The following is a 72,089-nucleotide window of genomic DNA, read 5'->3' on the forward strand; positions in this document are numbered from 1 at the left end:
AAGTGGCATCAACTGGAGACAGCAGTTCAACAACTGTATACAAGAAGTTCACACCATAAAGGCAGAAAATAAAAGCAGATCAATCTAAGAAACAGAAACAAGATCAGTGCCCAAAGTGGGGAGGTGGAATAACACCCAAAGAGAGACAACACTGCACCAAATAGAAAGGAGGAATTCCCAGAAGGAAGGATAGATGACATAGAAGCAAGCAAGCTATCAGACATGAAATTCAAAACAATGGTAATGAGGAAGGTCAATGAACTCGACAAAAGCAAAGAAAATTATAACGATCTCCAGGGGAGCTATAAAGAGCTCCAGGGAAGCTATAAGGAGCTTACTGAAAACTACACCAGCATGAAAAAAGGCATAGAACTATCAACAAGAACCAGGAAGAAATGAAGAATACAATTTCTGAACTGAAGAATGCAGTAGAATCAATCAAAAGCAGGCTAAATGAAGTGGAGGATTGTATCATGAGTTAGAGGACAACGTAGAAAAAAATTCCCAAACAATACAACAAAATGTAAAAAGACTGAAACAGAGTGAAGAGGCTTTAAGAGAACTTCAGGACAATATGAGATGAAACAACATTCGAATCATAGGGATAAAAGAAGGAGAAGAAGAGCAAGGAATAGAAAGCCTGATTGAAAAAGTAATGACATAAAATTTTCCTAACTTGATGAGAGAAAGTCATGCAAGTTCAGGAAGCACAGAGCATCCCAAGGAGAATGAATCCAAAAAGGCCTACTCCAAGGCACATCATAATTAAAATGGCAACATTCAAAGACAGAGAATCCTAAAAGCAGCATGAGAGAAACAGCAAATAACATACAAGTGAGCTCTGATAAGGCTATAAACTTATTTCTCAAAGAAACACTACAAGCCAGAAGGGAATGGCAAAAAATATTTCAAGCAATGAAAAACAAAGGCCTACAACCAAGAATACTTTACCCAGCAAGGCTCTTCTTCAAAATGAAGTTGAAATGAGTTTCCCAGACAAAGGAATACTAAAAGAATACATCTCCACCAAACCAGCTTTGCAAGAGAGGCTAAAGGGAATGCTGTAAGAAAAAGAAGAAAAGGGGGGGGGGGACACAGGAACAAAGGGAAATGAATAAATACTGTCAGTAATAACCTTAAATGTAAATGGATTAAATGCCCCAATCAAAAGGTATAGGGTAGCAGATTGGATATGAAAACATGACCCACATTTATGCTATCTATAACAGACACACCTGAAAACAAAAAATCTACACAGACTGAAAGTGAAGGGATGAAAAAAATTATTCCAAGCAAATGGACATGAAAAAAAAGCTGGGGTAGCAATACTTATATCAGACAATACAGATTTCACAACAAAGGCCATAAAAAGAGACAAAGAAGGACATTTTATAATACTTACAAAACAATCCATCAAAAAGATATAACCCTCATAAACATACATGCACCCAACATAGGTACACAAAATATATAAGGAAAATATTGGAAGACTACAGAAAATATATCAACAGCAACACACTCATAGTAGGTGACCTTAACACCCCATTGTCAACAATGGACAGATCTTCAAAGCAAAGAAACACCAAAGATATTGAGGCATTGAACAACACTCTAGACAAAATGGACTTAATTGATATATGTATAAAAGTTTTTACCCCAGAGAAGCAAAACATACATTCTTTTCAAATGCACATGGGACATTTTTAAAGATAGACCACGTTATAGGACACAAAAAAAGCCTCAGCAAATTCAAGAAAATTGAAATTATATCAAGCATTTTCTCAGAACACAATGCCCTGAAACTAGAAATCATCCTCAAGGAAAAAGCTCAAAAACATTCACCTGCGGAATTTGCCCCTCGTGTCCCCTCAGAGGAGAAGGATTGGTCATCCCTGCGAGTAGCATTTTGGTCAGCTCCAGGGAAGCTGCAGGGAGAGCTGGACATGAAAATTCTTCTGTGTGGTCACTATACTCACTTGTTGGCTTTTTCTTTTTCTTATTTTTTTTTGAGAATAAGTAGTGTATTGATCCTAATAAGTAACGTTTCTTGAAGAGACACTTATTCTTTTGAGTTCTGGCTGAGAGTTGATAGTGGGCCAGAGGAGGACAGTCAAGGAGAGTGACCTGGCTTTGTCAGCCCACGAGCAGGCTAGCGGAGCGGTCTGGTTTCCTGCTAATAGTTTTCATCTAAAGACAGACACGAGATCCTTTCACGGACAGCGGATTGCTTTTCAGAGCTGGAAGCTTTGCATTTATAATCTTAGTGCTATAATCCCTGTCCATTCCTTTCCATCCCTTTCTGATTTCAAGTAAATTCATGCCTACCTTCCTATCTTGGGATGAAAATGTAAGAGATTCCCCATGCTGCCATCTTTATATAAATTATTTCAGATCTGTTGAGATTTCTGTTCTCTTATTTTAAAAAGTGTAATCTGAGCACTTTTTGTTTTCTAAAAGATAGATGCTATTATCAGATAACTATATTATTCATTTGATTAAAATTATGTTTGCTTTCAAACAGTTTATCTTTTTATCCATTTTGCAGAATATCGGTTGTGTGGTTGCTTAATACATTGGAATCTTTTATGTAAATGAAGCTTTTCAGATTTCTGAACAATATATGGTTTGATTTTACAGGCTTTATATTATTTCAATATGCATAAAGATGAGAAAGAATATGATGACCAGTTACCTAGAATGAATCTTATTAACTTTAAAGAAGAGAGGAAAATAAAGTGGATGTAATTGGGAAATGTTTAAATTAGAAGTTGTTCAAATGTGTTCTTTTCCAAAAGAAGACCAGTAACTGTTAAGACCAAACAGGTTTGATTGCATGTTCTATTTTTTGGTCTTGTATATGCTTTTTGAACAGTCTACTTGATAAAGCTTGAATGGAAAAAATAAAGCTGTTTTCTATCTGCAAAAAAAAAAAAAATTCAAACTCATGGAGAATTAATGCAATTAATTAATTAATTAATTAATGGATTAACAATGACATCAAGGAAGAAATCAGAAAGCTTCTGAAAACAAATGATAATGAACACACAGAAGCCCAAAACCTATGAGATATAGCAAAAGCTGTCCTGAGAGGAAAGTTCATAGCAATACAGGCCTACCTAAAAAAGATAAAAGAATCTCAAATAAAAAATCTAACCCTACAGCTACAAGAACTAGAACAACAACAACAAACAAACCCCAGAACTAGTAGAAGGAAGGAAATAATCAAGATCAGAGTAAAATGAAATGACATAGAGACTAAACTAACAATTAAAAAGATAAACAAAAGTAGGAGCTGGTTCTTTGAAAAGATAAACAAAATTGACAAGCCTTAGCTAGGCTCATCAAGAAAAAAATAGAGAAAACCCAAATAAACAAAATCAGAAACAAAAAAGGAGATATTATGACCTATATCACAGAAATACAAAGGATTGTAAGAAATTACTACAATCAACTATATGGTAAGAAATTTGACAACCTAGATGAAATGAACAAATTTTTAGAAACATAATCTTCCAAAACTAAATCAAGAAGAAGCAGAAAGCCTGAAGAGACTGATAACAAAGAGTGAAATTGAAACAATAATAAAAAAAATCCCAGCACACAAAAGATCTGGACTGGATGGCTTCAAAGGTTAATTTTACAAAACATTTACGAAAGAACTAACACATACTCTTCTCAAACTATTCCAAAAAATCCAAGGAGAGTGAAGACTCCCAAACTCTTTGTATGAAACCAGTATTACTCTAATTCCAAAACCAAGTCAAGACACAACAAAGAAATAAAACTACAGGCCAATATCACTGATGAACATAAATGCTAAAATCCTCAACAGAATATTGGCAAACCGGATCCAGCAACACATTAAAAAGATCATACATTATCATCAAGGGGGATTCATCCTAGGGATGCAAGAATGGTTTGATATTCATAAATCAATAAATATAATACATCACATAAACAAAATGAAAGGCAAAAATCACAATATCATATCGATAGATGCTGAAAAGGCATTTGATAAAGTACAACACCCATTTATGATGAAAACAGTCAGCAAAATGGGAATAGAGGGAGCATACCTCAACATAATAAAGGCCATATACAAGAAAACCGAAGCCAACATCATACTCAATGGAAAAACTGAAAGCATTCCCTCTGAGATCAGAAATAAGACAAGGATGCCCACTCTTTCGACTCCTATTCAACATAGTATTGGAAATTCTAGCCACGATAATCAGACAAGAAAAAGAAATAAAAGGCATCCAAATTGTAAAAGAAAAAGTAAAACTGTCACTATTTGCAGATGACATGATAGTATACATAGAAAACCCTATAGACTCCACCAAAAAACTACTAGACCTAATAAGTGAATTTGGAGAAATAGCAGGGTACAAAGTGAATATTCAGAAATCAAAGGCATTTCTATACACCAAAAATAAAATATCAGAGATAGAAACTAAAAAAAAATCTCATTTACTATAACAACAATAAAAATAATGTACCCAGCAATAAATTTTACCAAAGAGGTAAAAGACCTGTACTCAGAAAACTACATAACCCTGAAGAAAGAAATTAAGGAAGATGCAGATAAATGGAAGCATATACTATGTTCATGGATGGGAAGAATCAACATAATTAAAATGTCCATACTACCAAAACCAATTTATAGATTCAGTGCAACCCCTATTAAAATACCAGCAATGTATTTCACAGACCTAGAACAAATAGTTCAATAATTTATATGGAACCAAAAAGACACTGAATATCCACAGCAATCTTGAGACAGAACACATTAGGAGGAATTACAATACTTGACAACAAACTATACTACAAGGCCACTGTAATCAAAACAGCCTAGTACTGGCATGAGAACAGACATATAGATCAATGGAAAAGAATGGAGAGTCCAGAAATAAACCCAGGCCTCTATGGTCAACTAATATTTGACAAAGGGGCATAAAATGTAGTAAGAAGAGCCTCTTCAACAAATGGTGCTTGGAGAACTGGACAGGGACATGGAAAAAACTGAAACTAGACCACCAACTTACGCCACACACCAGAATAAACTCAGGATGGATCAAAGACTCCAATGTAAGTCGTGACACCATAAAAGTCCTAGAGGAAAAAGTAGGCAGGATATTTTCAGATATCCCATGTAACAATATTTTTACTGATACATCTCCTAAGGCAAGGGAAATAAAGGAAAAATAAACAAATGGGACTACATCAAACTAAAGAGTTTCTGCTCAACAAAAGAAAACATTCGCAAGATGAAAAGATAACCAACCGTATGGGAAAACATATTTGCCAATGATACATGAGATAAGGGATTGATCTCTAAAATACATAAAGAACTTACACATCTCAACAAAAAGAAGACAGATGGCTCAATTAAAAAATGTGCAAAGGACCTGAACAAACACTTCTCCAAGGAGGATATACAGAGGGTACAGAGGCATATGAAAAAATGCTCAACATCACTAGCCACCAGAGAGATGCACATAAAAACCACAATGAGAACCACTTTACACCAGTCAACAAATCAACAAACAACAACTGCTGGCGAGGATGTGGAGAAACAGGAACCCTACTGCACTGTTGGTGGGAATGCAAACTGGTGCAACGACTATGGAAAACAATATGGAATTTTCTCAAAAAACTAAAATGGATCTGCCTTTTGAAACAGCGATTCCACTACTAGGATTATACCCAAAGAATCCTGAAACCCTAATTCAAAAGAACTTATGCACCCCTATGTTCATTGCAGCACTGTTTACAATAGCTAAGTGCAGGAAACAACCCAAGTTCCCATCTAGATGATTGGATTAAAAAATTGTGGTACATTTACACAATAAAATACTATGTAGCAGAAAGAAAGAAGGAACTCCTGCCATTTGCAACAACATCAATCTAACTAGAGAGCACTATGCTTAGTGAAATAAGCCAAGGAATGAAAGAAAAATACCATATGCTATTACCCAATACAGGAGACTAATGAACAACACATATAAATGAACAAAACTGAACAAGAAACAGAGTAACAGTTAACAGGTGGGAGGGGAAGGGTTTAGCAAAGGAATTAATATAAATAACCCATGATCATGGACAACGAGGTTGGGATGGACTGTGGAAGGAGGGGTGGGCTGGGTGGGGGTTAGCAATGAGGGAAAAAGTGGAACAACTTTAACAGAAAAACAATAAAAATAAAATAAAAATAATTTCCTCCCATTCACATGCCAACAGTAATTAAGATTCAACTACAACAGGAGGGTGTACACAATGACACAGGGAGGCCCACCTGTTGAGCCTAGCTTAGGTGCTTGGGGAAGTTATTCCACTGTACTGTTCAGAAAAGTACTACATAAGGCCACTCTACCAAGTCTGGGAGATGTATTGGCTCTACCTAATACATATAAACAAACACAAGAAGGCTGCCAAAATTAGGAGACAAAAATAATGTCCCTAACAAAAGAACAGAGAAAACCTCTAGAGAAAGAATTAAACAAAATAAGACAAGCAATCTACCAGATGCAGAATCAAACACTAGATGCTCAATAAACTTAAAGAATAGATGAACTTAGTGAGAACTTAAACAAAGAGATAATAAATACAAAAACAGAACTAGAAAATCTATAACACACAATCAGAAGGGAATATATTAACTGCAATGAAGAAAACAGTATGTAGATGAAGCAAAGGATAAAATAAGAGATTTGGAAGATAATGAAACAGAAAGCACCTAAACAGAAAAAAAAGAAAAAAAAAGATTTCTGCCCTAAACAGGTGGTTCAGCTGGTTTGAGAATTACCCTAATCACCAAAAGGTTCTGTGTTTGATTTTTGGTTAAGGCACATAACTAGGTTAAGTTGTGGGTTCTATCCCCAGTCAAAGTGCATATGGGATGCAATTGATCAATGTTTCTCTCTCACATTAATGTTGCTCTTTCCCTTCCTCTCTCTAAAATCAATAAAATCAATAAAAACATAATCAGGTGAGGATCAAATATCTCTATATATCTATATCTCTATATATCTATATCTATCTATCTCTATCTCTATCTCTATCTGTATGAGAGAGAGAGAGAGAGAGAGAATCCAAAAAAGTGAGGATAGCATAAGGAGCCTTGGACCAACTTCAATTGTACCAACATTTGCATCATGAAGGGGCAGAAGGAAAAAAGAGAAAGCAAATATGAAAACATATGTGAAAAAAATAATGATGGAAAAGTTCTCTAACCTGGTGAAGAAAATAGACATAAAAGTCTAGGGAGCACAGAGCGTCTAAACAAGAGAAATTCAAAGACGCTGAAACCAAGACATCTTATAATTAAAATGCAAAAATGATAGACAAAAAGACAATCTTAAAAGCAGCATGTGAAAAGCAGATAGTTACCTACAAGGAAGCTCCCATAAGACTGTCAGCTGATTTCTCAACATAAACTTTGCAGGCCAGTAGGGATTTGCATGAAATATTCAAAAGGATGAACAGCAAGGACCTACAACCAAAATGATCTTCCAGCAGAGCTATCATTTAGAACAAAGAATGTATAATGAAATGCCCAGACAAACATAAAATTAAAGGAGTTCATAACCATCAAACCAGCATAACATGAAATGTTGAAGGCTCATCTATAAGAAGAAGGAAGATAAAAAATATGAACAATAAAATGACAATAAATACATATCTATCAATAATTGAATCTAAAAACCAAAATAAATGAACAAGCAGAAGAGAAATAGACTCATAGTTACAGAGAACATTTTTTTTAAAGATTTTATTTTTGTTTTAGAGAGAGGGGAAGGGAGAGAGAAAGAAACAGAAAAAAAAAATCAATGTACAAGGGAAACACTGATCAGTTGTTTCTCACATGCCCCCATCTGGGGACCTGGCACAACTCAGGCATTTGCTCTGTCTGGATACCTAACTGGTGATCTTTTGGTGCAGGCCAGCACTCAACCCACTGAACGAATACAGCCAGGACCAAAGAACATTTTGATGGTTGCCAGATGGGAGGGGGATTCTAGAGATGGGTGAAAGAGGTGAAGGGTTTAAGAAGTATAAATTCTTATTTACACAGTAGCCATGGGGATATAAATTACAACATAGGAAATATAGTTGATAATATTGTAATAACTATGTATGGTGTCAGATGTGCACTAAATTTGTTGGGATGATCACTTATTAAGTTATATGATAAGGCCTGTCCAGAAAGTATACAGCCATGTAATATGAAAAATAGAGACATTTATTAAACAAGATACAAGACACAAGAAACATTGTACAAAGGACAATGATGCCTCAGTCCTCTTCAAAGTAGGTACCTTGGGACCTCACATAGTTCTCCCAATTGCCATCAGATGCTCTGTTATATTTTCTTGAATCTCACTGATGGTCTGAAATCTATTCCCTTTCAAAGGTGATTTTAGTTTTGGGAAAAGCCAGAAGTCATAGGGTGCCAAATCTGGGCTGTAGAGGGGTTGAGTCACCTGAATGATTTTATGTTTTGCCAAAAATCTCTGCACAAGATGTGATGCATGAGTGAGCATGTTGTTGTGATGATTCCAATCACCAGTTGTCCATAGCTGTGGCTTTCTGAATCACTGAAATAGTTTTTGTGGAGGAATGTTCAAGCTTAACACAAAATTTGATACAGATTCATTGCTCTACTTGCTCAGTCAACAGCCACACAGTACACATGTTTACTCAATGGTGTCTATTGCCCACACTGTGTAGTACAATGAAGTCATCATTATTCACACATGTATATTACAGTCCACTCTCCTTGGCTACCAGGTTATATCAATGTTATGCAAACCGTTCTCATTATATTAACAACAGTTGGACTTTTTCTGTACAGACCTAATATATTGTCTAATCACTTGGTTGTATACCTGATACTAATAAAATAGTGTATGTCAACTGTAATTGTAAAATAAAAATTATTTAAAATAAAAAAAATAAGTTAATTTTAGATCTCTCCATGTTCTTGGATCAACTGTTTTGCTGGGTCTTTCTCTTAGAACCTATAATGTTCTTTCCTCAAGCACCTAACTTCAGCTCTGTTCCTTCATTGTGGAAGAAAATGATGGTATAGTCCAAAATAGAATGGTCCATTCATTAGCTATTCAAACACTCAAATAAAATGTAAAACAGGAGAAACAAGATGGCAGAGGAGTAAGTGGAAGCTACACTGACTTCCTCCCAGAACTAGTCTGGATTTACAACGTAATTTTGGAGAAATCATCTGGAATAACCAACCGAACACCAGCTGGAGAGAAGTCTTATAACCACGGAGAGACAGGAAAGGCCGCTACATCACAACGTGACCGGTAGGGAGTGCGGAGACGCGGAAGGGGCTGGCTGGCGTCACATGGGTAGCAGCTGAAGGGACTGAGCAACAGCTCAGCAGCCAGGGATTCCCCCTGAGAAGGGCAGGGTCTAAACCCCCAGCTGAGCTTCCCAGCCTACAGCAACAGAGTGGAAAGTAAAATAGTATCCAGCTGAGAAAAGCGAAAAGCCACAAGGTTTCTTGCTAGCCAGAGAGAAACAGCTGGAGAAAAAGAGCTCTTAAGGGGATCACATATGAAAATATTCTGTCCCCACTTACCCTGGGCACAAGCAGAGGGAAGACAGAGAGGACAGGAAATGCTTGGGGAGAGTTTGGTATGGTGGCTTTGAGGGGAGAGCTGGGGAAACGGCCGGCCAGATCCCAGTGCTGACTCATCCCCAGTGCTGCAGGCAGACCATTCCCGGACAAGTGGCGTCAGCCTAAGGGGAAGCAAAAGCCCTGCCTACAGGAATTAAGCTGCCACACCCACGGTCCTTAAGCCTGACGGCTAATCACAGATTGAATAGATTAACAGCTAAAGGAGTCAGACAAAGGCAGTAGATCCCTGGAAGTCTCCAACAGGCTGCCTAGGCCCAGACTGGTACAGGATCTGACGCCACCAGGGGCAGATACAGGAAGTGCAGATCATTCTAAGATGCACCAACAAATAATAGGAGTCACAAAAATGGGGAGAGAGAGAAACAACCCCCCATCGAAAGGAAAGGTAGAGTCCCCAGAAAGAGTGCTAAATGAAATAGAGGGGAGCAAACTATCAGATATGGAATTGAAAGCATGGATTATGGAGAAGCTCAATGAGCTCAGCAGAAACTACAAAGAACTCCAAAAAAACTACAGTGAACTCCAAAAGAACTATAAGGAACTTACTGAGAATTATACCAGCATGAAAAAGGACATGGAAGCTATCAATAAGAGCCAGGAGGAAATGAAGAATACGATCTCTGAATTGAAGAACACAGTAGAAGGAATTAAAAACAGGCTTGAGGAAGCAGAAGATTGCATCAGCGTGCTGGAGGACAATGTAGACAAAAACTCACAGACAGTGCAACAAAACGAAAAAAGACTGAAGAAGACTGAAGAGGCTCTAAGGCAGCTGCAGGACAACATGAAATGTAATAATATCCATATCATAGGAATTCCAGAAGGAGAAGAAGAAGAGCAAGGGATAGAAAACCTCTTTGAAAAACTAATGACAGAAAACTTCCTTAACATGAAGAGAGAAAGAATCATGCAAGTCCAGGAAGCACAGAGGGTCCCAATGAAGATGAACCTCAACAGGCCCACTTCAAGACACATCATAATTAAAATGCCAACATTCAAAGACAAAGAGAGAATCCTAAAAGCAGCAAGAGAGAAACAACTAATAACATACAAGGGAGCTCCAATAAGGCTATCATCAGATTTCTCAGCAGAAACACTACAAGCCAGAAGGGAATGGCAAAATATATTCCAAGTAATGAAAATCAAAGGCCTACAACCAAGAATACTCTACCCAGCAAGGCTCTCATTCAAAATGGAAGGTGAAATAAGGAGTTTCCAAGACAAAAGAAGGCTAAAAGAATACATCTCCACCAAACCAGCATTGCAAGAGATGCTAAAGGGTCTCCTTTAAAAAGATGAAGAAACAGAGAGAGACAGAGAGGAACACGAGTACAAAGGGGGAAAATGACAATGAATAAGTACTGAAAGAAAGAAGAAACTTCTACCATTTGCAACAACATGATTGCAACTAGAGAGAATTATGCTTAGCGAAATAAGTCAGGCAACAAAAGAAAATTACCTTATGCTATCACCTGTTACAGGAAACTAATGAACAACACAAACAAATGAGCAAAATTGAACCAGAGGTATGTAAACAAGGAATAAACTAAGAGTAACAAAGGGGGAGATGGGAGGGAGAGAAGTGGTAAGAAGGGGAAGGGTCTAGTCAAAGACCATGTATAAATGACCCATGGACATGGACAACTGGGTGGAGACTGAATGTGGAAGAAGGGGGGGCAGGGTGCAGGGAAGCAAAAGGGGGAAAAAGTGAGACAACTGTAATGGAAAAACAAACAAACAGAAAACATTTTAGTGGGGGGAAAAAATAAAAATATAAAGAATAGAAATGCAAGTTCAGTGAATATTAGAAGGACAAGGATTTTCCTTCACACTGTATATATTTTCTCCCTATCTGATCCCTCCAGAATTTGGCATTCTAAAGAAGTAAGTAATGACCTAAGTTTTTTTGCATAAAACTAATAAGACCAGTTGTTAATAACGATTTTTTTGACTAAGACTTTGACTGGAATGTCATGCCTAAAGGAGACATGCTTGGGCTTTGGTTGTTACCAAAAAGCCCTGAGCAACTGGGACTGACTTTCAAAGCTAATAAAAGTCCACGAGATAAAAGGCCTGGTACCTTGGATGGATGAACGGCCCATAGCAATCTTTCCAGGGAAGGAATGAAGGTTGTTTTCCTGAAAGATGACTAGAAGGGACCTTAAGGCACAATGGAAAACCAGGAGGACCTGGAAAAGACAGGTGTTTACAGGCAAGGCTGAATGCCAGGTATGTGGCTCAGCTTCTGTGCCCTGAAGGGCAGACTGAAGGTCACCCTAAATGTTCCTTGTGTAAGTTCCAGCAAAGCAGAACTAAAGATCATAAGTGATCATTTGCTGCTCTTGTTGTGTTTATGGAAATGAACAGGATAAATTAAAAATGAACTTAATGCAGTCCCTTTAATGACAAGGAGGGTAATCTTAGGGAGAAAAATCATGATTCAAGGAAGATCACAATGCCCAGTGGTAGACTATAAAGTAGTGCAGCTAACCGTCTTTTAAGTTTCTTTTCATTTAAAATTTGTTTTCACTTGAAAGTTAAACTATGTCTGTGGCATTATCAAAGATGTTTAATTTACAGGCAAGAAGAATGTCAAATGCCTTGCAACTGGATGTCTTTCCGATAAGAGAGTCCTACAGATTTAGAGACTTATATGTGGGTTATGTTACATAAATTAACATGTGTTTTCTGTTTTCAAAGGGCATAAGCCTACGATCTCATTACCTGAGTGATTGTCTGTACATATAGGCCTCACTTAATCCTGTCTGCATTGCTGCCTCCTGAGACTCAATGGTTTGGCTGAACTAAGTGGCTGGGTTCATGAAGAACGGGGTGGTCTGTGGGCTTCACTTTAAAACTGGTTTCTCTTTTCTATCCTAATGGCTTGGACAGAAAGAGCCCAGAGGCCTGAGAGGGGGGAAACCAAAAATATTTTCCTCAGTTCAAACTAAGTATAATGGGCAAAAGGGTTTTGGACAGGTGAGATGTACCTGGCATACCTTCCTCCAAAGAAGCCCTTCTTTTCCCTAATGTGGAACATTGAAAAATTAATACCTGTCTTTTGTCATCTAGTGGTTACGAATTGAATGATGTCCTTTAACCCTGTTGCCCCCAGAATACAACAAGGATGCCAGCCTGTTAAACCAAGCATGCCGTTGTCCAGAGACAGCCAACCAACCTGGAGTCTGCACGATCCTTCCCCTTGTGGGAAGGCCACCCTCCCCTCCACACCCCCACTCTTATTAGGGATTTCTTGACCCAACGGTAGGTAGGACGATGACCATGTCCAGCTTGAAGCAGCTAGAGGAGCTCGAGACCTTCGTCCATTGTCCTTTATAAGATTGTAAAGGGTCTTAAATCTGAGAGGGAGGGATTGTTATTTTTTATTGTTAAAATATTTAACTAATTAATTAATTATTTTTTTAAAAAAGAAGAATATATGAAAGGGTGAAGCAGGAGAGCTTGTATGTACGACCCATGGGCGTGGACTTGGGGAGGGGATTGTTGGGGAAGGGGAGTGCTGGGCGGAGGGGAGCAAAGCGGAAAAGATTGGAACTATTGTAACAATATAATCAATAAAATATACTTAAAAAAATGTAAAACAGCATACAAGGACAACCTTACTTCAGGTTCAAGTGATCTATTCCAACCCGCACAGTTTTGGGAGTGAGGTGGATGGGTAGGAAGGTAGTGGAAAAAGTAAAGCTTCATAAAATTGTTCACTATTCCATTTCATCTACCTCTCAACTTTTGTATAGACCCTTGGGGTCCCTCTAGTGACTGCTTCTTGCAGTAGTAGACAAACCTCTCTTGTTCCCTTTTCTTTTTTCCTGTCATGGCCCCTCAGTCTGTTTACAGATACACACTTTTTTTCCTCATAGTCTCCAATGAGAGTTGTTGATGTGCTTCATTGTGTTCTACTGCCTATTAGCCATGGAGATTTCAATGTCAGCTGACAGTTCTCTGATTGTACTATTGGAGACCCAAGCAGATAACATGGTGCCCATAGGTATCTAATAGTAGAAGAGGATCAGTCTTATCATGTTCAAAGCTGACTGCAAAGGCAGTTTCTTATGTCTCTGCCTGAGTTGTGACTATGACATTAGTGTCTTAAATATTGTCTTGTCACTATATATACTCTCCTCTAAGGAGAAACTTTTAAATACTTAAGGATAGTACTGTTTAATCATTTTATATTCATATGAGTGTGTGGTTGGGGAGAAGCTTATGTCTTTATTTCTCACAGACTATAAACTATCTGTACAAATTATCTTTGAAAAATATTTTAAAAATGTAATAGTGATTAGAAACACATATTAATAGAATTTTTAATAAAGAAAATGTATTTAATAATTTATATAATTTGTTCATCTGCAAATGAGAGAAAAAGTTAGACTATGGGGTCACGACCTTCTTCTTAGTGCTTAGATCCTCTGATACTAAAATATCTTAAAACTGTTGCTTAAACACAAGCAAAAAATTGAAAGATCCTAATGTATTTACCCTGTTCATTTTTTTCAATTATTTTTTATTTTGGAACTGTTGAAATGAATAACTATGTAACAGTTCTTCATTTTATGGAACAGCTGACTTTATTAGTCTCTGGTGAACATTTGCCCATTTGGTGAAGTTATTTAATCTGGCACAGTAGATACCACATATATAGAAGAAATTTAGGACTCTAGCCACATTGCAGGTCATAATTAATATATTTGTGCAAAAAAGTTTAAATGTTTATTCTTGTTTTATTAAAAATCATTTCTTTAGGTCAGCAAGGTGCTGAGACTATAATTTATTTTTTAACAGTCATCACACTGCCATATTTTTTCCAAGCTAGATCTCTATATTAAAAAGCTATATTCAGGACATAAATGTCTCAGTGGTTGATTTCTAATGCAAATGCACATATAAAAATAATTTTTTTATCAAGACAACACTGTCTTATCACTATCAAATACAGTTTAAAATGTTCTAAAAACTTTCATTGAAAATCTGGCCTTTATGCTATTAAGAAGAAAATGATAATAGAATAAAAACCCAGCTATAATGGTACAAAAAAAGTTAATAATTATGTTGATATAAACATGATAATGTATATATGTCTAGAAAGAAAGTGTACCATTTTATCACCTACAAGTATTAGCGACAGTCCACTTAGAGATACATTTTTTAAAAAAGAGGTATATGTGGTTTTAGCTGCATTACTCCAATTAATGTCAATCACAAGCATGCAGTTAAAACACTGTACACCATTTTGAAAAATTACCCCAGAGGAGTCTAATATGGCCTTTTATGACTGACCCATGCGAATCCTTTTATTTTTCAATAGCTTATCAGTGTGGCAGAATAAGGTGGATAAATTTAAATCATTATTCTTTAAAAAATAAAAGCTATCCTTTTAAGAACATCTGAGACTATTGACTTATGGTGGGATTCTCTTCTCCTGGATTCCTAAATATTAGTGAAGCAATTTTTAATATAGCTGAATGAAAACAAAAACATTTTTTCAACTGATGAGATTTGCTAAGATATTTTAGAAATGTGAATATCTGTTAATTTCATATAGTTCCACATCCTCTTTCTCAGATTCTACCTTATACCAAAACACCGTATTAATGATGTAAGTATAACTGTGAGTAAAGCAAAATTCTTATTCTTTCAAGTAACATATTCTAGTAGAGGGAGATACAATAAATGAATTTAAAAATAGATGTTGTTTGAGTATTACATTAGTCACAAAATTATAAATTTTCTACTGAAAAGAGATGAAAATACTTTTTAACAAAATATGTTCCCAATTTCATAGTATCTTATTTTAGTATTTAACCCAAAATATTTTTATTTACCACAGAGCCACTAATGCCCATATAACTTAAGATATTTGCTCAGAATCAGAGACTGGACCAAAGCTTATATTCACCTCCTATCATCTACTATAAAGCTTATTTTTAAATAATAATTTTAAAATAACATACAAGGAAAATATAAGTAAAAATTTGTAAAACATGAATCTAAAACAGAAGATGCTATAAATGATATGAATAAAAACAAGGGTGAGATAAATATGAATATAATTCAAATATGAATAGCTGAAAAGGAAGAGGAAGAATTAAAATATGACAATGAAATAAACAAGTGATACTTTGAAGAATATAAGCACAAGTTTCATCATTTTTCTTTCCCTTGTTATTTGTCCAGAAATAACAAGGGGTGCTGAAACTTTCCACATTATTGCTATGTTTGTTTACATGTTCTGCATATTCACATATTAAGAGGAATTTAGATTAGAGTTTTTGATTGAGAGCAGTTCACACTGTGGAAAAATGGGAAAAATTTATTTTGGCACAAAGTATAAGGAAGAGTCTAAAAGTGACAGGAATGTGATTTTTTTTTTACACAGATTTGACAAATCCATATAGGAGAAGGTAAATAATTGTTAAAGTGAAAAACAGAAATATTTTTGTCATGAATAAGAATTGCAGTTTTTAATACAAATAACAATCATTGTCTGGTTTCTGAGTAAATCATATAATTGGCTCAAAATTTACCAAAATACTTCTTGAGTGTATTTTTCATTATTAATTAGAATTTAATGCAAATGTTTGTAGATCTGAGAAGCTTTAAAGTACAACTCTATTACATGTTTTTTGTTTTTGAATGCATTGCCCATTTTAAAATGATTGATAAAAATTGTTAAATAAGGCAAATACTGTACATGCTGCAGTGTAATGAGGCTTATCATGGAGGGAAAATGCTACTCATCATGATATTAAAACTAAATATAGAACTTTTAAAATCCTGGACATAAATAAAGAAGTTATTTCCCTGGACCACTGCTTTTTCCATAAACTCAATGTTCTGTATAAGTCATTGTCATAGGATATATTTTATTTTGAGGCAACCCAGTCATTTCCACCCCCATAAATAAGTACCAAATTGAGTATAATTTACTTAAAAATTATGTCTTGCAAAGTCCATGATATTCCAAAGATACTAATTTGAAGGAGCAGACTTATACCCACCTTTTAAAAAAAATTTTTTTACTTATTTTTTAGAGAGGGGAAGGGAGGGAGAAAGAGAGAAAGAGAAAAATGAATGTGTGAGACATTGACTGGTTGTCTCTCACATGTTCCAACTGGGAACCAAGTCCAGTGTCCCAGCAAGTGCCCTCCTTGACTAGGAATTTAACAAATTGAACCAGCGACCTTTCAGTTCATAGGCTAACACTGAACACGCTGAGCCATAAGGTAGGCCTATGCCTATCTTTTTAGATGACTCTTACTTTCCTTCAGATGTGCAGGTGATGTCTTCAGTTTAAAGGTTAATTGTGATGGTACATATTTGTATTTATTTGTAGGAACAATTTAGATATTATTGTTTGGAACTCAGGATTCTGGCTAGGGTTATCTAAACTATTTCTCTGAAAATATATGACAGGAAAAATGAATGAGAAGCTTTTATAGTAAAATAGCCAATGAATATTGATAAAATACATGGAGAACAATTGTTGATGTTAATAATCATATAAAATATTTTAAAGGAGTATCCTATTATGCATGATGATTTGACATTACATGCAATTCTTCATTGGAAAACAAAATCTTTTGCAAGCAAATAAACACTGCTAAAATACAAACCATTTAAGACTAGCTGGTTTTGTTTTCTAATTCCCTTTTTTTCTTCTTTTGAGTTCATTACATCCACAATATAAGGAAGAGATGTAGATATGTTACTTACACAGAGAAGAATGAACTATAAAATCTTGGTGGTTTGACTAAGGAAATATTCTTAATAAGTATGAGGGCTGAATTCAAACTTAATTATTGTAGTTCCCAGCCTAGTATGTTTTTGAATCAGACTCTTGCTAAGGACATGAGTAACCAGAATATTTTATCATGCTTTAGGTTGAGAACCTCTAGATTTTAAAAATAATATTTTAAGGAGTCTTTTTAAAATTGCTATCACTTACATGAAACAAGTATTAGGAGTATCCAATGTGTAGAATTTGCTGAATCCCAACTAAGAAAAACTGCTTACCTGCTTTTAAAAAACAAATAAAATTATATTTGTTTAGTTTATTTTGTTTACAATAGCATTATGTATTCATTAAAATTTAGGAGAAATTAAAAATCTGCAAAGAAATATAAAAATCATCAATGATCTCATTGCTGTGAATAATTATTTAATATATGTTGTATTTCCCTTATGTTTTTCTATGTACCCCCATATTTTCATATTTTTAATGTTAGGAAATTATTCTTTAATATAGGTAAAATAGGGCAACTTTCAAAATGTTCATATTTTAATATAGTAAATTCTATCAATCTTTTATTTTATTATTTTCCCCTTTTCTTTAGAAATACCATTCACAAACTAAAAAATAATTTTCTGCATGAGGGGATGAGAATTAATATTTTTAATATATCAAGGCTTTTTATAAGCCATTGAATAAAAGAATACAGAAAGAGGAAAAATGAGTAAAGGTCATAGGCAATTCACAAATTAATAAATACAAATTATAATAAAGATATTAACAAATGATTGATGTATTTAGTAAATGTGAATGCACATTAAAACAATTATCAGAAATAAAAGAACAAAAATGAAGGTAGGGAGAGTAAGGGCAAAAGGAAAGGAAAGAGAAGGAGAAAGGCCTGTTATTACTAAGAGCATTATGAAGCAGGCAATTTCATATAACTAGTAGGAGATCCTCACCAATGGCATAGGGTTGATGAGTAGTAGGAATATAAGTTTGAAAGAAAATATATAACACAGTGATATGATCAGGAACCTCATTCAGAGTAGCAGCAGCAACAATAGGGAAAAACAGTCTATTTTATTAAATTAATATTAAAGAATTTTATTTTAGAGGGTGGTTCCCCCACTTTGGTATTTTACTTAAGGTGCATAAAGACCTTTGGAGGAAGCTTTATTTTACACAGTAGGAAATTCAAACTCAGAAATGTCACACCTGATGTTGTATTGCTAGAACATAGCAAAGCTAGGACTGAACTTATTTTTTTTTTATTTCAAAGCTTTGTGTTCTTTCTGTTCTGCATTATCAGGTAGGATATAGGCTATAATGGCATGAAAATCAACTGTAAGGGCAAGGATAAGCAATGCAATTTTTCTTTAACTAAAAAAAATCCTTCTGACTACAAACACAAGTTTGGGAGCCCTGAAGCCTGGAAGAATAGCAGCTTGGGCAAAAATTGCAATTTAATAGAGTCGTCGGTCGGCAGCCGTCCGTCTCGAGAGACGATGGTGTAGCTTCTTAAGAGTCCATCTGCACCGCCGAGAATGGCTGTGCAGTCCGACTCGGGAGTGACACGGTATCTGTCTCCTCCCGTGTTGAATAGACATCTTGCGATGACGCTGGAGTGTCCTCTCCAGTGAAGCTGAAGCTACAGAGCCTGGGCAGGGTGATATGGAAGGTCTGCTGTTGCCCATGCAGCAGACCACCCCTCTCTTCGCAGCTGAAGGGTCCAAGGGAAAGACGGAGTCAATACAGCTTGGCTTCAGGTGCGCCGCAGGAGTTGCCGGTGTTGACTACAACGTCAAACTGCCTTAGGGACTCCGGCTCCGGATTTTCTGTCGGGGTTTACTCCCTTAGCCTTTCCCCTGAAGAGGTATGCCGCAAGGCAGCGGAGGTTTTTTGGAGTCAGAGTTTCCTTCTCTGATGTGCCCTGACTGGAAGATCGAACCAGCGACACTTAGCTCACAGGCCGACGCTCAATCCATAGGATAAAAGTGTACAGCAGCTATTTTGAATTTAAGTCTTAAGTTAGGAAGAGACATAAAGGTTAAAATGGCTTCCTAGACTTGATGGTAAAGACATGAGATGTAAGATAAGAAAAACTGAAGAATATATCTTTCAGAAAGTCCACATTTAAGAAATAGTAATGTAAAAAGAGACAATTATGACTAAACCATATAGGAAATTTTTCTATGCCTTCATTATTATTTCTTCCATAATTATCCAAATCTCACCCAATTTCATCTCTTTCAAGGTTCAACAAACTGAATCATCTTACTGTTGCCCTAGTTCTTTCAATTTCATATCATCTTTATGCTACCAGAATATTCTACTGAATTCTCTCACATTTAATATTTATGGAAAATAGAGAGCACTTGTTCTCAAATAGGAGGGGGTTTGCCCCACGAGGACATTTGTAAATGTTTGAAGACAGTTTTGTCACAATTCAGAGGGGGCGCTGTCTGCTATTGGTAGCTGGTTGATGGAGGCCAGAGATGTTGCTGAACATTCTACAGTGCACAAGAGAGCTTCACACAACAAAGATTTCTACCTCCCAGAATAACAACACTACCAAGTTTGAGAAACTTTGATATAGGCAGACTTCCCAAATAACTCCCAATTTGGGTAACTATATGTCTAAAAATAGAAGGAGATAGTAGGTTAATAGGTGAGGGAAGACCCATGAAAGGAGTTAGCTTCCAGTTTTAATAGTATAAAAGCTGGATAGTGAGATGCATTTAACAAATATTTGTACACTGTAATGATTGTGGTAATGATACATTGTCTTCTTGTGAAACTAATTTGTCATGGATTTTCTTTTACTACTGTTTTGTTTTATGCATTTTTTAAAGCCTAAGAAGAATTGACTTTGAAATAAAACCCAATATGTTTTCCAGTTGATTTTGATTTAAAGGAAACTTTTGGTAGAGTGCCTCAGGGTTTGCTGGCTATGGCTATTTATCTTTATCCTGGTAGTTTATATATTTTAAGAAAATGATGAATGGAAGCTTTAAAAAAAACTCATTATGGTAATTGATTATTACAGAAAAACCTTGGGAACTTTACAAAAGAGAACTGTATTCTCTTGGTATTTTAGCTTTAAACCAGATGTATCATTAGAAGAATCCATAAACATTTGTCACAGTAAGAGAAACTTGGTCACTAAGTTTAGAAGAAAACTCTGGAATCACTTTATTGTCCTTTATTGAGATGACATACAGTAGTAGATGTCATATATAACAGAAAAATACTATACCCTGTGAAATAAAAGGTCACCCATATGGAACCAGTATAAAAAGTTGTTATAGAAAAGCTTGGTTCATTTCTTTAGAAAGGTTAAATGTGATCCTTTTCTTACAACATTTATAAATTGAGGAAAATTTTAGTTAAAATTCCATTAATAAATTTAATAAATTATTTTTATTTTTGTCTTGTTCTTTACTTTCTTTAAAACCTTAAATAGACAATGAAAAGGTGAACTGAGAACATTATATAAATATACCCATGTCCACATACTCTTCTATACATACACATATGCACAGACACATACAAAATCACTTGCCATTAAGAAAATAGAAATACATATACCAAGTATGTGGAGAGCTCAGCTGTTGATTTTTCTTTTCAATACAGTACAATATTCATCTTTTAAAAAGATTATGAAATAACTATGGAGAAGGACAAATTATTTCAGTATTAGAAAAGTAAAAGTAAAGTTTGCTTGCAAAGGTTATGATAATGATATGTGATACTATAGTATTGTGTAAATTTTACTCTTTAAAAATTATAATCTTTAAGGTGGGAAGAAACTCAGAACCCATTTAACCCTGCCCTCAGCCACTGTAGGGAAATTCATTTGTAACTACTTCAGGGCTTCTCAATTAAAAGACTTCAAGTCTCAGGACTTGTCTTTACCACATAATGTTATAACTCTGCCAGGGAGGAGGCACAATGGATCCTACAAATCTTATTTCCAACCATCTGTATAGAAAGAACTTTCCAAAGTGAATTTTCTCCAAGATCTCAGAAACATTTTAATTTACATAACTTAGAACATTAGGCCTCCTAGCAAACTCTAGTCACTTGGTTAGGTTTAGATTAGAGAATTCTGGAATTTGACTAATCTCCCAACTTGAAAGGCCAGCAAATATAAGAGACTCACACTATTCAATCTATTATACCAATGGGAAAAATCATGGATTGGGAGACTTGTGCTCAACAGATGCTAAGAAATCTAGGAGCACACCCTTTTGAATACTAAGAAATTAACCTGGAGGCTTAAATCATCAGGACTTATATACAATTAAGCTTTAGCAGTCCACCAGTTTCAAGAGAGTCATCACAACCATGCTCCTTAAATCTATTATCTGTGTCTACTCCAGATGCAAAAACCATTAGCTAACTATCACATCAGTTACTGACTGATAAAACCTGTCACAACTGCCCAATGTCCTAATTTTCTTCTTTTCACTATTGACCTCATTCCAGTGACTATTTCCATTGACCTCGCTGATATTTAGTTTGTAAAATTTGAATTTTCCTATTTTCCATGTTGCTTCTTTCCATCTGTGTCTTTTTTCTTAAATTGAAAATTGGCTATAAGGACAATGCTTTCTCTGAAGCTTTCTTGAGCATAAAATGGTCATTGCCTTAAAATCAACATTTTATGAGTGATCAGAACAATCTCCAACCTTGATAACATTCACCTAGTATGTTGTTACCCAGAACTTCAAAGGTTATGAATTTTGATCAATGTAAATAATTTACATTATCTGTAGTTGAATGTTTTGGCTTCCTTGTTGTTGTTTTGAATAATTTTTGTGAGGCTTTTGAGAGTGGTCAGGAATCTGGGGATAGAACACATACAATGTTCAATCATTTGTACAACTATTTTCTGTTCTTTCTGATAGTGTCTTATTCTTTTCTATGATTTTGAATATTTTTGAGACTATATTTACTTTAAACTGAAAGTTTATAGCATTTATACAATAGTTAAGTCTAATTTGGCTGTAAGATATGTCTACTGTTTTTTCTCAGATGTTCTGTGAGGTGGATGTGCCTCATATACCCTAGGCTCAGTTGGAAGCTGCTCTATCCAGCAGAGTCTTTGTGACCATGGCGGAACAAACTCTTACCTAGGACACTTTATTATGTTCGATGAAATAACTTTTACCCCGGAAACTTTATTATGTCTGGAAAAAGGAAGGTGACTGCTCTCTCTAGTGAAGAACAGCAATTAGACCTTATTCTCTCATGCCTTTTATTGAGGAGGATACACATGAGAGGTACAGGTCAAGATTCATGAATTATCAATAGTTTGGAGGCACTAGAATTACAGTTGACAATAACATATTACATGTACTAGTACAGAGTGTACAGTGACTAGTCTGTGTCAGAGTCTATCAAACATCTTGACGCCACACTGGCAGTAGGTGCAATGTTTCATACATTCCTTGCTAGAGATTGTTTTTGTTACATTAATGATAAAGAAAGTGGAGCAAGTTCTAAAGCATAAAAGCATAATAGACATTTTGTAAATCTTATTCCCATGGCAACCCTCTGAGTAGTTTTCAGTCATGTTCCACACATAGCCTTATTTTGAGACTCAAAGACAAGCATGGCCAGGATGCCGGTGGCAATCATGCTTAGGCTGGGGCTATAATTCCCTAAACCATGAGGAGCAGTTGCCCACAGTTCTGCAACTTCAGACTGTGTGTATCTAGCCAATTGAGAATTCATATATAAAGCCATATTCCTCCAAAAAGTAATTTGGTTGCTTCTGCTAGGTGTGTCAGGGTTCAGTAGGGCCCTGGTGTAATTTTTATGTAAATTTTTAAGCTTAAAAGCTTGGAAACCATGCAGGTAAGGTAAAATTTAACCCCAAAGGGATGAGAGATACCATTCCAAGGCTATATTCTGAGGGCAATATTTTGTCTTACTGAGAGCCCAGGTTGAGACTGAAAGAATTCTTATTGTCTTTTTGTGCTTATAATTTGTTTTCAATTTACCATTTTATTAGATATATAGATTTTGTGGTTTATTCCAAGGGGCCTTTGTCATACTACTAACTTTTGAAGACCTAAGTCCTATTGTCTGTTATATTCTGGACATAAAAAACTCAAGCCTTTCAGCTAACATTTATAGGATATTCTCCAAAGACAGCCATAATGTCAACTCTAGCTTTCTGCTCACTCTCATTTTTTGTTCTTGAACATTTTCCTTTCTTTCCTTTATCTTTCCAGAGGAGGTTTTTTTTTTTTTTTTTTTTTTTTTTTTTTTTTAAGTTTGTAATAGTCTGTTTAGCATTCACAGGTGTTTTGTAATAAAAGTTTTGCTTGACATATGTCATATTTCAAAAGTTTAAATTTACTTGTTTACAGATATTCTTCCTTCTATTTTCCACATCTATTCCACTCACTATAAATATACGTTAATTTATTTTACATAACCTGTCTGATCTTAGAAGGCTGTTGAATTTGTATCTACCATTACATATTTTTCTGTCTTTACCATTCTCCAAATCAATAATCCTTATCTAGATTTTTCTTCATATTTTTTCCTTGATCATTCTAGTATATGAGGCCTACTCAGAAAGTATCCAGACATACAATATGAAAAAGAGAGACATTTATTAAACAAGATACAAGATACAAGAAATATTGTACATAGGATAATGACACCTAATCCCCTTCAAAATAGGCACCTTGGGACCTCACCTAGTTCTCCCAATCGCCATCAGCTACCCTGCTGTATTTTCCTGAATCTCATCAAGAGTCTGAAATTTCTTCCCTTTCAAAGGTAATTTTAGTTTTAACAAAACCCAGAAGTCACAGGGAACCAAATCTGCGCTGTAGAGTGGCTAAGTCACCTGAGTAATTTGATGCTTTACCAAAAAACTGCATGAGATATGATGCATAAGCAGGCGCATTGTTATGATGAAGCCACCAGTCACCAGTTGCCCATAGCTGTGGCCTTCTAACTCATCAAAATAATTTCCATGGAGGAATGTTCAAGCTTAATGAAAAATCAGATTTTTTGTTCTACTCACTCAGTCATTTTGAATGTGATAGCCACAAAGTACACATGCTTACTCAATGACATCTACTGCCCCCACTGACTAGTATATTGAACTCATTGTTCACACATGCCAGTTTGCATCGATGTTGCACAAACTGTTCTTATTATATTAGCAATGGCTGGACTTTTCCTGACAGACCTCATATGTGTACTGAAATGAGTACTTTATTTTGAAGTTTCTTGAGGGAAAAATTATAGTTTGATTACAGAAATTAATGAAATAACTAGAACATATGGGCAATCAAAAATGATTTACATTTAAACAACCCTCTTCACATAGAAATATAAAATCCTGGTATAATTGAGCTGCATGGGATGTCAGACTCCAAATCTACAGACCTTCTTTCCCATCAGTCATTTACTCTGTTTTCTGTGATCTTTCGCTTGATTTTTCCTTTACTCTTTACATCGAATTGTATTTTTTCACAAGTTTATATATTTGGGAGAGTTTCTCACCTGCTTTTCCTGGGAAAAAAAGCTAAAAACTAGTTAAATACTGTGAATTAAAAACTACTATTGAAAACTATGATCAGACATGTACTAAACAAAATAATGAGATATATTTGCAATATAACCTTTCATATATGAATATAACCCATTCACATGTGTGATCACATTTGTTCCTGAAATACAAGTGTGTGATAAATTGCCCAGAAATTCTCCCACTTCATTGAATGAGACACTGTATTTGAGTCTCATGGGGCTCAGGTAACTTAGGAAATCTCTCATGATTTTTAAATGGCATAACTAATTAATGTTGAAAGATACATATCAAACTTTAGTTTTAACGATCCATTCTTCCTTTTTTTTTTTTTAATGCTGTCTCTGAATGGAAGTCACTGAGATTTAGGAGTAAGGCAAAGAATTACCAGACTTTTTTGGTTAAAAGGAGTTATTATCTCTTAATGGTTGAACTTATTAAGATTTAAATAATTACATATTTCAAATGATACAGGAAAGTATGAGTATCAAATTTGTGATATGTACAATGAGTGCTTGCTTATACAAATAAGTGACATCCTGGGATAATCAGAAAATGTACAGAGTATATGTGAGATTAAGGCCAGGCATGGAGGGACAAATAAATTTAAATACACAAGTTGGATGGAGGAAAGAAATATAGGAAGATAGCAGAGGCAAATTTGTGAAATCTGGAAGAAACAGATATAGTTAGAAAACAATGAACCTGGACAACTGCAGCAAAAGGTGTGCTGACAAATAATACCAAGTTACATGCTATCATTTCTAATCCCTCATTTGTCCATGCAGTTCCTGTGGTCTAAATATTATTGACTGGATTGTCACAATGCTCACTAGATAGCTTATCTTGTACAATTAATTTTAATAATTGAACTCAGCAAATTAGAGATAACAGAAATAAATTCAAGAAAATTTCCTTGTTTTGTTACAAAACAGGAAAGGTTACATTTTCATACCACATATTATCTGAGAGATTGTTGATGTTTTTATGCACTGAGAAAACCAGTGACATTTGATTCTCACTGAAAATAAAAGGGACCTTTCACAATTTCAAATAGAAAGACCAGGTTATAATGCTATAAGCTCTTGGGGATCCCATGTAAAATTAGCTGGTCATCACTTTCATTTTCAGGTGCCAAAGTCATAAGAAATATATTTTTTTCAAATACATTTGAAGTCATAATTAAATGCTATTGCCACAATAGATTGTACCTATTTCATAGTACGTACACATGATTAATAGAAAGAAATGGAAGTCGTCATCACAACAGTCAAAACTCACACTTACAGCCTTTTGTTATTCTGAGATGACATCTGGAAATGAGGAGTTTTGTGTGAGAATTTTTCCATTAACGTTGTTGATCAGCATGTGCTATCACTTCTCAATTGAATTAAATAATTAACAGTTCCTCTGAATTTTCCATTAACTTTAATAATTGACATTGGCTAAGCAATTTTAGTGCTTTCTATGACCAGTATTTAATACATGCTCTCCAAATTTTTGGCCACCCTTTGTTATAATTTTTACGTTAGGATCTACTTGATATTATTTTACCTTTACTATTAATGGAGAATTAAATGTCTATATTCTTGCCAAAGAATAGTATTCAACATTTGCTACAAAATCTTTTTTTTTGTCATGTCATTTAAATCCAAGCCAAATAAATTAAAACATATAAAAAAAGGAATACTAAGTTCAAGATGTGTAATATTCACCAGGATTCTGTTCACAGCATTTTTGATAATCAAAATTTTATCATCTGACTAGTTTCAAATACTTATTTATTATACATCGACTACCAAGCAGTTATTTATTATCAATGAGTTGTAAGAATTACCATTATAAGTCATTTTACTACCTGTTGATTCCCAAGGGTAAGAGATAGAATTGGGGTGGGAGTGAAAGATGAACAGTCTTTTCTTGGACTGGTTTGGCTTTTATATGTCTACACCAATAACAAACTAAATACCTCAGATAGTAATTTTCTCAATGGGTAATTTTTATAGATTTATGATCAAAAGAATAAACATAATAGGTAAACATATTTCAGTTTCTTGTATTCTGGGAGAAGAGATATTCAAAACATAAGAGCACTATTTAAAAAAAAAAACTAGGGAGAAGAAACTTAGTTATGTCACCATTCTTTACTATTGATTCCCATCAAATCTGTCCCAAATAATCTTCACCACCACAGGGCACTTCTCCACTTCTATTTCATCCTTAGCATGCATATAACAGCTACCTTGAAAACTCTTCTGTACTCTCTTTATAGCAATACTAGCTATTCTAGATGGGCTGTAGTTTTCTGGGTTTTTTGTTTTGTTTTGTTTTTGTTTTTAATTTCCTATACTACAGCAACTTTCTTGTTGTTGCTTTGTTGGTGTTGCTTTACTGGCAGCATATAATCTGATAGTTGTAGAGGGTATCAACTGGATGATATCCTGGGATATAAAATAGAAAAACTTTTTATATTTTGTTTTGTTTTATGGTTCCAAGTAGCTATTTATAGTACTTAACTATGGTAACCAATCGCAATTATTTTTATATAATTTGGGGTTAACTAAACTCTCTCTTCTGTCCTTTTGACTCTTATAGTTTCAAGGCTTAGATTGTGAGGACTAAGGAACGTGGAAAGATAACAGAAAATAATACTGAGATTCAAGATAGAAGTGAAGTAGGTGGAAGCTACACTTACATTTTCCCAGGACCAAATGGAATTTACAACTAAATAATGGAAAATCATCCCATATAACCAACTGAAGACTAGCTGAAGATAAGTCTTATAACCAATAATTTATAAAAGAAGCAACATCAAAATTGGTAGGAAGGGGAGAGATGCACAAAGGACTGACCCCACTCCTACAGGTGGCAGCTGAGTTTCTAGAGGGATATCTCAGCTGCAGGGGTTTTCACTGATAACTGTGAGGTCTAACTCTCAAGCTCAGTTCATTAGCTCAGAGCACCAGCATCAGAAAGAGGTGACACATAATGTCTGGTTATGAAAAGCAACAGAGGTTCTATCTGCCAGAGAGGCAAGAGTCCAGTGTGGACCTTCTGAAAGGGCCAACACACAAAATTTTGATCATAATCACTCACCTTAGATTTTGGCAGAGGGAGGGAAAAGTGAGGGTGAAGCAGACAAGAGTCCCAAAAAGAGAATCTGGGTTTTGTGGCTCTGGAAAAAGAGTGGAAGGGTCAGACTTGAACAGCCTCCAGGATACTTGTGCTGAGTCATACTCCCATACCTCAGATGCCATTGTTCTTGGGTGGAGCACTTTCTTCTGTGCAGCAACAGACTGAGGGAAAGTGGGAGAGCAATAACTGTACCCTCTGAACTCTCTGTCACCTCACCCAGGAGACCTTATGACCTGCTGAGGAGTACAGCCAGAGACTCATTCAGTGACTAAGCTTAACAGGCAATCAGCAGGAGGAGGTGGATCTTATCAGATGGCCTTGGGACTTTTGCTGATGTTCCCCAAGGCTCAGTGCTGCTAAAAACCCACCTTGGTGCACAGTTTGGTTCTTCCCATGCTCACCAAGGCCCAGCAGAGGTTGCCACAAACTGTGGATCACAGGTTGCTGAAGGAAAGTAAAAGACAGTGTCTTACATTGGTCTGCACAAGAGTCCCTCCCAAGAGGCTCAAAATCAACACACTTGTGGCACTTTTCAGATAACATCAGGGCAAGATTCAATAAGCTTCACAAGAAACATATCTAAAAGGATATCTCAGCAGTCATCAAATCCTCCTGAGGCAAATTCTGCTTTATGTGATCAGAGCCTGCACAGCAGCTCACAAGTCATAGTTGGTGTTAAGACTCACAGTCAGCCAGACTGAAGGTTGATCCCATGCACAATCCAGCTAATAGCAATCAAAACTCAAATATAACACAAGGGACCACATAACCCACAAGGGACATTCCACAAGCACCCAGCTCAGGTGATCCAGGAGACTGTACCACAGGATGCCATAGTACACTGACTATATAAGGGCACCCATGAAGACTGGGAGTTATAGAAAATCAATTTGATACATAGAAAAAAATACAGAAAGAAGCAGCCAAATGGGGATACAAAGAAAAAGACCCGAAATGGAAAAACAAACAAACAAGAGAATAAAATGAAAGCAAATGATTTATTATACTTAGAGTTCAAAGTAATGATTAAAAGATGCTTGACAGCATGAAAAACAACACAGAAACCACAAAAAAAGGAACAATCAGAAATGAAGAATACAATATATGAAATGAGAAATACACTGGAAGGAAAAATATAAGGTTGGATGAAGCAGAGGATCAAATCAGGGGCTTGGAAGACAAGGTGGAAAAAAAGACCCAATCAGAGGAAGCAAAAAAATAATAATTTTTTTATAAATGAGGATAGTTTTAAGGGACTTTGGGATAATATGAAGTGTAACAACACCCTAATCATAAATTTTTCAGAATAAGAAGAGAAAGAGCAAGGGATCAATAACATATATGAAGAAAGAATGACTAAAACTTCCTTAAGCTATTGAAGGAAAAGACATACAAGTCCAGAAAGTGCACAAAGTCTCAAACAAGATAAACCCAAAGAGGCCCATACCAAGACACATCATAATTAAAATAGTAGAATTTAAAGACAAAGAAAATCATAAAGCCATGAGAGAAGAACACTTTGTTACTTAAATGGAGCTTCCATAACATAGTCAGCTGATTTCTGAGAATCATTTCAGGCCAGAAAGGATTGGCATAAAAATTTTAAAGTGATGAAAAGCAAGGACCTATGAACCAGACTACTTTATCCAGCTAGGCTATCAATTAAAATTGAAGAAGAGCCCTAGCTGGGTTGGTTGGAGCATCACTCCATAAACCAAAGGGTTGAAGGTTCTATTCCCAGTCATTGCAAATTAATAAGCTGTGGGTTCAATCACAGCTAGGGTGCATACAGGAGGCAATTGATAAATGTTTCTCTCTCACATCTATCTCTCCCTGTAAAGTCAATATGCATATCACTAAGTGAGGATTAAATAAATAACTTTTAAGTAAAGTAAGATATAGCTTCCCAGACAAGATAAAGCTTAAGGAGTTTGTCACCACCAAATCAGCATTACAAAAATGTGGGTAACCACTCCTCGTGGTTTAAGGAATTGTAGACCCAGCCTGAGCATGGCGAGCCACCAGCTTTCTGGCCTCACTTGCCTCTAAGTCTCAACATAAGGCTGCATGCAGAACATGACTGACAACCACTCAGAAGGTTGCCATGGGAATTAAATCAAAGAGTGCTCATTATGCTCATTATGCTTTAAAGCTTGCTTTGCTTTCCTTATCAGCAATATAGTGTAAGCTATCTTTAGCAGGAAGTATATGGAACCCTGCACCTGGTCCGAATGTTTTATAGACCTTGACTCTAAATCAGTCAGTGTGATTCCTGAATTAGTGTATGTTATCTGTTACTGTCAAACAACTGAATACAATAGACAATTTACAAATTTTAGCCTTGTATCTTCGTATGTATCCTCCTCAGTAAAAGACATGAGGGATGAAGGTTTGGCTGCTTGTCTCCACTAGAGAGGCAGTCACCTTCCTTCCCCCAGACATAATAAAGTGTCCTGGGTAAAAGTTTGTTCCGCCGTGGTCACGAAGCCTCTGCTGGACAGAGCAACTTTCAACTGAGCCCAGGGTGTGTGTGGCACCTCCACCATACAAGAAATGTTAAAGAACCTGCTTTAAAAAGAATACCAGTAATAAAAAAGGAAAAAAAGTTATAATAATTAAATGACAATAAATATGTACTTATCAATGATCGCTTTAAATGTAAATGGCTTAAATGCTCCAATCAAAAACAAAAAAACCTAGAGTAGCTAAATGCATACAAAAACAAGAACCATATACATGATGTCTACAAGAGACCCATATCAGGTGAAAGATACACGCAGACTAAAGTAAAGGGATAGAAAAAATATTTTATGCAAATGGGAAAAAAAAAGCTGGAGGACCAATACTTTTATCTGACAAAATGGACTTTAAAACAAAGGTTCCAGTAAGAGATAAAAAGAGACAATTAAAAATGGTAAAGATAGCAACCCAACAAGAAGATATAGCCCTTGTAAACATTTATGCACCCAACATAGGAGCATCTAAATATGTAAAGCAAATCTTTCTGGACACAAAGGGAGACTGACAGTAGTACAGGGATAGTATGAAATTTTAACACTTCATTGATATCAATGGATAGATTTTTCAGACAGAAAGTCAATGATAAAATGGCAGTATTAAATAGCATACTAAATCAAATTGATAAAATTGATATATTCAGAGCATTGTACCCCAAAACAACATAATATACATTATTTTCAAGTGCACATTAAACAAACACTATAAAAGATCACATTTTATGACATAGAACAAATCTCACTAAATTTAAGAAGACAAAAATCCTATCAAGCACCTTCTCTCACTGTAGTGGTATGAAACTAGAAATCAGTCAAAGTAAATAAAAGGAAACCACACACAAAGACATTCATGTTAAATAACATGTTACTAAATAATAAATGGGTTAACAAACAGATTAAGAAAGAAATTTTAAAAATAACTTGAAAAAAATGAAAGTGAGAACACAACAACCCAAAATTTATGGGACCCAGCAAAAGCACTCCTAAGAGAGAATTTATAGCACTACAGTCCTACCTCAAGAAAAAATAAAAGTCTCAAATAAATGATCTAACTTTACACTTACAGGAACTTGTGAACAAATAATAAACAAAGTCCAAAGTGAGTAAGAAAAAAAAAAGAAATAATAAATATTAGAGAAGAAATATGTAAAACAAAGTATAAATACAATAAACAAACAAACAAAAAAAGCTGGTCCTTTGAAAAAGTAATCAAAATTGACAAATATTTAACTAGACTAATCAAAAAAACAAAGAGCGAGAACCTAAATAATTAAGATCAGATATGAAGGAGGTGATGTAACAACTGACACCAATGAAATACAAAGGATTGTAGGAAAATAGTAAGAACCACTGTATGCCAGAAAATTGGACAATGTGAGTGAAATGGAAAATTCCTAAAAACAAGTTATCTTTCAAAGCCAAACCATGAGGAAGGAAACAGAGTGCACATGGGACATTTTCAAAGATAGACTAATGATAGGATACAAAACAAGCCTCAACAAATTCAATAAAATTTAAATTATATCAAGCATCTTTTCAGATCACAATGGCTTGAAGCTGGAAATCAACCTCAAGGAAAACACTCAGAAAACATTCAAACTCATGGAGAATGAATGACATGTTATTAAATAATAAATGGGTTAACAATGACATCAAGTAAAAAATCAAAAAATTTCTAAAAACAAGTGATAATGAACACACAACAGTCCAAAACTTAAGGGACACAGCAAAAGCAGTCCTGAGAAGAAAGTTTATATCAATAGAAGCCTTTGAAAAAATGATAGAAGAATCTCAAAATAAAAAAATCTAACCTTACAGCTACGAGAACCAGAAGAACAACAACAAACAAGCCCAGAGCAAGTAGAAGGAAGGGAATCGACAAGATCAGAGCAGAATTAAATGACATACAGACCAAACAATCAGTTCAAAAGATCAATAAAACCAGGAGTTGGTTCTTTAAAAAAAAAGATTGACAACCTTTAGCGAGGCTCATCAAGAAAAACAGAGAGAGGACCCAAATAAACAAATCTGAAATGAAAGAGGAGAAATCACAACTGATATCACATAAATACAAACGATTGTAAGAAATTACTACAAACTGTATGGCAAGAAACTTGACAACCTAGATGAAATGGACAAATATCTAGAGACATATAACCTTCCAAAACTGAATCAAGAAGAAGCAGCAAGTCCAAATAGACCAATAACAAAAAGTGAAATTGAAGCAGTAAAAAAAAAAAAAAAAAAAAACTCACGGCACACCAAAGCCCTGAACTGGATGGCTTCACAGGTAAATTTTACTAAACATTTAGGGAAGAACTAACACCTACACTTCTTAAACTATTCCAAAAAAATCAAAGAAGAGGGAGGATTCCCAACCTCTTTGTATGAAGCCAGTATTACCCTAATTCCAAAACCAGGTCAAGACACAACAAAAAAAATAAATGATAATCCAATATCGCTGATGAACATAGGGGCTAAAATCCTCAACAAGATATTTGCAAACCAGATCTAGCAACACATTAAAAACATCATACAGACCTTCCAGCTCATTGTGGAGAACGTCAACGTCATCATCTCCACCTATGGAGAGGGCGAGAGTGGCCCCATGGGAAACATCATGATTGACCCTGTCCTTGGGACTGCTGGCTTTGGGTCTGGTCTCCATGGTTGGGCCTTCACCTTGAAGCAGTTTGCAGAGATGTATGTGGCCAAATTTGCCGCCAAGGGTGAGGGCCAGGTGGGGCCTGCTGAGCGGGCCAAGAAAGTAGAGGACATGATGAAGAAACTGTGGGGTGACAGGTACTTTGATCCAGCCAATGGAAAATTCAGCAAGTCCGCCACCAGCCCTGATGGCAAAAAGCTGCCATGGACATTCTGCCAGCTTATCCTGGACCCTATCTTCAAGGTGTTTGATGCTATCATGAATTTCAAAAAAGAGGAGACAGCAAAACTGATTGAAAAACTGGACATCAAGTTGGACAGTGAAAATAAGGACAAAGAAGGCAAACCACTTCTGAAGGCTGTGATGCGCTGCTGGTTGTCTGCTGGCGATGCCCTGCTGCAGATGATCACCATCCACCTGCTCTCCCCTGTGACAGCCCAGAAGTACTGTTGTGAGCTTCTGTATGAGGGGCCCCCCGACGATGAGGCAGCCATGGGCATTAAAAGCTGTGATCCCAAAGGGCCACTTATGATGTACATTTCCAAAATGGTGCCGACCTCTGACAAAGGCCGGTTTTACGCCTTCGGCCGTGTCTTCTCAGGGCTGGTGTCCACTGGCCTGAAAGTCAGAATCATGGGGCCCAACTACACACACGGAAAGAAGGAGGACCTATACCTGAAGCTGATCCAGAGAACAATCTTGATGATGCGCCGTTATGTGGAGCCCGTCGAGGATGTGCCTTGCGGTAACATTATGGGCTTGGTGGGTGTGGACCAGTTCCTGGTGAAAACAGGCACCATCACCACCTTCGAACATGCCCACAACATGCGGGTGATGAAGTTCAGCGTGAGCCCTGTTGTCAGGGTCGCCGTGGAGGACAGCGTAGTGGCTGGCTTCCAGTGGGCCACAAAGGAGGGGGCACTGTGTGAGGAGAACATGTGGGACATACGCTTCGATGTTCATGATGTAACACTGCATGCTGACGCTATCCACCGTGGAGGTGGCCAGATCATCCCCACGGCCCAGCGCTGCCTATATGCCAGTGTGCTGACTGCCCAGCCCTGGCTCATGGAGCCCATCTACCTTGTTGAAATCCAGTGTCCAGAGCAAGTGGTTGGTGGTATCTATGGCGTCCTGAACAGAAAGCGGGGCCATGTGTTTGAGGAGTCCCAGGTGGCTGGCACCCCTATGTTTGTGGTAAAGGCCTACCTACCTGTTAATGAGTCCTTTGGCTTCACTGCTGACCTGAGATCCAACACAGGTGGCCAGGCCTTCCTGCAGTGTGTGTTTGACCACTGGCAGATCCTGCCTGGAGACCCCTTTGACAACACTAGCTGCCCCAGCCAGGTGGTGGCCGAGACACGCAAACATAAAGGCCTAAAGGAAGGCATCCCGGCCCTGGACAACTTCCTGGACAAATTGTAGGTTGCCCTCCCTGCAGCCTGCCACCCAGGTGCCACCCCCCACATTGGCTCACGATCAACCACAAGCCCTCATTCACCAACACCTCAAGACTGTCCAGACCCAGGGCTGATCGCCTGGCAGGTTCTGGGGCCACTTCGTGCCATCACTCAACATGAACACTTGATGTTGTTTCTTTCAATATTTATTTCAAGATTTCAGAGGCAGCAGAAATGCCCTGGCTGCAGGAACTTATTTGGCTGTTGGGGGAGGTGGGATGGGATACTAAACACCCCCCCCCTCTAATTTCTGAGGGAAACTCAAATGTCCAAAAAATAATTAAACGCATTAAGAGGTTTATTTGGGTAAATGGCCCGTTGTGGATTTTCCCCCAGCATGGGGGAAGGAGCAAGCAGGTAGACATTTCTGTTTGGACAGAAGCTAGAAGGCAGGAAATTTTGTGCAATGTCACCATGAGCACCTCCAGTTGTATTAGTGCTATTGGAATAATAAATTTGATTATGGTGGTGACTGTGTCCACACACACACACACACAAAAAAAAAAAAAAAACAATAAAAACCCATTATACACCATGAACAAGTTGATTCATCCCCGGGATGCAAGTATGGTTTAATATTTATAAGTCAATAAACATAATATGCCACATAAACAAAATGAAAGACAAAGATCATATGACCAGATTTCTGGCCAAGATGGAGACCTAGATAGATGTGCTGTGTCTCCCTCCACAACTAAGAAGGAATACAACTACCTCAAAACTAGAGACAATCAGAAGTTCCAGAAAATCGAGCTGCATGGAAGTCCAACAAAGATATAAAGAAGAAGTATTCATTCAGATAGGTAGGAGGGGCAGAGCCATGACAGAGAGGACATGGTGTGGTGGTTCCAGCAGTGATGGAAGCGGCCGGCTGGTGGAAAGTGCAGTCACACATTTTTAAAACGTAGGAAGGGATGCCTGGGGAGCTCTCTCAGCACCAGACCAGACCACGCAGCTCATGGTCCCAGCGCCCGGGAAAATAAAGCCTCATTGTTTTTGACTATTCAATCCAGTGAGGTTGGGGTGAAGGAAGAAACTGTCAGTCCCTCAGCACAGTCCGCTTGTTTAAAGGGCCCCCACAGTCCTAGAACACCCGCAGACCCACCCACTCTGGGAACAACATCCAGGGCAACAACTAGAGAGGTGTCAGTCCCATACAAAATGGGAGAAGTGCCTGGAAAAGGATCTAATGCTGAGCAAGCGGCATTGTTTCCTCTCAGACCCCTCCCCCACATACAGCACTATAATGTGGTGAAACAGGTTGCACTCTACTGATGAGAAAACCTAAGGCTCTGCCCTTTACATTGTAACAGGAATGAAAGCTCTACCTAAGAAACAGAGAAAAAAAAAACAGGAGCCTGTCAAGATGAGGAGACAGAGATGTATGGCCCAAAAGGGAGAATAGATCAAGGTTCTAGTGGGAGCACTAAGTGATGAGGAGATAGCCAACCTAAAAGACACAGAGTTCAAAACATTAGTGATAAAGATGCTCACAGACTTGACAGATATTAAGTACAGCATAGGCAAAAGGGAAGAAGTGAAGGCTATGCTAAGTGAAACGAAGGAAAATCCACACCAAACCAATGGAGAAGCGAAGGAAACTGGGGTTCAAATCAAAGATCTAGAATATAAGGAAGGAAAAAACAGTCAACAAGTCCAGAATGAGGAAAAAAATATTGAAAAGAATGAGGAGAGGCTTAGGAACCTCTGGGACAACTTTAAATGTGCCAACATACAAACCATAGGGGTGCCAGAAGGAGAGGAGGAAGGGCAAGAAATTGAAAAATTATGTGAGAAAATAATGAAGAAAAACTCCCCATATTTAACAAAGGAAATAGACATACAAGTCCAGGAATCACAGAGAGTCCCAAACAAGTTAGACCCAAAGAGGACCACACCAAGAACATCATAATTAAACTGCCAAAGGTTAAAGATAAAGAGAGAATCTTAAAAGCAGCAAGAGAAAAACGGAGTTATCTACAAAGGGGTGTCCATAAGACTATCAGCTGATTTCTCAAAGAAACTTTGCAGGCAAGAAGGGACTGGCAAGAAGTATTCAAGATGATGAAAAGCAAGGACTTACACCAAGATTACTCTATCCAGCAAAGCTATCATTTAGAATGGAAGGGTAGATGAACTGCTTCCCAGACAAGGTAAAGCTAGAGGAGTTCATCATTACAGAGCTATTATTATATGAAACGTCAAAGAGACTTACTTAAGAAAAAGAAGAGGAGAGATCAAAGATGTCTGAGAAGTAAGTGGAAGCTACAATAACCTCCTCCGAGGACCAATCTTGAATTACAACTAAATTGTGGAGAAGTCATCTGGAATTACCAACTTAACTAGCTGGAGAGAAGTCTTATAACCACGGAGAGACAGAAAAGGCCACTTCATCACAACTTGACTGGAAGGAAGTGTGAAGACATGAAGGGCTAGCTGGGCTCCCACGGTGGCAGCTGAAGAGACTGAGAAATGGCTCAGCATCCGGGGGTACCCCCCTGAGAAGGGCGGGGTCTAAACCCCCAGCTGGGCTGCCAGCATACAGCAACAGAGTAGAAGACTATAGCATCCAGCTGTGAAAAGTGAAAAGCCACAGGGTTTTTTGCTGGCCTGAAAGAAACAGCTAGGTACAAAGAGCTCTTAAACGGATCATGTACAAAAATATTTTGGCACCTAATTTACCCTGGGCTCAAGCAGAGGAAGGACAGAGAAGACTAGAGATGCTTGGGGAGTATTTTGGCCAGTGGCTGTGAGGAGAGAACTGAGGGAGTAGCACCAGGTCCCAGTGCTGACTCATGCCCCATACTGCAGGGACACCATTCCCCTCCAAGTGGTGTCAGTCTGAGGTGAAGCAAAAGCTTTGCCTATGGAAATTTATCTGTTTGACCCTTGGTGTTTAAGCCTAATGGCTGATCACAGATTGGATAGATTAATAACTAAAGAAGAGAGACAAAGGCAGTAGATCTCTGGTAGTCTTCATCAGGCTGCTTAGGCCCAGACTGGTACATGACCTGATGCCACCTGGGGCAGATCCAGGAAGCACAGTTAAATCTAAGAAGCAGCAACAAACAAAAAGAGTTACAAAAATAGGGGGACAGGGAAACAACACCCCATCGAAAGGAAAGGAGGAATCCCCAGAAAGAGTGCTAAATGAAGTAGAGTAAAGCAAACTATCAGACATAGAATTTAAAACATGGCATATAGAGAGGCTCAATGAACTCAGAGAGCTCAAAGAAAACTACAAATAACTCCAGGGAAACTACAAGGAACTCCAGGGAAAGCACAAGAAACTTACTGAGAATTACACCAGCATGAAAAAGAACATAGAAGCTATCAATAAGAACCAGGAGGAAATGAAGAATACAACTTCTGAATTGAAGAACACAGTAGAAGGAATTCAAAGCTGTCTAGAGGGACCAGAAAATCAGGTCAGCAAGCTGTAGGACAATGTAGAAAAAAATTCCGAGACACTGAAACAAAATGAAAAAAGACTGAAAAAAAAAATGAAGAGGTTTTAAGAGAGCTGCAGGACAACATGAAATGTAATAATATCCATATCATAGGAATACCAGAAGGAGAAGAAGAGGAGCAAGGGATAAAAAACCTGTTTGAAAAACTAATGATGGAAGACTTCCCTAACTTGATGAGAGAAAAAGTAATGCAAGTCCAGGAAGCACAGAGGGTCCCAATGAAGATGAACCACAACAGGCCCAATTTAAGACACATCATAATTAAAATGGCAACATTCAAAGACAAAGAGAGAATCCTAAAAGCAAAGAGTGAAACAGCTAATAACATACAAGGGAGCTCCAATAAAGCTATCATCAGATTTCTCTACAGAAACACTACAAACCTGAAGGAAATGAAAAAAATATTCCAAGCATTGAAAAATAAAGGCCTACAACCAAGAATACTCCAGCCAGCAAGGCTCTTATTTAAAATAGGTGAAATAAGGAGTTTCCAAGACAAAAGAAGGCTATGAATATATCTCCACTAAACAAGAATTGCAAGAGTTGCTAAAGAGTCTCCATTAAAATATGAAGAAAAAGAAAGAGACAGAGGAACAAAAGTACAAAGGGAAAAAAATGACGATGAATAAACACCTATCAATAATAACATTAAATTTAAATGGATTAAATGCACCAATTAAAAGACACACAGTAGCTGAATGGATTAAAAAGCATGATCCACATATATGCTGTCTACAAGAGACACACCTTAGAACAAAAGATATACACAGACTGAAACTGAAGGGATGAAAAAAAATATTTTAAGCAAATGGACATGAAAAAAAAAGCTGAGGTAGCAACACTTATCTCCGACAAAAAATTTTTCACAGCAAAGGCAATAAAGAGACAAAGAAGGACATTTCAATATACTTAAGGGAAAAATTTATCAAGAAGATATTACCTTTATAAACATATAGGCACCCAACATAGGAGCACCCAACTATGTAAGAAAAATTTTGAAACACATCAGGAAAGATATCGTCGTCGTCGGCAGCCGTCCGTCTCGAGAGACGATGGTGTAGCTTCTTAAGAGTCTATCTGCACCGCCGAGAATGGCTGTGCAGTCCGACTCGGGAGTGACACGGTATCTGTCTCCTCCCGTGTTGAATCGACATCTTACGATGACGCTGAAGTGTCCTCTCCAGTGAAGCTGAAGCTACAGAGCCTGGGCAGGGTGATATGGAGGGTCTGCTGTTGCCCATGCAGCAGACCCCCCCTCTCTTCGCAGCTGAAGGGTCCAAGGGAAAGACGGAGTCAATACAGCTTGGCTTCAGGTGCGCCGCAGGAGTTGCCGGTGTTGACTACAACATCAAACCGCCTTAGGGACTCCGGCTCCGGATTTTCTGTCGGGGTTTACTCCCTTAGCCTTTCCCCTGAAGAGGTATGCTGCAAGGCAGCGGAGGTTTTTTGGAGTCAGAGTTTTCCTTCTCTGATGTGCCCTGACTGGAAGATCGAACCAGCGACACTTAGCTCGCAGGCCGACGCTCAATCCACTGAGCCAAACCAGCCAGGGCTATCAGGAAAGATATAGACAGCAACATACTCATAATAGGGGACTTTAACACCTCATTGTCAACAATGGACAGATCTTTGAAGCAAAGAAATACCAAGGATATTGAGACATTAAAAAACACTATAGATCAAATGGACTTAGTAATTTATATAGATCTTTTCACCCCGAAGAAGCAAAATATATATTCTTTCCAAGTGCACATGGAACAGTCTCAAAGATAGACCATATGGTAGGACATAAAATAAGCCTCAACAAATTCAAGAATATTAAATAATACCAAGCATCTTCTCAGATCACAATGCCTTGAAACTAGAAATAAACCTCAAGAAAAAAATTCAAATCCATTCAAACTCAGAGAATGCATGACATGATATTAAATAATGAATGGGTAAACAATAACATCAAGGAAGATATCAAGAAGTTTCAGAAAACAAATGATAATGAATGCACTACAAACCAAAACCTATGGTATACAGCGAAAGCAGTCCTGAAAGGAAAGCTCATAGCAATACAGGCATACCTAAAAAGGAGAAAAAAATCTCTAGTAAAACATCTAACCCTACAGCTACAAGAACTAGAAGAACAACAACAAAGCCCAGAGTGAGTAGAAGAAAAGAAATCATCAAGATCAGAGCAGAGTTAAATGACATAGAGACTAAATAAACAACTCATAAGATCAATAAAACCAGTAGCTGGTTCTTTGAAAAGATAAACAAAATTGACAAGCCTTTAACCAGGCTCATCAAGAAAAAAAGAGAAAGGACCAAAATAAATAAAGTCAGAAATAAAAGAGGAGAAATCACAATCAATAGCACAGAAATACAAAGGATTGTAAGAAATTACTATGAACATCTGTTTCACAAGAAATTTGACAATCTAGATGAAATGGACAAATTTCTGGAAACATATAATCTTCCAAAACCGAATCAAGAAGAGACAGAAAGCCTTAACAGAGCAATGACAACTAGTGAAATTGAAGGAGTATTAAAAAAAATCCAGGCACACAAAAGCCCTGGACCAGTTGGATTTACAGGTGAATTTTACAAAACCTTTAGGAAAGAACTAACTCCTATTTTTCTCAGACTATTCCTAAAAATCCAAGAAGAGAGAAGACTCCCAAACACTTTCGTGAAGCCAGTATTACTCTAATACAAAATCAGGTCAAGACACAACAAAGAAAGATTATAAGCCAACATCGCTGATGAACATATGCTAAAATCTTCAATAAAATATTAGCAAACTGAATCCAGTAACACATTAGAAAGATCATACACCACGATCAAGTAGGATTCATTCCAGGGTTGCAAGGATGGCTTAATATTCACAAATCAATAAACGCAATATACCACATAAACAAAATGGAAGACAAAAACCACATGATCATATCAATAGATGCTGAAAAAGCATTTTGATAAAGTACAACACCCATTTATGATGAAAACACTCAGCAAAATGAGAATAAAGGGAGCATACCCTAATAAAGGCCATAAACAAGAAACCTGAAGCCAACATCATAACCAATGGGCAAAAACTGAAAATATTCCCCCTAAGATCAGGATCAATACAAGGATGTCCACTCTCTAACCTCTTATTCTACATAGCCTTGGAATTTCTAGCCACAGCAATCAGACAAGAAATAGAAATGAAAGGCATCTAAATTGGAAAAGAGGGAATAAAATTGTCACTATTTCCAGGTGGAAAGCCAGTGTACATAGAAAACCCTATAGACTCCATAAAAAGACTACTCGACTTAATAAGGGAATTTAGCAAAATATCAGGAAAAAAAGTCAATGTTCAGAAATCAAAGGCATTTCTGTACTCCAACAATAAAATATCAGAGCTGTAAACTAGAAAAAATTTCCCATTTTTTATAGCTACAAGAAAAATAAAGTACCTAGGAATAAACTTAAGCAAGACAGTAAAAGACCTGTACTCAAAAAACTATATAACACTGAAGAAAGAAATTAAGAAAGATACAAATAAATGGAAGCATATGGATGGAAAGACTCCACATCATTAAAATGTCCATAATACCCAAAGCAATATATAGACTCAATGCAACCCCTATTAAAATACCAATGACATATGTCACAGATCTAGAACAAATAATTAAAAAATTTATTGAATAGCTACAGCAATCTTGAAGAAGAAGAACACAGTAGGAGGAATCATAATGCTTGATATCAAACTATATTACAAAGCCACTGTAATCAAAACAGTCTGGTAGTGGCATAAAAACAGACATATAGATCAATAGAAAAGAATATAGAGCTTAGAAACAAACCCTGGACTACATGGTCAACTAATATTTGACAAAGGGGGAGGAAACATAAAATCGCGTAAAAAGAGCCTCTTCAATAAATGATGCCTGGAGAACTGGACAGGGACATGTCAAAATATGAAACTATACCACCAACTTACATCACACACCATAATAAACTCAAAATGAATAAAAGACTTAAATATAAGCTGTAACACCATAAAAGTCCTAGAAGGAAACATAGGCAGAAAAATTTCAGATATCCCATGTAGCAATATTTTCACTGGTATATCTCCTAAGCCCAGGGAAATAAAGGAAAGAATAAACAAATGAGACTACATCCAAGGAAATAGTTTCTGCTCAGCAAAAGAAAACATAAGCAAAATGAAAAGGGAACAAAACATATGGCAAAACATATTTGCCAATGATACCTCAGAAAAGGGACTGATCTCCACAATATATAAAGAACATTTATGACTCAACACCAGGAAGACAGACAACCCAATTAAAAAATGGGCATTGGACCTGAACAAATAACTTCCAAAGAGGACATACAGAAGGTCCATAGGCATATGAAAGAATGTTCAACATCACTAGCCATCAGAGCGATTAAAAAAAAAAACCAATGAGATATCACTTCACACTAATCAGAATGGCCATCATCAAAAAATCAACAAACTACAAGTGTTGGTGGGGATGTTGAGAAAAGGGAAACCTATTATACTGTTTGTGGAAATGCAATTGGTGTAGTCACTATGGAAGACAGTACGGAATTTCATCAGAAAACTAAAAATAGAACTGCCTTTTAATCTGGCAATTACATTGCTAGGCTTATACCTTAAGAATCCTGAAACCCCAATTCAAAAGAACCTATGCACCTGTATGTTCATAGCAGCACTATTTACAGTAGCCAAGTGCTGGAAAGGGCTTAAGTGCCCATCAGTAGATGGATGGTACATTTATACAATGGAATACTGCCCAGCAGAGGAAAGAAGGAACATCTACTTTTTGTAACAGCATGGATGGAACTGGAGAGTATTATACTTAGTGAATAAACCAGGCAGTGAAGGACAAATACCATATGATCTCACCTAGTACAGGAACCTAATGAGCAAAACAAACAAGTAAGCAAAATAGAACCAGAGGCATGGAAACAAGGAACAGGCTGACAGTGATCAAAGGGGAGTGGGAGGGAGATAAGGGAGGTAAAAAAGGGAAGGGTATAGTCAAGGAATGGATAGAAATGACCCATAGACATGGAGAACAGGGTGGGGATTTACTGTGGAAGAGGGCTAGTGGTGGGCATGGCAGGGGAGCTCAATGTGGTGAAATGAGACAACTGTAATAGAACCATGAAATATTGGAAAAATAAATTAGTGCATTGAGGTTCTATCTGGAAAACATTATGGTGTTTCTTCAAAAACTGCCTTTTGACCCACTGATTCTACTTCTGAGAGTATATCCTAAGAACCCCAAAATACCAATTAAAAAAATATATGTATGCTTATGTTCATAGCAGTATTATTCACAATAGCCAAGATATGGAAATAGCCTAAATGCCCATTAGTAGATGGGTGGATAAAAAAATCTGTGGTACCTTTACACACGGAGTACCTCCCAGCCATAAGTAAAAAGAAACTCTTATCTTTTGCATCAGCATGAATGGACCATGAGACTATTATGCTAAGTGAAATAAGTCAGGCAGTGGAAGACAAATAGCATATGATTCACAATTATGTGGAATTTAATGAACAAAATAAACTAACAAATAAAATAGAAAAAGAAGCATAGATACATGGAATATACTGAGAGCTGTCAGAGGGGGAGGTGGAAGGGGGGAATGGATGAAAGAAGGTGAAGGGATGAGTCAAAGAACATATATGCATGATCCATGGACATGGACAACAGTATGGGTATGCCTGAGGCAGGAAGGGTCTGAGTGGAGGTTGGGAAAAGGAAGAAATGTGGGCATCAATTTATTATTATCAATAATAAAATATAATAATAAACAAAGGCAAAAAGAACATTACATAATATAAAGAAATTAATATAAGAAGAGGCTATAACCCTTGCAAATATTTATGCACCCAACACAGGACTCCTTCCTAAATATATAAAGCAAACACTGGTGGACATAATGGGGGTGATCAACAAAACTACAGTCATAGTACAGGACTTGAATACCTTGTTAAAATAAATGGATAGATCTTTCAGATTGAAAGGAAACAGCAGTCTCAAATGACATATTAGGACACATGGATTTATTTGATATTTGATATTTTCAAATCTTTTACCTCAAACAGCAAAATATGGGAGGGGACCCAAAACCCTGGAATTTACTTATAAAAAATTGTATATTTATTCTTATATGTTTAAACTTCAGTTGTAGTCAAAGCACTCTCCACTTGATGCACTAGACCTATCAAGACTTTATTCTGCTGCCCAAAACATTTTTTAAACTTGTCAATTTTGATGCCTTTTAGTGTTTCTGCTGTTTTTTGTTTCACCTCTTCTACATCAGCAAAACAATTCTCTTTGAGGACTTTTTTTCATCTGAGGAAACAAACAAAAAAAATTTCACTCAGGGTGAGATTGGTTGAATAGGGAGGGTGAGATATAAAAGTCATGCTGTTTTTGTTCGTTTTTTTTGTCAAAAACTGCTGCACACTCAGCACGGGGTGGGCAGGTGCAGGTTTGCTCATAAATCACCCATCATGAAAAGTGCGAATGTGTTGGAAGTCTTCAAAAAAACTAACTGAAGCCAAACACAGCCTCTCACAACTCCAGCTGGTACACTGATACAGAGGGGTTTCTAGAACACTCACCTAGCAGGGGAAGTCTTTATTATAAGAATATCCTTATAATCATGTTTTTAGTTCACATGGAAATTTTCTAGGATAAACCACATGTTAAGCCACACAAAAACTCAAAAACTTAAAAAGATTGAAATCATTTGAAGCATCTTATTTTACCATAATGTGGTCAAAGTAGAAATCAATTACAAAAATAAAAATAAAAATAAAAAAACCTTCATAAAGACATGGAGGTTAAATAACATGTTACTAAATGATGAATGAGTTAACAATGAGATCAAGGAATAAATCACAAGATACCTTGAAACAAATGAAAATGAAACACAAAAACCCAAATCTATGGGGCACAACATAAGCAGTCCAAAGAGGAAAATTCAGAGCATTACAGGCTTACCTCAAGAAATAAGAAAAAATAAATAAAATCTAACATTATACTTAAAAGAGTTAGAAAAAAAAGAACATATAAAACCCAAAGTAAGTACAAGAAAGGAAATAATAAATATCAAATGGAAAATAAACAAAGTAGAGTCTAAAAAACATAAAAGATCAATAAAACCAAGAGCTGTTTTTTGAAAGAAAAACAAGATTATTAACCTATTAACAAAATTTTTCAAAAATGAGAGAGGAGAGCCAAGTAAATAAAATCAGAAATGAAAGAGAAGTAACACTGACATTACAGAAATACAAAGGATTATAAAAATATTATGAACAACTATATGGAAATATATGGACAACCTAGAACAAATAAGTACATCCCTAGAACATGCTAAAATCTATGACTGAATTAAAAAGAAAGGGAAAATCTGAACTGAACAACTACAACCAAAAAAAAAATCATAGAAGTGATCAAAACTACCAAGAAATGCCCTTAAATGGATAACTTTGCAAGGTTATTTTTTCTATTCAAAGAACTAACACCCATCCTTCTTAAATTATTCAAAAAAATTCAAAAGAAGGAAAGCAACCCCAAGCTCATTTTACAAGAACAGAATCTTCCTAATTCTAAAACCAGATAGAAACTTCACAAATAAATACAATTATAGGTGCCTTAGCCAGGTAGTTCAGTTGGTTAGAGTTTGGTCATAACGAAAGTTATGAATTTGATCTCCGGTAAGGGCACATACAAGGAGCAACAAATGAATGCATAAATAAGTGGAGCAACACAATCTCTCCCTCTGTCTCTGTCTTTGTCTCTCTCTCTCTAAGATCAGTGAATGATTTTTTTAAAATTATAGAACAATATTTCAGTTGAACATAAATAAAAAATCTTCAACAATATATTAGCAAACCAAATCCCGCAATACATGTAAAAGATTATACAACATGATCAAGTGAGATTTATTTTGGGGATGCAAGGTTGGTATAATATTTGCAAATTAATTAAGGTGATACACCACAGAAACAAAGTAAAGAGTAAGAAGTAAATGATAATATACATAGATGCAGATAAAGCATTTGATGAAATCCAGCACTCATTTGTGATAAAATCTCTAAGCAAATTAGAAACAAAGAGAATATACCTCAACAAAATAAAGGCCATATATGAGAACACTGTAGCTTCTTAATGAGGAAAAAACAAAAATATTTTCCATAAGGTCAGGAACAAGACTGGAATGTCCATTTCTACCATTCTTTTTTTTTTTTTGGTTTTTCAATTACAGTTGTCCCCTTTTCCCCTAATTTCTCTCCCCCACCCAACTATTTTTACCATTCTTATTTAACATAGTACTGGAAGTTCTAATCACACCAATCAGACAAGAGAAGGAAACAAAAGACATCTATATAGGAAAGAAAGTAGTAAAATGGTCATTATTTTCAGGTGGCATAATACTATATAAAGAACCATAAAGGTTTCACCAAAAATCTATTGGAACTGTTAAATAAATTCAGTAAAATGGCAGGACACAAAATAAATCTCCAGAAATCAGTTTCATTTATATACACATGTAATGAACTACTAAAAAGAAAATTTAAGAAAACAATCCCATTTAAAACTTTATGAAGAAAAATAACATACCTAAGAATAAATGCCAAGGAAGTGAAAGACCTATACTCTGAAAATTATAAGACAATGAAGAAAGAAATTGAAGAAAATACAAATAAAAGCATCTACCATGCTCATGGAAAGGAAGAATTAACATTGTTAAAATGACCATAATGCCCAAAATAATTTATAAATTCAATGCAATTTCTATCAAAATATCAATTACATATTTTACAAAACTAGAACAATTAATCCAAAAATTTATATGGAACCAAAAAGACCCCAAATACCCATAGCAATTTTGAGAAAGAACAAATAGGGAGGTATCATGCTAACTATTATCAAGCTATACAAGGCTATAACAATCAAAATAGCATGATATGCCATAAAAACATTCATATAAATCAATTGGACAGAGAAAAGAGATCAGAAATAAACCACATCTATATGGTTAATTAATCATTGACACAGAAGGCAAGAACATACAATGGAGTAAAGACAGTCTATTCAATAAATGATGTCAGAAAGATTGGACAGGTACATGCAAGAAAAATGAAACTACACCACCATCTTCTTATATTGTAAACCAGAATGAACTCAAAATGGACTAGAGACTTAACTGTTAAGACTCAAAACCAAAAACTCCTTGAAGAAAACATATCCAGTAAAATCTCTGACATCTCTTTTGGCAATATTTTTTCTGCTATAACCCCTTGGGCAAAGGAAACAAAAAGAGAAAGAAACAAATGGGACTACATCAAACTAAAAAGCGTTTGCACAGCAAAGAATCCATTAACAACTCAGAAAGACCACCTACTGAATGAGAGAATATATTTGTGAGTGATACATCTGATAATATTAAAAATACATCTGATAATATTAAAAATTTATAAGGATCTCATACGGCTCAACACTAAGATACTAAACTATCCAATTTAAAAATGGGCAAAGAACCTGAAGACACTTTTTCAAAAAGGATATACAGATTGTCAACAGACACATGAAAAGTGTTCAATGTCACTAATTATTAGAGAAATGCAAGTTAAAACCACAATAAGATATCACCTCACACCTACCAGAATGGCTTATATCAGTAAATCAACAAACAAATGTTTTTAAGGATTTGAAGATAAGTAGCCCTTATGCACTGTTGGTGGGAATGCAAATTGGTACAGCAACTATGGAAAATAATATGGAAGGTTCTCAAAAAATTAAAAATACAACTATGTTATGACCTAGCAATAACACTTCTGGGTATATGTCTGAAGAAACCCAAAACACTAATTTGAAAGAATATACACACTCCTATGCTTATTGCAGCATTGTTTACAATAGCCACATTTGGATAAAGAAGAAATGATACTTATATACAATAGAATATTACCTGGCCATTAAAAAATGAGATCTTACCATTTGTGACAGCATAGATAGATTTAGAGGGTATTATACTCGGTACAGTAAAATAAGACCATATGATTTCAATTGTATGTGGAATTAAAGAGCAAAATAATTGAAATGAACTCATATATAGAGCGAACAGATTGATGGTTGCCAGAGAGGAGGGAGTTTGGGCTCTTGGGTGAAAAAAGTGACAGGATTAAGAACTACTAATTGTTAGTAACAATAAAGTTCTGTGATGTAAAGTACAACATTGGGAATATATTCAATAATATTGTTAATAACTATGTATGGTGAGAGAAGGGTACTTGAAATATTAGGGAGGGGCACTTTGTAGGGTGTTTGATTGTCTGGACACTGTGTTGTACACCTAAAACTATCACAAACTAGTGTTGAGCATGAAGTGTAATTGAAAAAAAGTTTTAAAAAAGTATTGAATCTTGGTTTAGATATTATAAGCTGCAGAGGTCTGAACTGAGGTAAGTAGAGGCTTAGAATTGGGGTGAATTCTGATTGTGTGATTATCTTGAAAAACAAACCTTATTATTTGCAAAGTTTTAATGCAAATGTAGGACATATTTTTACTATATTATTCTGCTCTACATTTTTCAATGTATTTATGTTCTTTAAATGTTAAGCGATTTTAGCCTGATGTTCTAACAAACTTTTCTTCCCTCCAGTCTGAATTTCATCAACTTTTCTTTTCCTGATTAGAAATTTTGGTTTTAATGTCTATATTGAGCTTAGAGTCACCTTACAAATGACATTTTCCCAATCTTCAGCTAAATTTAATACGTTTTTTACAGTCACAGGTAAGTATCATATCTTGTTTTATCACTTAAGATGCATTTCATTATTAAAAATTCTAAGTAAAAGGCTTTTATATTTTGAACATAATCTTGCACTCTGTCTTACTCTACTCTAAGAGCATGCTTACCAATCAGTCATCTCCTTCATAAACTTGTTCTTTCTGAGACAATCCAGAAAGACATTCACAGTCACAATATAATGGCACCTTTGTCAGAGAACTTGGGCTCCCGCCTCTTTAATACACATTTCGTAAGCATTTGAGGAGCAGTAAGTTGTTAGTTTTATGCTTTCTGCTTTTAAAAAATCAGAAGGTGAAGATTACCTTTGGAACTTCTGCTCTATGCCATTACTTTGCTGTCATTCTTGGAATGTCTCAAAATGTTTTATTAGGTAAAGACCTCAATAAATTCCAGGTGTTGACCACATGTTCATCATTGAACTCACAAGCATAAAAACAGCTTTATTTTCATATCTGACTTAGTTGGATAAGTACAGCAAATCCTGAAAACTTGTTAGCACATAATTCAAAATCTTTACATAGTGTAAACTTTCTTTGTGAGCTAAGTTTCAAGCCAAAGAAAACTAGAACAAGCTACTCCTATTCTTCCATTGTTCTACTGTGTCTGAGTAAAGTTTCTTGTGAAATTTAAAAGGAACTATGTTTATCTCCTTAGTTCAACTGAGGGAAGTGGAATTAGAGGAAATGGAATTCTTGCCTTATTAGTGTTATCATTGTTAAGCATGGTTTTGGCTCTCTTTTCCAACTATTGATAATTAGTTTAGTTCCAGGACCTGCCATTTTATAGTTCCATCTATCTTTGCAATTGGTCATTCTAATGTGTGAGATGCCAAACCTGATGACAGTAGAAAGTTAGACAGTTATATGACTCTGGATGTCCTTATCTAGTTAGTCCCAGCTGTGGTTTTCATTCACCTCCTTCCTTGGACATTTTGGAAGAAGGAAAGAGGGGGAGAGGGAGACAAAGAGGGAGAGGGAAATGGAGAGATAGCCACAAAAATTACATATGCACTGAACCATCTTAGTGAAAGTATGAGCTACTGAAACTCCTCTAGAAGTGTTTAGCTATAGTTTATAGTTTCTGGGAACTTCTCAGTTTTGTACTAAAAAAAATCAGCCCAGAATAGTTCAATAATCTTTGTGTGCCAAGTTGCTTACAGAAGAGAAGCACAAATTTATTTTATTTTTGTTTTTATTAGTGTCAATGAATTAAATTATTTATATAATTGGTTAAAATGGTAGACATAGTTGGGAACATTGGCACATAGAGATAAATTAACAGATAAGTAATAATGGCAACATTCCATTATTTTGAATAATTGTTGTTTTTTTACTATGAAAAATTTACTTGTTTTGATTAAAGATTTTAGTTTTCATTAGAAGCTTGTTTGTATATTAAGTATGTCTTAGACTTCAAATATTTTATATTTGGTTAGTGGTAAATTATACATTTGTATTGGAGGCACAAATTTTATTTCAGTTGAAAACCAGCTCTCCTTTGAAATAAATTTGTGAACTGAATTCTGACATCATGTTTAATTGTTCATTCTTGATGCATATATTAGTTTATTATAGTCATTTGTCTATAATATATGCACAGCCAAATCTTGATTACATGAACTAATGGAGGCAGTTTGTGAATAATGTGACAAATTATTGGAAGTGATGAATAATTCTGAAGTGATTTATATTTGACTAAGATGACACTAGTAAGCATAATATTTATCTCTATCTTTCATCAGAAAAATTTACAAGATTATTGATTAAAGAGCAAAACTACTTTGTAAAAATATAAATGCTTGCTTTCATCAATTTTACTCCTTATATATCTTGTCTTCACAACTATATCCAGAAAGTGTCATCCCTTGAGTTAACACAAATATGAAACTTATATGTTCCACTAAAATCCAATTCATATCTTTCTTAAGTTGTTCTCTTTACTCAATTTTTTTCCCTTAACAACTGACAGATTAGAGCCAAATAAGATAGTGTTCATGTCAACTAAATGATTAAAGAGAACTGGTTTCATGGTGACCCTCTTGTAAGTAACCATATTTTAAGTTTTTAAAAATAAATTTTTATAGTATTGCTTTATAATTTTCTTTTGTTTCAGATCTCTTAGTAATGAATTCTATAGTTTTATTCCTAAATAATTATTTATTTTATATGCCCAAGAAATATTTTAAAAGGACATGCCATTTACCTTTATATATAAACTCAGATGATTTTAAAATTCACCATTCCTAGCGAAATACATGTTTTTAATGTCTTGGATTTCCTTGTGAGATTAGAACATTAAACCAAAAACAAGTGAAATAAATTAAAATCCCTGAGGCCTTGTTTCTTACTCCATACAATGTTCTTTTCTTTCTCTATCTTTTCTAGGATATACAGGTAATAGCCTAGAATTTTGCATTTACTCAGACTCAGGTGCATAATGTAAGTCTGTTTTGTTTCTTTATTCAGCTAAGCCTACTGAAGGTAGGCAGTGGGTACTATGCCTCTTTTGTATACTAAATGCACCCAGCACAATGGATAACTGCATTGATTAATTCAGGAATAAAGCAACACAAGTAGTTTTCTCTTCCTTCCTCCCTTCTTCCCTCCCTCCCTCCCTCCCTTTCTTTCTTTCTTTCTTCCTTCCTTTCTTTCTTTCTTTCTTTTTTCTTTCTTTCTTCTATGTCAAAGGATGAACAGGCAGAGAGGCTAAGGTTAGAGCAACAGGAGAGAAGCACAATGTTGAATAAGATGCCACAAAACAGTCTCTCTGTGCCACTGAGTGACAGCTGCCACTGGCAAAGTTCCAGTGCAAGGATTCAATCAAGGTTTTTCTTCCAGAACCAGATACTGAATACTGGCCCTACTGCTTAGAGAAGACCTGTGAAAGAGCTAGACTAGTAACTTTCTGATCAATTACTTTGGTTAATAGTAATTAAAAATCTTTTCTTGCCTGACCATCTGTTTTTTCTTTAAAAATATAGCCCTATTTTCTAAAAGAATGCTATTTTATTAACTATTACTTGTTTCATACTTTTTTTCTCTCATCTCTCCTGTTTTATTGCCATTTAAAAGAATACAGCATCCTGTCTCTATTACAACTTTTGTCTACTCTTAAATTTGTGCTAATCAAGGCAGATTTTCTTCAGCTTACTTTCAATAATCACAACTAGATTTTTGTTCATTACATGCACTCTAAATAACTCAATGCTGAACAGAGTCCTCTATAATTGGGAAGGAACTGATTTCCATTGGTATTCCTTGCACTCAGACTTAGAATTGACATTGTTATACATACATAGTGACATGGTCTCTCTTTGGAGAAGAAATAAAAAGTTTTTCTCTACACATAGGCATAGGCACCGGACCTGTTGGATTAGATTACATCAGGTTATATTATGTTACGTGATGTGATATGCCTTGAAGTGACCTGAGGCAATGTCATTCTGTGTTACACTGGTGGAGACATGCTGCTCTTTATTAAACAACCATGAGGAGGCTTATCTGCAGTAGTCAAAAAATTTTTACATGCCACCTTTTCAAAGAAATGGATAAATAGCCCTGCTCTGAAATTTTCCCCCTAGAAGTCATTTAAGAAAATTAAAGAGCACAAGAATTGCAGGACCCACACAAGTTTCCATTATTTCTAAAAGTGGAATTAAAATTCTCAGGTACACAAGAGAGACATGCATTTATGTGACAAGGATCAAACATGCTCAGGGAACAACCTGTAATCTGAATTAAAAATTATAAATAGTTTTCGTATTCTTAAAATAATCAATTATATTTCAAATCAGTTTACTTAATTTTTAGATAAAGTCTGTTATAATTATTCTTTCTGTGGTTAAAAGTTGTCTCTTAAAATTGTACATCATGTAATTTAGAAGACTCAATTAAAATGTGCGATAAAAGTATGTCTTAAGTCTCACCCTTGCGATGATTTTTATCAAGACACTGGCTCTCAGAAACTATCTTAAATTATTACATTATATAATATTATGTAAAATAAACCTGTTGTGCATGGTCACTTTTTTCCTAATGATTTCAACAGTACTTTACTATTGGTGTTTCTTTCATATAAATTGTTTTAATTGTCTGCATAAATAACTGAAAATTTTTCATAGGTACATCTATCTATTGATTTTAGACTAATTAGTGGTGCATGGAACAGAATATAACCTTTTGGTTATATTTTTCAGCAAAAGAAATAGGTGAGAGAGCTTTGTATGCAAATTAAAAATGTTCTGTGTTGGAAGCCTAATTGTACTTCTATTGTTAGACAAGTCAACACTGCTTTAATATACATTTTATAAGCTTCTTGCTGAAATTGTATATAAAAGAGATTGGTTTCCATAGATGAAAGATATAATTTTAACAATGAGGTCACATAAACACAGTGGTTGAAGTACTGATAAAGGATTTGTTAGCTCCAACCTAGAATAAGTCTTATTAGCTTATTAGTGATCACTGTTTGATTCACTACTATAAACTGTGTGAGTCACGTGCATTGCAAGATGGAGTAGTACTGTGTTTGGCTGTTTAAAGTAAACACAACCTAATACGAAGAACATTTCAACTGCAAAGAATTAAGGACCACATCTTGTCATTTGGTTTTCTACTTACTCAAAGAGAATTATTTGAATATTGGGGATCTTAGTTATTAAATAAATCTTACCTTTTGTTGCAGCATGGATAGACCTGGAAAGGAGTATGCTAAGTGAAGAAAGCCAGTTAGAGAAAGACAAGAACCTTATAATTTTACTCATATGTGGAATCTAATGAACAAAATAAGAAAAATAAAAACAGGCCCATAGAAACAGAAAACAAACTGAAAGCTGTCAGAGGGGAGCGTCAGGGGGCTAGTGAAAAAGATAAAGAGATTAAGCAAAAAAAAAATATATATATATATATACACACCCACGCGCGCGCACACACACACAACAATATGATTTCCCAGTGGGGAAAGTGGGATAAAGTAGATAAAAGAGGGTAAAGGGTAGAAGAATGGTTATGGAAAGAGACATGAGTTTGGGTAGTAAAGACACACTACAGTATACAGATGATGTATTAGAGAATTGTACACTTGAAACCTATATAATTTTATTAACTAATGTCACCCCAATAAATTCAATAAAAGAAAAATATTTGAATAAAAATAAATTAAAACATTTGATATTTAGGTGATTGGAGTTTCAAAATATCAAATGTAATGTTCAATTTCTCTTTGTAATCAACATAACATACATGTAAGAAGAAATGAAAAAATAAGGTCATTAGTTATAACATTATAGATATTTAAGTTAATAAAAGAACATTAAAAATTTCTAGTAAATCTAAACCATGCGCATTAATTTTTGTGTCATTTTTATTTACAATTCACCATGCTTTCCACTAATTTAATTATGGGATAGATTAACAATTATTGCTATAAAAAACTAATATTACTAAAAAGACAATTCTAGAAATCATGAAATTGTAAATGTAAAAAGGGGAAAGAAAAACCAATGTCCAACCCCTTAATTTGTATAATAGGGTTGCAGCAGTGTCAGAATAACTGAGGTAGCATTTTGACTCCTACCTATTTTTGCTATTCTAAACCTCCTACTGATTTTTTCTGCCATATATATTCACAATTAATTTATTGACTGCTTCATTATTAATTTCTGTTGTTTTCAATTAGAAATCTTGATAAACTATATATTCCTAATTTTGTATCAAGAACAAATATTTGTTTATCTAAGATATATACACCATTAAAATTATCTGAATTAAAGTTTAAATGAAATCAAACAAATAGCCATTAAACAGCATAAAAGCCTTAATTATATGTTATCAGGTTGTAACAGAGCTCGGTCCCCAAGGAAATGGATGACAAAAAGCTTACAGGGCCTGCATAAAATTCTACACTTGGCTGCAATTAGTCACCCTGCCCACTGCATCACAGGATGCAGTCAGGGATTTAAAAATAAGGTGGCAGGCATTTTGGCTAGGAGAGTACCATGCAGCTTTGAAAGGGAAGGGAGAACTTCATGCAGTTTACAAGAAGACTGGGAACTCCACATGGTTCTGCATTAAGAGATAGAGAGCTCTGCAACACAGGCAAAACCTCCCCAATCAGGCTTGAATGATTGGGAGCTGCTGGTAAAACTGAACTGTGTCTGGGAAGTAGGAAAACTGCATCTCTGACTTTTCTAAAACTAGCCTGGTTTGGCAGGGAGAGGCAGAACCATGTGTTTGTGGGTGTTTTAAAGAAAATAAGACAATGGCAGAAATCCACCAATAATTTAAATCTGTATAACTTTTAAATAAACAATTATTTTTCTTTTCGCCAAACTCTGGTATTGAGAGTTATGCTTCTGGTGGTAGGTAATTGGACCCCTCATAATGAACAGCCCGTGAGTTCCAATTTAATCAAGGAAGCTCCTGTGCTCTGTTACAAGGTCATTGGGGAAAATGACATTTACTTATTTGCTTATTCACCTGAAGCCAAGCTGTATTGACTCCGTCTTTCCCTTGGACCCTTCAGCTGCGAAGAGAGGGTGGGTCTGCTGCATGGGCAACAGCAGACCCTCCATATCACCCTGCCCAGGCTCTGTAGCTTCAGCTTCACTGGAGAGGACACTCCAGCGTCATCGCAAGATGTCGATTCAACACGAGAGGAGACAGATACCATGTCACTCCCGAGTCGAACTGCACAGCCATTCTCGGCAGTGCAGATAGACTCTTAAGAAGCTACACCATCGTCTCTCGAGACGGACGGCTGCCGACGATTGCTAATACCTATAATATTTTAAGAACCATTCGAGCAACTCAGAATATAAAACAAGTTGGGAAGATGTGTCAAATTCTAGATATATATTTGAGAATAGAGTAAACAGAACTTGCTGATGGATTTTATGTGAATATAAGATTATGTAAGGCATCAATAATCTGTTTAACAATTAAATTTTTTTATTTGCCTAAGTACTGATATATGGAAAAATAATTAAAATCAAGAGTTTGGTTTTAAATTAGGTATGAGATGCCAATTATATACCTAAGTGGAAATGTTTAAGAAAAGTTGAATGTTTAAATGCCTGTTTTGGCATGTAAGAGCTTGTGATAGACAGAATAATGCTTCCCCCAAGGAAGTCCATTTACTACTACCCTGGAACATGTGAATATGTTACTTTGCATAGCAAAAGAGGACAAAATTGTTAATTATCTGACCACAAAATAAAGATTATCCTGAATTATTAAGGTTGACCCACAGTAATCATAAATGTCTGCAAGTGTAGACCTGGGAGGCAGAACAGTCAATGTCAAACAGATATAATTGCTGGCTCTGAAGATGAAGGAAGTGGCAGAACCAAGGAAGGCAGCAGAATTCTATAAGCTAAAAAATGCAAGGAAAAGAGTCTCCTTAGTCCCCAAAAAGAATGCAGACTTTTGAAACCTTGCTTTTAGCTCAGTGAGACTCAGACTTCTGTCTTACAGGACTCTAAGATAATTTTTGTTGCTTTCTTCCTGAAAATTAAAGTAGAAGGATCAAGTCTCCATGTGGCTATTCCCAAGACAATAAAAAGACACTTACAAATTATCTGATGTTCCAATAATAACCTCTAGATGGATTAAAATTTTAACATAAGACTTGAAACCATAAAAAGCCTAGAAGAAGACATAGGCAGTAACATCTCAGACATTTCTCATAGCAATATTTTTCTGATATATCTCCTTTAGCAAGAGGAACAAAACACAAATAAATAAATAAACAAATGGACTCCATCAAACTAAAAAGTCTTTGCACAGCAAAGACTTGTCAACAAAATAAAAAGATAACCCATTAAGTGGTAGAACATACAAGGGGCCCCCCAAAAGATAATTATCTTCTGGAGGGTGTGTTTCTTTTAACACAGGTTTCCCCTGATAGGTGTGTTCTGGGAACCCATCTGTACCCATGTACCAGCTGGTGTTGTTGTGACACTGCATTCAGGTTCAGTAAATTTAAGACTCTTTCAATACCTTTGCCCATTTCATGATGGATGATTTAGGAGCACACTTGCTCACACCATGCTGAGTGTTCAGCAGTTTTGGACCAAACACAGCATAACCCTTGTGCCTTGCCCTCCCTATTCACCCAACCTCACCACAAAGGATTTATTTTTGTTTCCCCAGATGATAAAAGTTCTCAAAGAGAAACATTTTGCCAATGTAGAAAAGGTGATACAAAAAAATACAGAAGCACTAAAAGGCATAATTGACAAAGTCAAAAACTGTTTTCAGAAATGGAAAAAATGTCTTGATAAGTGTATTGCATCAAATGAAGAGCACTTTAAGGCAACTGAAGTTTAATCATGTAAAAATAAATACACAATTTTTTATAAATAAATTTTGGGATTTTTTTGGGGGGGTCTCCCCTCATATTCACCAATGATACATCTGATATAGGGTTAATACCCAAACTTTATAAAGAACTTATAAAACTTGACATCAAAAAAACAAACAACCCAATTAAGAAATGTAGGCAAATGACCTAAATAGACACCTCTCCAAAGAAGACATACAGATGGCCAATAGATATATGAAAAGATGCTCAACATCACTAATCATCAGAGAAATACAAGTGAAAAACCAAATGAGATATCTCACACCTGTCAGAATGACCATCATCAATAAATCAACACAAAACAAGTGTTGGCTAGGTGTGGAGAAAAAAGAACTCTTGTGGACTGTTGGTAGGAATCAGACTGGTATAGCTGGTACAGAGATATCTGGCCAGACCCCTAAGGAGGAGTAGGGAGGGGCCACAGGAGGAGGTTGCCTGAGACAATGGTTAACTCTATGATGGGATTGGCTGAGAAGCTTGAAAGCCTCAGGTGCCCATGGAATTATGGGCCAGAATATTTAAACAGAAGTTGTAAACAGAAGAATGGCAGAGACTGGCTCTCTTTCTCTTGTTCGAGGATACCTGGATGATTGTGCTGTAGCCTACTGCATTTCCCAAAGGGCCATATTTAAAATAGGATAAGGAACTCTGAACACAGCCCAGGACTGGCCTGGCCGAACAGAGGGCAGCTGTGGGTGTTCTAGAGGAGATGGGCTCTGAGGCAGAAGCCTGCAATTCTTCCAAAACTGTGTAGCTTTTATATCTTATGTTGTTTTAGCTTGTAAACTAGTTTTATAGAAATTGGTGATTAAAAACTAGCATGGGGAATGATAGAAGAACTCCAGGGCTCCAGGGTTAAAGATTTTAGACTTAATTGATAGGCTTAAGTGATTAAAGCTGGAACTCAAGAGTTAAAATTTTTAGCCTTAGTTGATAGACTTAAGTGGTTAATGCATGTGAAAAGCTGTTATTCCAAAATTATGTAGCTTTTAAATAGAGACTCCTTTTCTTTCTTTTCTTTCTTTAAACCAAACCGTTGCCTCTGGAATTTTGCCTAGAGTGTGGTGGCAAAAAGAATTACTAGGTAATAAAGTAGTTTCATTTTTAATATTTTAAGGCAACACAGCCACATATTGTGGAAAGCGGTATGGAGTTGCCTCAAAATATTAAAAATGAAACTACTTTATACCTAGTAATTCTTCTTCTGGAAATATATCTGAAGAAATCTAAAACACTGATTTGAAGGAACATATGCACCCCTATGTTCATTGCAGCAGTATATACAATAACCATAATTTGGAAGCAGCCCAAATGCCCATCGGTAGATGAGTGAATAAAAAAGATGTAGTACATTTACACAATGGAACACTAAGTAAAATAAGCCAGTCAGGGAAAGACAAATACCTTATAATTTGACTTATATGTGGAATCTAAAGAACAAAATAAGGAAACAAAGTAGAAACAAACTGATGGGTAAAGAGAACAGACTGACAGCTCTCACAGGGGAAGGATTTTGAGAAGCTGGGAAAAAGTAAAAAAAGTGCTCATATACATAGACATCAATATGTTGATCATCAAAGGGTAAGGCAGGGTTGGAGAAGTTAGTAGAGGGTAAAGGGAGAATAAATGATAACTGAAGGAGACTTAACTTTGGGTGGTAGACACACAATACAATAAACAGATGATGTATTATAGAATTGTACACTTGAAACCCATATAATTTTATTAATTAACATCACCCCAATATAGTCAATATATTTTTTAATTACCTGATGTTTGAGAGAGTTTGCACATTTGAGAGGAATTTGGAGCTGTCAAATAAATGATAGATATACAAAGAACTAAACAAACCTAAAACTAAAACAACAAAAATAGGTAGTTTTATTTCAAATTTTAAAATGTATGAAAAATAATATATAATCATAATATACTACATAGCTTGATATACTACATAGCTTGGACTTTATCAATATTTATCCATTTATAACAACACAAACACCAATTCTTTAACTAACATTGTGGTGTAGTTGGAAGTTGAGGAGAAAATAAGTGTATTAGCAGTAGGCAATTCTTGTAATACTTTTTGAACAGAAAAAAAACTGAGAATGAAAAATTAGAGAAATAGCCCTGACCAGTGTGGCTCTGTTGGTTGTACATTGTTCCACAAAGGGAAAAGTCACCAGTTTGATTCATGGTCAGGGCATGTACCTGGGGCTGGTAACTTCACATGCAAGAAACAATAAATCAATGTTTCTCTTTCATATCAATGTCTCTCTCTCTCTTTTTCTCCCTCCCTTTCTTCTGTCTGAAAATAAATAAAAAAAATATTTTTAAATAATCAAGAAATACCAAATTAAATATATTATTAAGCAGTATAAAAGTAACTACAAAAATAACTTTAAAAATTGAAAGTAATTGCCACTGGGGAATGGGATGACTTTATTTTATTATAGATTTTAGATATATATAATTTTAAAGAGCTTCTACATCTATTACTTTAATAAAAGTAAAAATTAATTTTAAAAAGAAAAAAATGAAGTATAAATAAATATTGGAATTTATAGCCAGTAGAGGATATTTCTTGGAGGTCAGTAGAGACTAAGAAAAAAATTGGTGTGAGCTAAGGCAGCCATAATCAAAATAATACAGTAAGTAATTATTTAAAATTGTACAGTGTAACAACATGATGTTTACTATCTTAAAAAGATATGTTAATAAAAATAATGTCATTACACTCATGAAATGATGCGATTAAGATGGCAGATAATTTTTTATAATAATACTGTGTTCTTCCTCATAGACACAAAATTATCTTACAAAATAGTTTAGGAGGATTATTTGTTTTCGCCTAAAAGTATTAGTCTATTTCTTTTCAAAGACCAAAAATGTCATTTCATCACTTGAGTTTCAGGGAAAGATTGATTCAAATGAGAAATAAGCTCTCTCCACATGAGCTTCACCTGTAAGATAAGGGAATAAGTCAGCACAAGATACAATGTAGAAGAATGAAGGGAGGAAATTGGTGTAGTAGAAGCAGTAAGCTGGTAAAAATTAAGTCATTAATTTATGAGCTAGTTCTTTAGAAGCATTAGACTAAATGTACTATAAAAGTTTCTTCCAGTCTAATGTCAAATTTAATGATATTCAGAGGTAAAATCTATTTTGTGTATGGCGTTAATATGACTGGGTGCTATAGGGCAAGACCTATTTCTAACTTAAACTTTTTACAGTGCATGGAAGAGCATGACAAGTAAGAAGAATGTACATGTAATTTATTGTTTAAACTGGGACATTTTGACAGAGACAAAGGGGATGCAAAAAATAATTATAGGTGTACATTATGATTAGTTGGGAAAAAACTGAAAGTATGGTCACCCTAAACAGAGATGACGTGTTATGCTATGAAACAATACATCAGTCATGGGGTAGTGATCATGAAATAAACAGCTGTGTTGGCTTTTAAAGCTTACCTAATTGATGAACATCTGGTGGCTGGTAGCCAGCCATTAAAGTCAATTATACCCAATGATTTTTGTCTGAGCCATACTACACTAATCTTCTCACACTCATCAGATCCACATGTTTTTAAATAAACAACACTATTTAAGTCAGTGCCTTTGAACTTTGTGTGGCTGGAAGTGAATTTCATCAGTGGTTTTTCTCTGACCCATAGTGAAGAGAAGTCCTGTTGATTCATGCCTGATGATCAGGAGACTAGGCAACAGTTTGAATAAAGCTCTAAATGCAAGGGTACCCCAAACATTCACTTTCCTATGTAACTTATCTGGGTAGCATAAATTGTATCATCAATAACAGAAGCTGGTTATTTATGATACATTTTAAATAAAGAGTGCAACTTTAGAATAGGGTTTTGAAAAAATTTTGTTTTCCTATACAAATCTCAGGTCAGAAGTTGGATATGTTTCTGTATTGGGAGTTTTATCTGTAGCATATCCTAGAGGACAATTCGTGAACAAAATATCCTCCTATTAATCTAAACATTTATTATACTAAAGATGAGTGGGTTGATGGTATATGATGGACTTGGTTCCTAGAATACAACCGCAAGGAAAGCCGTAATCTTCTAATTTGAGCCATCCTTAGATTATAACTTGAAGAACAGTCAAAGATATCTAGAAAAAGTCCTATACCTTTGGCAGGCCATGAGAACTAGAGGTCATTGAGTAGAGGTCATTTAATTAGAAGATAAAAATTATTTGAAAAAACTTTACATTGATAATCATCAAAGAACTATTTCTATAATAGATCCAAAAATGTTTTAAAATATAGCAATATGGTTGTTTGGGGGTCAGAGGGCTTCCCATCATTATCTTTTATCTGCCCAGTAGCTAACAGACTAATCACAAAGAAGAGTTTTATGGGTTTTTTTCCAAATATGTTTTAGAATGAATATGAACAAAATGTGTGTAATATCATAAAATTGGTATACATAAAAATGAGATTTCTTTTACAGGTATAGTTTGTTTAATTTGACTTTCATATATAGATCAGTGCATTTTTTTAAATATAAAATAAGTAGGTTGATTATCTTGACTTTATAATTCAAACACTTTTCCTCCATTTTAAACTTTATAATGATTGTCTATATGTAATTAGAATTTAATTTTTAAAATTTGGAAAAAACTTAGAGATTATTTAGTCCAAATCCCCTTCAATATTTGGTTATTGAGTTCTTTAAGGGTGGCCCAAGGTCAGACTTAGCTCATACATCCTTATAAATTGATATTAGAGACTTAAAGCCAGATCTCCTGGCTCCAATACCACTGCTAATTTTTTCAACTGTTTTTCAACTGTATACTTATATTTTATATTGATGAATTTATGAAGAACTAAGCCTGATTACAGCATAATATAACTTAAACCCATATTGATTCTGGAACTGCAATATAAGCAAACTAACACTTGTTAAGCTAGTTAATTCTGCTTCTTTCTAATGGGCTTAATAATCCAGCATTTTACATTTTAAATTTCTTATAATACTCAGTTATACAAATATAACAGACATATACAGTTTTATGAGTATGTACATACTTCAATATTCATTTGCATAATGTATTTAAAATTTACATTGCAAAATATTCTAATTTTATATTAAAGTGAATCTAGAAAAATGAGTTCAGAATTTTTATTTTATAGTCAATGCATATATGAAAATTTTATAAGATACCATTTATAAAATTCATAATTTATATTTATGTTAAGTAGCTTGATATTTTAGTAGTTTTCAGTGGTTATATTTTCAGCTGTTTTAAAAACTACCTGCTCATTCATCAAAAAATACCATTTAAATTTTATTCCAGCCCTAGAAATAATCTTTTAAACACCTTATTGTATGCTGTGACTTTTTCTGATATCTGTTGCTCTAAACAGCAGAGTATTCAAAGTGACAAAAAAGGTGTTTTCTACTATTTTACCTATGCTAAAAAGGTGGGCCAGAGAACTGCACAACCCATAACAATGTGAAAATCTCTATATGAAGTTGTTCACAAGAGACTTGTCAGTAGACTGAGCCATATTGGATCTGGCAGCCTTTCTACTGGGACACTATTTGCCTTGAAGTACTATCTTTTCTCTCATTCAATGTCAGCCTAAAGGCTCTTAAACAACATATGTTCATTTCATGTCTTAGAGATATTGCTTCTGGTATAGCAAATACATTACCACATTGAGCCATTTTGTAAAACAGATGGTGCATATTAAGGTCTCTGTTTCTTGTACAATTTCTGTAACAATGGCACTGCATTCTTCACATTGACAAAAGTATCATCAACATCATGCAGTGCGGCCCTAAATTGTGTCAGGATGGTAAATGAACACTTCAAAAAGAAAGATCAATGATAAAAGTGAACAAAACCCCTTAGAGAATTCCAAACTAAAATTGTTCTCTTAAAACTTTAGTTAGGAAATACCCAATTCTTCTGATCATTAGAGGTCCTCTGTCAAATGGCTTTTCAAGTAAAACAATAACATATCTACAGAATAGTTAACTTTCAGAAATGAGGTTATAAAGTCAACTCCCATAACCTCAGTCAGCCCAATATATGTCAGTATAAGTAATATATCTTAAGGCTTAAATTGTTGTTGTATAATTTTTAGAAAAGTCATTTAGCACTAACCAGAATCATTCTAAAATTCCAGGTTAACATCAGCGTTGAAAATCAGGTTGAAATTTACCTAAACAAGCTTATGGCATTAGCTATGATCCCTATAATATTTATTTTGACTATTGTATAATGTTCACTAAAAGAAAGAACTGTTGAAAGCAATGTTTAGATTCAGCAGTTCTGTGAATCTGGAGGTATACATTCCTATCCTTTACATGCCTTTACATGCCTTTGTCTATAAAAATGACTTCTAATTATTGCCTCTAAATTGGATACTAGTGTTCAGAACACTCCTAATTTTTCTTATGGGTGAGGAAGTTAAAATTTATAGTTTTGTCATCTAAACATGAAAATTCTGATAGAAAACAAATTTCCTAAAAATAAATGAGGAAGCCCATAGTTAAGGTGAATGACAAGTCAGCCAGAAATTTGAGAGCAGTACTAGGATACAAAAACAAAAACAAACAAACAAACAAAAAACCCTAGGTTTCTGCACACATCTCTGTCTGACTAGTAATCTATAAATTTACCTCATATACAAGGAGATTCAGGGAATAGAGTGGAGATTAAAAGGCAAGAGGGCTAGATGAACATTGAATGCACTTTGTAACTCACACACAGAAGACAGAAGCTTTATGCACTTGACACATTTTAACACAACCTCTACCTGCATTATCGATTGTCTCATAAGCCATACAATCACAAAAGAAAGTCAGGAAACCAGGCCAAAAACTAAAAATCAGAATGAAAGAATTGAGCAAATGTATCATTAGTCATAAACAAAACAAAACACACACACACACACACACACACAAAAAAAAAAAAAAAACAGAAAAAAAGATTTAGTGAAGTCCTCAATAAAAAAAAAATAAAGAAAGAAAGATGTTCATAAAAATGAATTAAAATTTTAAAAACTCCTTTTACTAGAATATATCATCTAAAAGGTTTAGATATCAACCAAAACTTAGGGGAAATTCAAAGAAATAGCAATTTGGCATCCATACTCTGTATCAGTAGAAACTATTTCTAACTGACCTTAGATTTTTGTATTTATCAAACAAAGACTTCAAAAAGGCTAAGTGTACGTGAAACATTCTGTAGGTGAATAATTTTATGCTATTTCTAAATGAATTGTGTAATTAATTTAATTCTTGTTTACTTGGAGATCTTTCTTTGCATTATTTTATCCATTTTATATTTATTATGGCTATTTTTATGGTCTACCATAAGATGATAAAATGCTCTTAGATTATTAGTGATTATTGTACAACTGTACATATTTACTAAAAATTATAAGACTATACATTTAAAGTGGGTGAACTTTATGGTATGTATATTACACAGCAATATGGTTGTTTAAAAAGATACAAAAAGGATAACAAGTTTTAAGAGAAAGTGATAGATATACAATATAGGGAAAAGGCAATATATGTACAATAGTAGTCCTCAAAAAAGAAAAGTAAAGCACACTAGTTTGGACATGGACAACAGGGTGGGGTTGAATGTGGGAGGGGGTGGGCATGGTAGGGAAAACAGTGGGGGGGGGATGGGACAACTGTAATAGAAAAACAATTTAAAAAATTAAAATATAAAAGAAAAGCAATACAATAGAATGGTTACTTAAATTTATAACTCTTAAAATTAAAATATATATACAGAGCCAGACTGATGGAGTCTCAGGTATGGCACCAGCTTGCTGGCCCTGTTGAGTGATGGTTTAGAAAAGAGACAATGGCTTCTGCTCACCTTGATGCCTGACACTTCAGTTTCTCGCTGTATACCACTGGTGCCTCTCAAGCTGCCACCCCAGTGCTGGAGCTCAGAGGGAGCAAGTCTGAGCAGGAATTCTCTGATTGCCCGAACAATGTGTTAATGAAACTTCATTGTTCTTTTTTTTTTTAATGTTTTTTATTGATTATATTGTTACAACAGTTCCAATTTTCTCCCCCTTGTTCCCCTCCACCCAGCACCCCCCTCCCCCAGCAATCCCCCCCAAGTCCATACCCCTGGTTCATAAAAATTAACTATCCCCCCCCTCAAATATTAGGACCCTTTGTAATCTTGTAAAGGACAATGGGCGAAGGTCTCAAGCTCCTCTAGCTGCTTCAAGCTGGACATGGTCGTCGTCCTACCTACCCTTGGGTCCAGAAAACCCTAATAAGAGTGGGGGTGTGGAGGGGAGGGTGGCCTTCCCACGTGGGGAAGGATCGTGCAGACTCCAGGTCAGTTGGCTGTCTCCAGTCAACGGCGTGCTTGGTTTAACAGGCTGGTGTCCTTGTTGTGAAACTTCACTGTTCTTTACAGTTTATTTTTAAGTTCTAGATTTTCGGCCAAGATGGAGGCATAGACAGACATGCTGTGTCACCCTCCAACTAAGAAATAATACAACTACCTCAAAATCAGAAACAAACAGAAGTTCCAGAAAGCCAAACTGCACAGAAGTCCAGAAAACAGAGATATAAAGAAGAAATACTCATCCAGACCAGTTGGAGGGGTGGAGCCAGGGTGGATAGGATGCGGTGTGGTGGCGTCGGAAGCGGCAGCAGCGGCAGCAGCAGCAGTCCAGCAGAAAGTGCAGTCACACATTTTAAAAAGTAAGGAGGGACACCTGGAGAGCATTCCCAGCTCCTCACCGGACCTTGAAGCCCATGGTCTCAGCACCAGAGAAAATAAAGCCTCAATGCTTTTGACTATGCAGACCAGTAGGGGTTGGAGTGAAGGCAGAAATGGCCAGTCTCAACAGAGTCCACTTGTTTAAAGGGCCCCCATGGTCCTAGAACGTCCACAGACCCACCCTCTCTGGGAACGACAGTCAGGGCAGCAGCTAGAGGGGCACAAATCTGGTGTAGAAGTGAGAGAGGTGTCTGGAAAAGGGGCAAGTGCTGGGCAGGCGGCATTGTTCCCTCTCGGACCACTCCCCCACATACAGCACCATAACGTGGTGAAACAGGTCGCTCTGTACTAATGAAACCCTAAGGCTCTGTCCCTTACAACGTAACAGGAGTGACAATTGTGCCTGGGATGCGGAGGCAAACAAACACAGGAGCTTGTCAAGATGAGGAGACAGAGAAGTATGACCCAAAAGGGGAAATGGATCAAGGTTCCATTGGGAGAACTAAGCGACGAGGAGATAGTCAACCTAACAGATGAGTAGACAACCTAACAGACACAGAATTCTAAAACACTGGTGATAAAGATGCTCACAGGCTTGACAGATATGCTTGAGTATGGTAAACGCATAAGAGAAGAAGTGAAGGTTATGCTAAGTGAAACGAAGGAAAATCCACACAAAACCAATGGTGAAGGGAAGGAAGTCGGGGTTCAAATCAATGATTTGAAACAAAAGGAAAAAAAAAAAAAAAAACAGTCAACCAGTGCAGAATGAGGAAGCAATAATTGAAAAAAATGAGGAAAACTTCCCAAATTTTGCGAAGGAGATGGACATACACGTCCGGGAAGAATGGAGGGTCCCAGGCGAGATGGACCCAGAGGGGACTGCACGAGGATGCATCATGACTGAGATGCCTAACGTGAAAGGTAAAGACAGAGTCCTGGGGGCAGCAAGAGAGAGTTGGAGAGTTACCTCCAGGGGGGTGCCTATAGGACGATCAGCTGATTTCTCAGAGGACACTTTGCAGGCGGGAAGGGACTCGCAAGCAGTATTCAATGTGATGAAAAGCAACCTACAACCAAAATTACTCTTTTTTTTTTTTTTTTAATTTTGGTTTTTCAATTACAGTTGTCCCCTTTTTCCCTAATTTCTCTCCCCCACCAAACCCACCCCCTCTCCCTCAATCATATCCCTCCCCATTGTCCATGTCCATGAGTCTTTTATACAGGTTCTTTGACTAAACCCTTCCCTTACTTATCCCCCTTCTCTCCCTCTCCCCTCCCCCCTATTGACTGCTATTCTGCTCTTTGTTCTATTTAGTTCCTTTGTTTGTGTTATTCTTTAGATTCCTGTATTAGGTGATATCATATGGTATTTTTCTTTCTTTGCCTTGCTTATTTCACTAAGCATAATTCTCTCTAGTTCCATCCATGTTGTTGCAAAGGGCAGGAGTTCCTTCTTTCTTTCTGCTACATAGTATTCCATTGTGTAAATGTACCACAGCTTTTTGATCCACTCATCTACAGATGGGCACTTAGGTTGTTTCCAGCACTTAGCTATTGTAAACAGTGCTGCAATGAACATAGGGGTGCATAAGTTCTTTTGAATTGGTGTTTCAAGATTCTTCGGGTATAATCCTAGTAGTGGAGTTGCTGGTTCAAAAGGCAGTTCCATTTTTAATCTTTTGAGGTAATTCCATACTGTTCTCCATAGTGGCTGCACCAGTCTGCATCCCCACCAACAGTGCAGTAGGGTTCCCGTTTCTCCACATCCTCGCCAGCACTTGTTGCTTGTCGATTTGTTGATGATGGCCATTCTGACTGGTGTAAATGGTATCTCATTGTGGTTTTTATTTGCATCTCCCTGATGGCTAATGATGTTGAGCATTTTTTCATGTGTCTATGAACCTTCTGTATGTCCTCTTCAGAGAAGTGTTTGTTTAGGTCCTTTGCCCATTTTTTAATTGGGGTGTTTGTTTTCTTGATGTTGAGTCATATAAGCTCTTCATATATTTTGGAAATCAGTCCCCTGTCTGTGATGTCATTGGCAAATATGTTTTCCCATATGGTTGGTTTCCTTTTCATCTTGCTGATGTTTTCTTTTGCTGAGCAGAAACTCTTTAGTTTGATGTAATCCCATTTATTTATTTTTTCCTTTATTTCTCTTTCTTTAGGAGATGTATCTGTGAAGAAATTGTTACGTGAGATATCTGATATTTTCTTGCCTATGTTTTCCTTTAGGACTTTTATGGTGTCACAGCTTACATTTAAGTCTTTGATCCTACTTGAGTTTATTCTCGTGTGTGGTGTAAGTTGCTGGTCTAGTTTCATTTTTTTGCAGGTCCCTATCCAGTTCTCCCAGCACTATTTCTTAAAGAGGCTCTTCTCACTCCATTTTATGTTCCTTCCTCCTTTATCAAATATTAGTTGACCATAGGGGCCTGGGTTTATTTCTGGACTCTCTATTCTGTTCCACTAATATATATGTCGGTTCTTATGCCAGTACCAGACTGTTTTGATTACAGTGGCTTTGTAGTATTGTTTGATATCTGGTGTTGTGATTCCTCCTGCTGTGTTCTTCTGTTTCAAGATTGCTTTTGCTATTCAGGGTCTTTTTTGGTTCCATATGAATTTATAGAGTATTTGTTCTAGGTCTGTGAAATATGTCATTGGTATTTTAATAGGGATTGCATTGAATCTGTAAATTGCTTTGGGTAGTATGGCCATTTTGATGATGTTGATTCTTCCCATCCAAGAACATGGTATTTGCTTCCATTTATTTGTTTCTTCCGTAATTTTTTCTTCAGTGTTATGTAATTTCCAGAGTATAGGTCTTTTATCTCTTTGGTTAAGTTTATTCCTAGGTACTTTATTTTTCTTGTTGCTATAGTAAATGGTATTTTTTTTTTGTTTCTGTCTCTGATATTTTATTGTTAGTGTATAGAAATGCCTTAGATTTCTGTATATTTATTTTGTACCCTGCGATTTTGCCAAATTCAGTTATTATATCGAGCAGTCTTTTAGTGGAGTTTATAGGGTTTTATAGGTATACTATCATGTCATCTGCATATAATGAAAGTTTTACTTCCTCTTTCCCAATTTGGATGCCTTTTATTGCTTTTTCTTGTCTGATTGCTGTGGCTAGGACTTCCAACACTATGTTGAAAAGGAGTGGAGAGAGTGGACAACCTTGTCTAGTTCCTGATTTCAGGGGGAATGCTTTCAGTTTTTGTCCATTGAGTATGATGTTGACCTCAGGCTTCTCATATATAGCCTTAATTATGTTAAGATATGCTCCCTTTATTCCCATTTTGATGAGTGTTTTCATCATAAATGGGTGTTGTACTTTATCAAATGCTTTTTCTGCATCCATTGATATGATCATGTGATTTTTGTCTTTCATTCTGTTTAGGTGACGTATTATATTTATTGATTTACGAATATTAAACCATCCTTGCATCCCTGGAATGAAGCCCACTTGATCGTGATGTATGATCTTTTTGATGTATTGCTGGATCCTGTTTGCCAAAATTTTATTGAGGATTTTAGCATCTATATTCATCAGTGATACTGGCCTGTAGTTTTCTTTCTTTGTTGTGTCTTGACCTGGTTTGGGGATTAGGATAATACTGGCTTCATAGAAAGAGTTTGGGATTTTCCCCTCTCTTGGATTTTTTGGAACAGTTTGAGGAGGATAGGAGTTAGTTCTTCCATGAATGTTTTGTAGAATTCGCCTGTGAAGCCATCCGGTCCAGGGCTTTTGTGTGCAGGGAGATTTTGAATTACTGTTTCAATTTCCTTTTTTGTTATTGGTCTGTTGAGATTTTCCACTTCTTCTTAATTCAGTTTTGGAAGGTTGTATGTTTCTAGAAATTTGTCCATTTGTTCTCGATTGTCAAATTTCTTGTCATACAGTTGTCTGAAGTAATTCCTAACTATCATTTGTATTTCTGAGGTATCAGTCGTGACTTCTCCTCTTTCATTTCTGATTTTGTTTATTTGGGTCTTTATCTTTTTTTCTTGATTAGACTGGCTAGAGACTTGTCGATTTTGTTTATTTTTTCAAAGAACCAGCTCCTGGTTTTGTTGATATTTTGGGTTGTTTGTTTAGTCTCTATGTCATTTAATTCTGCTCTGATCTTGATGATTTCATTCCTTCTTCTTGCCCTACGCTTTGTTTGTTGTTGTCGTTCTACTTCTTGTAGCATTATCGTTAGATATTTTATTTGAGATTCTACTATCCTTTTCAGATATACCTGTATTGCTATGAACTTCCCTCTCAGGACTGCTTTTGCTGTGTCCTACAGGTTTTGGGCTGTTGTGTGCTCATTATCATTAGTTTCTAGAAATTTCTTGATTTTGTCTTTGATGTCTTTGTTAACCCATTCATTATTTAATAGCGTGTTATTCAATCTCCATGAGTTTGGATGTCTTTGATTTTTTTCTCTGAGGTTGATTTCTAGTTTCAAGGCATTGTGATCTGAAAAGATGCTTGATATGATTTCAATTTTCTTGAATTTGTTGAGGCTTGTTTTGTGACCTATCATGTGGTCTATCTTTGAAAATGTCCCATATGCACTTGAAAGGAATGTATATTTTGCTTCTTTGGGGTGAAAATTTCTATATATATCAGTTAGATCCATGTGGTTTAGTGTGTTGTTCAATGCCTGTATATCCTTGTTGTTTCTTTGCTTGGATGATCTGTCTATTGTTGATAATGGAGTATTGAAGTCCCCTACTATGAGTGTGTTGTTGTTGTTATCCTTTTTGTGGCCTTCTAGTATTTGCTTTATGTATTTGGGTGCTCCTTTGTTGGGTGCATATATGTTTATCAAAGTTATATCTTCTTGATGGATTGTTCCTTTAAGTATTATGAAATGTCCTTCTTTGTCTCTTTTTATTGTCCTTGCTTTGAAATCCTTTTTGTCTGATATGAGGACTGCTACCCCGGCTTTTTTTTCCAGTCCGTTTGCTCCATATATTTTTTTATATCCCTTTACTTTCAGTCTATGTAAATCTTTTGTTTTGAGGTGTGTTTCTTGTAGACAGCAAATATGTGGGTCCTGTTTTCTTATCCATTCCATTACCCTATGTCCTTTAATTGGATCATTTAATCCATTTATATTTAAGGTTATTATTGATGTGTATATTCATTTCCCTTTGTACCTCTGTTCCTCTCCTCTCTTGTTCTATTCTTCTTTTTTCTTAGAACACTCCCTTTAGCATCTCTTGCAATGCTGGTTTGGTGGAGATGTATTCTTTCAGTCTTCCTTTGTCTGAGAAACTCCTTATTTCACCTTCTATTTTGAATGAGAGCCTTGCTGGGTAGAGTATTCTTGGTTGTAGGCCTTTGTTTTCATTGCTTGAAATATTTTTGACCATTCCCTTCTGGCTTGTAATGTTTCTGTTGAGAAATCGGTCGATAGCCTTATTGGAGCTCCCTTGTAAGTTATTTGCTGTTTTTCTCTTGCTGCTTTTAGGATTCTCTCTTTGTCTTGGAATGTTGCCATTTTAACTATGATGTGCCTTGGAGTGGGTTTTGGGGGGTTCCTCTTCATTAGAACTCTCTGTGCTTCCTGAACTTGTATAGCTTTTCTCTCATCAGGTTCGGAAAATTTTCTGTCACTATTTCTCCTATCAGTTTTTCAATTCCATGCTCCTTTTCTTCTCCCTCTCTAATTGCTATGATCCTGATATTATCGCTTATCGTGCTATCCTGTAATTCCGTTACATCTTGTTCATATTTTTTCAATCTTTTTTCATGTTGCTGTATTGTCTGGGAGTTTTTCTCTACATTATCTTCTAACTTACTAATCCGATCCTCTGCTTCATTTAGTCTGCTTTTGACTGATTCTACTGTGTTTTTCAGTTCAGAGATTGCATTCTTAAGTTCTTCCTGGTTCTTGTTAACAGTTTCTATGTATTTTTTTAT

General features: G+C 35.8%; 1 pseudogene; it reads left to right on the forward strand.

The window, feature by feature from the left end:
• Positions 1-23,276: 23,276 nt before the first annotated feature.
• Positions 23,277-35,215, forward strand: LOC150001889 (elongation factor 2 pseudogene; annotated as a pseudogene).
• The last annotated feature ends 36,874 nt before the right edge of the window (positions 35,216-72,089 follow it).

The sequence above is a fragment of the Furipterus horrens genome, unplaced genomic scaffold (genome assembly GCF_987537825.1).
Source record: "Furipterus horrens unplaced genomic scaffold, mFurHor1.1.pri manual_scaffold_9, whole genome shotgun sequence".
Classification (NCBI taxonomy): domain Eukaryota; kingdom Metazoa; phylum Chordata; class Mammalia; order Chiroptera; family Furipteridae; genus Furipterus; species Furipterus horrens.